Source organism: Hydractinia symbiolongicarpus, chromosome 9 (assembly GCF_029227915.1).
Source record: "Hydractinia symbiolongicarpus strain clone_291-10 chromosome 9, HSymV2.1, whole genome shotgun sequence".
In the NCBI taxonomy this organism is placed as follows: Eukaryota; Metazoa; Cnidaria; class Hydrozoa; order Anthoathecata; family Hydractiniidae; genus Hydractinia; species Hydractinia symbiolongicarpus.
The window spans coordinates 25,639,215-25,710,424 of NC_079883.1; the positions used below are offsets into that span (position 1 = coordinate 25,639,215).

At 33.2% G+C, this 71,210-nt stretch overlaps 6 protein-coding genes and 1 long non-coding RNA gene across 9 annotated transcripts; 4 read left to right on the forward strand and 3 right to left on the reverse strand.

The window, feature by feature from the left end:
• Positions 1-3,563: 3,563 nt before the first annotated feature.
• On the forward strand, positions 3,564-6,706 carry LOC130657724 (uncharacterized). 2 transcript variants are annotated; one of them, XM_057460735.1, is made up of 4 exons: positions 3,901-4,041; positions 4,522-4,701; positions 5,242-5,488; positions 6,406-6,706. In XM_057460735.1, exons 2-4 carry the CDS (start codon positions 4,576-4,578, stop codon positions 6,663-6,665), a joined length of 633 nt encoding a protein of 210 aa, XP_057316718.1. In that variant the 5' UTR covers positions 3,901-4,041; positions 4,522-4,575; the 3' UTR covers positions 6,666-6,706. The 2 variants fall into 2 exon arrangements, with proteins under 2 accessions (XP_057316717.1, XP_057316718.1); XM_057460734.1 differs by lacking the exon at positions 4,522-4,701 and having other exon boundaries at positions 3,564-4,041.
• A 2,932-nt stretch (positions 6,707-9,638) lies between these two features.
• On the forward strand, positions 9,639-12,466 carry LOC130657726 (uncharacterized). Its single transcript, XM_057460736.1, has 2 exons — positions 9,639-9,991; positions 11,841-12,466. Exons 1-2 carry the CDS (start codon positions 9,904-9,906, stop codon positions 12,074-12,076), a joined length of 324 nt encoding a protein of 107 aa, XP_057316719.1. The 5' UTR covers positions 9,639-9,903; the 3' UTR covers positions 12,077-12,466.
• Positions 12,467-15,079: 2,613 nt separating this feature from the next.
• On the reverse strand, positions 15,080-17,665 carry LOC130657728 (uncharacterized). Its single transcript, XM_057460738.1, has 5 exons — positions 17,558-17,665; positions 16,449-17,228; positions 16,267-16,353; positions 15,357-15,644; positions 15,080-15,235 (listed from the first exon to the last, which is right to left on the reverse strand). The coding sequence occupies exons 1-5, from the start codon at positions 17,616-17,618 to the stop codon at positions 15,195-15,197; spliced, it is 1,257 nt and encodes a 418-aa protein (XP_057316721.1). The 5' UTR covers positions 17,619-17,665; the 3' UTR covers positions 15,080-15,194.
• Positions 17,666-21,420: 3,755 nt separating this feature from the next.
• Positions 21,421-30,988, reverse strand: LOC130657727 (protein ERGIC-53-like). The gene is made up of 11 exons (XM_057460737.1): positions 30,777-30,988; positions 28,412-28,566; positions 28,222-28,329; positions 27,494-27,555; positions 24,590-24,689; positions 23,954-24,077; positions 23,810-23,868; positions 23,470-23,604; positions 22,646-22,887; positions 22,095-22,191; positions 21,421-22,013 (listed from the first exon to the last, which is right to left on the reverse strand). The coding sequence occupies exons 1-11, from the start codon at positions 30,943-30,945 to the stop codon at positions 21,861-21,863; spliced, it is 1,404 nt and encodes a 467-aa protein (XP_057316720.1). The 5' UTR covers positions 30,946-30,988; the 3' UTR covers positions 21,421-21,860.
• A 325-nt stretch (positions 30,989-31,313) lies between these two features.
• Positions 31,314-35,633, forward strand: LOC130657730 (ceramide phosphoethanolamine synthase-like). Of its 2 annotated transcripts, XM_057460740.1 has the most exons (5): positions 31,314-31,770; positions 32,756-33,593; positions 33,753-33,875; positions 34,028-34,108; positions 34,487-35,633. In XM_057460740.1, the coding sequence occupies exons 2-5, from the start codon at positions 32,769-32,771 to the stop codon at positions 34,514-34,516; spliced, it is 1,059 nt and encodes a 352-aa protein (XP_057316723.1). In that variant the 5' UTR covers positions 31,314-31,770; positions 32,756-32,768; the 3' UTR covers positions 34,517-35,633. The 2 variants fall into 2 exon arrangements, with proteins under 2 accessions (XP_057316723.1, XP_057316722.1); XM_057460739.1 differs by lacking the exon at positions 31,314-31,770 and having other exon boundaries at positions 32,593-33,593.
• A 2,656-nt stretch (positions 35,634-38,289) lies between these two features.
• Positions 38,290-50,446, reverse strand: LOC130656719 (presenilin-1-like). Its single transcript, XM_057459636.1, has 10 exons — positions 50,144-50,446; positions 45,463-45,728; positions 43,815-43,959; positions 43,652-43,719; positions 42,617-42,767; positions 42,378-42,447; positions 40,930-41,028; positions 40,458-40,682; positions 39,631-39,743; positions 38,290-39,236 (listed from the first exon to the last, which is right to left on the reverse strand). The coding sequence occupies exons 1-10, from the start codon at positions 50,291-50,293 to the stop codon at positions 39,081-39,083; spliced, it is 1,443 nt and encodes a 480-aa protein (XP_057315619.1). The 5' UTR covers positions 50,294-50,446; the 3' UTR covers positions 38,290-39,080.
• A 42-nt stretch (positions 50,447-50,488) lies between these two features.
• LOC130656720 (uncharacterized) lies at positions 50,489-58,826 on the forward strand. The gene is made up of 3 exons (XR_008984987.1): positions 50,489-50,609; positions 57,601-57,685; positions 57,857-58,826. It is a non-coding gene; the product is annotated as an uncharacterized LOC130656720 (long non-coding RNA).
• The last annotated feature ends 12,384 nt before the right edge of the window (positions 58,827-71,210 follow it).

Sequence of the window (71,210 nt, forward strand, 5' to 3'; positions counted from 1 at the left end):
CAGTTTGATATTTTTAATGCTCAAATGTGCATGGGTAGTAACTCCGTTGAAGTTTACGACTGCATTGACTTTACATAGGTTTAGATGATTTGTTTTTTGACACTATACTTGAATACTGCAAGCCTTCTAATCAATTATTTTTTCTATAAACAAGGACGAAGAAAGTCAAATGCTTGACTTGACCAACAAACCATTTATGTGCAAAATGACATTAACAAAGAAGATCTGAAAGGATGTTTTATATATCAAAGTCTTGTCTTCACCCCAAGAGCGGTTTAGGATGTAGTCAACGCCGCCTTATAACCTCCTGATAAATGAATAGACATAAAAAATTCAGTCCCAGAAAATAAACCAAAACAAAACAACTTTCTACAATCCTTTGAAAAAAATTGTTCAAGGTGCACCTCTTTAAAAACTATTTATCCACGGGTTTTTTAACGGGTTCTTATCAAAAAACGTGTTTAGTAACGGGTTTTTTCAAAAATATCTTATCATGGCAAACGAATAAAATCCAAAGGATATATCCACTATAAGTGACTTGTTTTCACATAACCTGTTGAAGCGTTTACAGGTATACGGCTTGTCGCATATTCAGAGACTCAGTTGCGCAATTAAGCGCAGGTAATTCGTGCCACACCTCTAGGTTAGCTCTTTAGTACTTGTCTACGGTGCGTTGTAAGTTCAGAAGAGTTTTTCAACGATACATCATTTCAGGTGTAACATATTGTTCAAAAAATAACTGTCCTGCAGTTCCAGGTAAAATGAATATACAGACTATACAACATGTTGTTACCCCCGTCATCTGTATTTCTATTTTCCTACGTCATATCAAAAACAGTCGGGCGGCTTCTTATTTTGTGGAATAATTTTCCGTGAAAGTTCATCGTGAATAACACTGGAATGAGCGCTTAGTATAGGTAAACAATGTCATACATCCGTATGGGGCGATTACAGCTGTGCGCCCTTTTTGGTGCAAGGTCTTTCTTTAAAAATAATTTTCTCGCAAACTCGGTTTAAATAAAATTACAATAGCTTGTCGTTATCTCGTCCAGCTAAAACAACATTTTCTAACTTGTGTAATAAAGTTCCCCCAAAAGTTAAAGCTAAAATTAAATTTAAATAAAAAACCAGATTTTCTGCCTGGCGTTGCAATTTTTATTTTGGAAAGTAAATTTATGTAAATGTTAAAACAAATAAATAGCGACAGCAAGGTGAGCTTTGAGTATGAAAAACCATGTCTCAAACATTAGTGTTTACAGCGATGCACACAGGCCACAGCGTGCCGATGTGACGTCATAGCAAATATGATAGCGACATTTTTATCTCACAAAATAGAGTTCCCAGGAAATTCTAAAAGCTATGGTGAACCCAGCTACATTTAGCTAAGCATAAAAACGTAAGGGAATTTTGTAGCAGTTTGCTTATAAGCACAAACACAAATTTGTATCCGCTGCTTCCAACTTCTAGGGTAAGTTTGTAGGTAGAGATAACAAAAAAAGAAAGAATGCATTTGGCTAGGATAAAATGCATTTATATGTACCAATAATGTAAACAAAAAACTCTAACCAAAAACTCTAACCAAAAGCTGGCATATAACCTCGATTATGCCATAATGATGTACGATTGTAGTCAAAATCTTAACATTGGTTTAAAATTTATTTGGCTAAAACACGTAAACATCCTAATATGAGAAAAAAATACAAAGAAAAATTATACCTATAAATAAAAAGGTTAAAAAGAGACCTCGAAATCTGAACATATCACCTAGAAGCTCTGTTTGCTGCAAACTTCTTTGCTGGCATTTCGAGGCTGAAAAGTATTTAGATTGATTATTTATAAAAATCGGACTTTATGCTTGGCTTACTACGCGCGAAAAAAAACTGGAATTGTTAATTACAGCTTAAAGATTTCGTGAGTGTTTAACACGACCTTCTACCGACAAACAGAAAACAGGTATTAATTAATATAAAATTTCCTGTTGCACATATTTTCCGCGTTTTGTATTTACTGCACTTTCGTTCGCCTGTTGGCATGAAGTAATGAGATCATTCTGACATGTCGGTAGATCGTGGATATATCCATGGGCTTGCCTGTCTTTTACACATCGTCCTTTTAATATTTTTATTTGCTTTTTCGTGTGTTCGCAGCACATAAGATTGCTTAGAGACAGAGTACGGGTACTAATATAAGAGACTAGCCAGTAACACGTGGATAAATCAGCAGGGTCGTCCGTCCTTTATATATCGCATTTCGTGTGTCAGTAACACAGCTATGAGACAGGATACGGGTAGTCGGTAGCGTTTGGATAAATCCAATAGAGAATACGGGTTATAGTATAAAAAACAAGAGAGTGTTTATGCAAATGAGTCTATTATTTAACGTGAATAACCCGATTTCCCGATTTTTTTAATTTACCCAAAAAACGGATTTTCGGGCAATTTTGGATTTTCAATGTGAATTATGTAAAAGTCAAACAATGTGCAAAATAACTTTTATTTGTTGTCAAAAACTTTACACAGAATGTTAACACACGTTTCATTATAATTTTGGACAAATTTCAAACTTCCGATGACATTACAGAAAAAGTGCTGAGATAATCAAAAAAATATTCCTGCTATTTTGTTCCTGCTATGACCTAACTACAAGCGCGCCAAGTTTAATTGGATTTGAAAAAGTCTATCAAAAGTTGTAGACGGGGGTGAGGGAGCGGAATCTGGCCCTGGTCATATTATGTTTAAGAAGACCCAGACCAAACAGGAGGGGGGTGAGGTTAAAAGCAATATATCTCGGGAATGGGAAAGTACGTGTTAAAGAGAAGGGGTTATTACTGCGGTATTGCGAATTGGCAGAACATCTGTGACGTCTTAAATTATCTCTATAGGTTCGTAAAAATTCCAGGACGTCACCAACCTCATTTTTTTTATTAATTCATAAATTCTTATCGCATCTGAAACTAGATAAGATAAGAAGATTTTGCTAACCTGGACGTTATACGTCATCACAATGAAATTCCAACCATGCTTTACAAAACTTGAAGCGACACATTCTGTATGCGCATGCGTACATTCTGTGGTGTCCTAAACGTTTTATATGAATTCATGGAACATTTTGTGACGTCTGACACCTTTTCTCTGAATTCATGATGGGATGATAGGCACGTTCAAAATTAGCGTTAAAAAACAAGAAATTTCAATAAACCGCACGCCTTACAATATAAATCTATCATTTAAATCAATAAATAAAAAAATATTTTTATTTTTGTTTTTATTTTTTATTATTGTTTTGTCCTTTTAAACAGAAATTTATGACCTTCAAATTAACAGTTAACAAAAGTTTTCTTTTAAATAATTGTAGCCTACATGTTTTACAGTTGCCTTGTTAGTTATTCTTTGTTTTTTACCTCCTTAAAAAAATATCAAAAAACACATAGTAAAAGTCAAAAATAAACTGAGAAAACTGGTCAGAAATTATGCATCACTTTTTGATAAAACGAGAAAGAAAGTTACAAACATGGATTTTCCCTGAGCATATACTTGGAAAAGCATGAAATTAGCATGTTTTGTCGTATTTGATAAGACAACACGACATTTGACATACTGTTGTGCTAAACAAGTGTTTGGAATTATATCTCAAACATTTAAAAATTTCCTGAATAGTTCTACGAGTTTTAACAGCTACTTTAAAAGGAACAAGAGAAAAAAGCCGCATAAAAAAGCATAAAGTGTTTTTCTTACAAAAAAAATGTCCTCGACAGACTCTGAGTCTGAATGTGAGTTTCCAGTTTCTTCAAACAAATGGAGCGGCAAAGACAAGCAGTATAAACATTACCAAAATTGCAAAAAAGAAACGCTATACGTCAAGAATGAAGGAAAGTGGGAAAAAACACAACCAGATGAAAAAAGTTTAAAGAAACAAGGAATTCAAGGAAGCGCCGCTGGAATGACAATGGGAGTTGCCAGGGCCGGGGAAACCATGTTGATTCGGAATGGTATAGGATATGCAGCCTGCGCAGACACCAGTGCGGCTAAAGCAGACACCCAGGTTTGTGTAGCATATTTGATTTCGTATCTGAAGTTTCTCTTATATCAAGAGGGAGCAAAATTGTTGATAATGAAAATTGATCTTAATAAAAAGTTGTGAAAGTAACTTAAGTTTGTTTAATTTATCAATTCAAAAGACCATAGTCTAGCTAAAACTTTTCTTGTTTATAAGAAACAGATAAAAGGAATAGTTAAGCTGTAGTTAAAGCTTATGGCAAACCAAATATTGTGCAGCATTACATGTGGCGCGCGCGGATTGAACTGTTATTGCGGGATGTTGCATTGACATAAACTTCTTTGATCTTGATCAGAACTATGGATAGTCTATTTTTTTCTATTTATCAATAAATATACATCACAACTTATGTAATTTATGGTGCATTGTGCTGTTTGCATAACATACGCTGTTTCTTTTTCGTAAGAATTCTTTTTATAACAATCACGAGGCTCAAAATCTTTAAAATTTAAGAATTTTTTTAAGAATCACCCTGAGGCTCAGACTATGTAATCAGATGCACCTTATTGTGGACGGCGAATGAAAGTTCTATATGAGAACTCCAGAAAGATCAACTACTACAACGACCACCTTAAAAAATATCATATGACCTTTAATGATGATACGGAGGACTATATCCGAGAGGATGACATCGAGATGGTTGAGGTGTGCGTCGTTTAATATGTAATCTGATTAGTTCCTTTTGCTAGCTAGAAGTTTTTGTTGTTCAAGTTGTTTAAAACGAAATTTTGTTCTTTATATTTCCTTTACAAAACTTTGCAGGTATTTAAGAATCATTTAAGAATATTTAGGCTAATTTATGATGAATAATTTAAGGGTTGGGCCGATTTATGTAATTCTTGCACCAAAGAAACAGTGTAGTGCAATATGCCTTAGACGTGATTTTATCAAACGTTGCATTCGTTTATCTTAGGCTTAATACAGATGAGCCTAAAAGCATTGTCTTGACCGCTTGAGTTTTGCTTAAACAACTCTAAATTTTCAGAAAATGCTAAACTTGGGTAATTCTTTCCAGGAAATTATTCACTGCTAGTACATTTTCCAAACCCTTGCTTATAACCACCAGTAAATTCTTTCATAATTTTCGAATAACTATGGAGAATACTTATATCTTGGGTTTAAGACTCTTGATACAGAATGACTGAAGAATTAGAATGCGAGTGTGAGTAGTTGTATTTCTTATAGGTTTCTGTTACTGAGCTTGCTAAACTGAAAGTTCTATCTGCTGCAGCCGAAGCAAAAGCCGGTAATGCAAGCACAGGAGCTATGGCTACACCGTTGGGTGCACAAGCATTTGCTAGCGCAAATGGTGCTGAAGCTAGCGCAAGTGCTGCTCTTGTTGAACATGTTATCGAGGCTAGTGCAAGAGCGGTTACTGCAGAAGCACAAGCTAATGCAGGCGTTGGATTGGCGCATCTTGGAGCCTATGCAGGTCTGTTTACAATGCAAAATATTTCAACACTTTGAAATTAAGACAGTTTATCATTTTGTTTATTTATACGCTTTGTCTTTCCTACCGAATGTGTTAATCTTTTTATATATTTCATAAGCCTACACAATTTTTGAAATCAGGCTCGTGTGTGTTTAATCCTAACTTGTAAAAAGGCTGAGATTATGCTTGCGACATGCTATGTAAAAAAAATTAACCGAGTAGATTTTGGTGAGCAAGACAAAGTACGCTATTTTAGCTTATGAAAAAGTAATATAATAAAGATGATAATATGATAAAGAGCTGCTTAAAGTTGAAAGTAGTCCTAAATATTACAGTGATTGTCAATTAAGTGAAAAGCGTTTCTTTCTCCGTCATTTTTATCAGGGCCAAAGTGCATCATCAGTGCATTTATCAAAAGGCCATTTACACCAATTTCGAAATTAACATCAACGGCATCTGGATCCAGTTCGGCTGGTTCAACGTCAGAGTGATTTTCTATTTATCAAAAAAAACCGGCTGGGTCAATGATAGCTGATAAGGGAACGCTATAATTACCAAGTTCTTCTTAATGACCTATCAGCAGGTATCAAGCAGCCTGTCAACTTCCAGCACTTTCGCCTTTGCTTATCGTACTAACACAGCCATTTCTAGGATTCCCCTGCCTGTAGTATAATGAGAATCCGTTGTTCTTTTGCCGTGTAGGGTTATTTATTTCCAAACCATTGGCATTGTTATCTGTGTTATTTCCTAATGAATGCACGATTTGAATTAGTCAGGAAAAAAATGCTGGAAATGCCGATCCTGTGCAAGTGGGAAAAGCCCGATGTTACCATATGCTTATTTTTCACTATGCCCTAGCGTGTACATGCTTATTAAGTTATGGTTATAAAAAAATAATTATTTCACTTGTTATTAAGGTGCCTCGGTGACGACAGCAAAAGTTGATGCAGGCCTTTCTAATATTCCATTTGCACAAGTTAGTGCCCAAGGACCAGGTGCCGGAGCCGAAACCGGAGTCTCATGGAAGTATACAGGAGGAAGCTTTGGAGCACATGCTGGAGAAGCACAGGCTGGTCCCTTTGCGGTACGAGCTGGAGTTAAATTTGGTGCTGGAATTCGAAATGGTGTCCCGGAAGTTGATTTGGGGCCGGTGACGTTGCCATGTTCAATAATGTAATTAAATGATGATTTAAAATGATAATATTTATACTAATATAATTACAGCTGTCATTCTCCTTGCAATTTTGTTACTAAAAAAAATGGAACGTCTACTTCAGCCCTGCTTATTACTTTCCACGACATGCCACGGGAATGTTTGGGGATGAGATTATATGCTATTTAGGTTGTGATTTTATTTAGTTTTGAATTGATAAACGTTGTGTAGATCTGTTAATAAGCAACCTCGACCCCCGGGCTCTTTGTCTCTTTTTTATTACGAGGCGGCGTCCCTTATATCACAAAGAGAAAAAAAGCCCTGGGATCGAGGTTGTGACGAAGTACAAATGTTTAAAATAACTTGTTGCCAACCAATCTCTTGGTCAGAATTTTTTTTTACCTTTTGACATTGATGCATATTTTTAATTGTAATGCTGATCTGACCCGATGTTTTATTTACCGCTAAAAAAGGGTTGATTCACGCCACATTTTGCTCAAAAAAATTTGAGCAGAAAACATTTTAAGCATGCGCATTGGTAATTTCTAATTTTCTTCTAGTTTTTAATTTGTAAATTCTAGAATTTTTCTTTTTTTTTCTTCTACGAAAGTGAGTAGAAATATTTCAACTTGTATTTGAAATCGAGAAAAGATAATACTTTTGTCCAATCAGAAGGTGTAGAAATTGCTGATAAAGCAAATCTTAAAAAAACAACCATTGTCCTTTTTTAATTCAACAAAATTTGTCTCATTTTTATAAACCCCCGGTCATGATATATGTTAGAAAAAACCTGGACTAAATAGGGACTATATCTTACTTGGGATGATGATGATTGGCTGAACCATAGTCGTAAGAACTGTGGCCGAACGCACAATGTGAAAAATTATAATTTAGGGTAGCTTTTTAATTAATGCAGCTGTGACCACAAACGAGGCAAATAAATCAAGGCACAAATATAAAAAAATGGCGGCTTGTTGGCGGAGGACGGAAAACGTGGTTTATATATTTATCAAAAAAGAACATAAAGTTACATTTATTTTTATCGTAAAGTATGCGTAGATTAAGATTGTGTTCCACTTGCATTTTTAAGTAGTGTAGTTTAAAAATTTCTTCATAGTTTGATAACACAGAAAGAAAAGGTAAAAATTAGCTAAAGTTCAAAGTTTTCTAGTGAATATTTACGTTGTAGAAAGTTATTCAGAAAGTTATTCAGAGAGTTATTCAGACCCAATGAGTTATTTACAGCATTACTCATACCACTTTGCATATTCATTTTACAAACTTTGATTTGTGTTTACAACATTTTTGACCGTCCTTTTTTTCTGCCGGAGATTTCAAGCTCCACCCCTGCACCAATTACCGTAGCCGCTAAAAGTTCGCTAAAAATAAAAAGAAGCACCGTGGGGAAGAAATTGTCCCGAAAGACGAGGTTGAAAAGTTTCCTGTTGAGATGCTCAAAAACATACGCACATGTGTTTTGTCTAAAGGAACCATGGAAACTGTCAATTTGGAAAAGATTCTTAAAATTCTAGGTCATTTTACTAGGAAAAGTTTCCTAACAGGTTTCTTAATTTTTATCGACATATGTACAAGAAAATAAGACATAATATGCTTTATCGCCTTTTTAATCACCATCTAAAAGATGTTTTCTCCGCCGTTGAAAGCGTGAATTTTTAGGTACACTTCCGATTTGTCTGAATAACCTCCTCAATATTTTCGCCAAAAAATTTCTTCTTTGAAAATTTTACATTTGCACTAAAATTTTCTTAATTTTTTGAAAGCCGAGTAGTCAGTTTTTTATATAGCGGTTTCTTATATAAAATGTATTGTCTAAGTTAAATCTCCATTAGGTGAAAACAGGAAGTGTCAAGTTGCAAAAAGTTGAATTCTCTCTCAGCGTTAACCAATCAGAAGGCTAGCTAAATTAGCAATATGCTTACAATTAAGATTATTAATTACAAAGTTCCTCATGGACATCTCCTTCATCAAGCACGTTATCAGGCGGTAACCATGTTACTTCTGCTTCTGTGCAGTAGACGTAGAGGCGTCAAATAGGGGACTATTTTTGTTTTAAGTAACTTTTAGAAACAGTCAATTCGTTTAAGATTCTAAATTTGTTTTTAAATATTCTTAGAAAGTTAGACTATGCATGATTTTTATCATTAATTTGACATAGGGTGTGTCAAACTTTGTTGACATCACCTGACACATTCAGATGACACGCCTATCTACTAATGATTTCATACTTTAAATGATAAACTTTATTATTGTTGCGAATAGCGTTTTGTCGCATTGACGTGACGGAAAACAATGATTGATCTTGTATCATAGCAACGGTTTTGTTGTGTTAAAACAAGGATTTAATTGGTTGTCATTTTTGTACGTCACAGAATGACGTAATTTATATAAACAGGGTTTATACAAGCCTTAACTTTTTCTTCTCAAATTATTTTTAACTTTTTTTACGTATTGCTATTATTACGAAATTATCTTTTATAAATTTCTGCTAGAAAAAGTCTTGGGTTTCGAAACTAGCCTAGCCGCCGTTAATAGTTTTATTAATCCTTTCTAGCTTAATTGTCCCGAACAACACAATTCGAGGTCGAAATAAAGTAAACACTGGACTTTTTACGCAAACTTAGACCCTTTTTAGGCCACCATGAATAAGTTCAGCTGCAAGTTGATCATAAATCATTAATGAAAAAGAGATTGTAAATAATAAATCTAATTAAAATGTTATGTTTTATACAAGGCATAGTTGCTTATAGAAATAAAATTTTAGTTTTAAGTTTTATATAGAGTGATGAATACAGAAGTGTGATGCTTTGGGTTTGAGCAGACAAAGCTAGCTAACCACTCTGTGACGTCTCAGAATTAGCTAATGTTTACATAAACGGCAAAGTTAATCGCAATATTTATAAAATTTTGTCAACAAAAACAAAGTTGAAAGAAATCTGTTCTTTTAAATGTATTCAGTCCATTCAGTGTTATTGAGATTTGTGTGTTTAAAATATATCACTAATTTAAAAAATCTAACGTCGGTAATAAAATTTCGATTGTATTTTAATACGCTTGTGATTAAAGATGGTAGCTGTTGCATTGTTTTAATAACATTACGTGAAAAGTTTTGTAAATTTTAAATTGCTCAGTAAGATAATTAAAACACAGTTTGTGGTAGACGTGTTCTTAATGTTTTTTCTTGCATTTGAGTTTTACTTTATAAACTAGTGAGAAGACAAACTTTATAGTTGACGATTTAATAATGAAAAAGACATTTTGGAGTGTATCATTCCATAAAATAAGAATGCTATGTGGAATAATATTGTTGGTTATATCAATGTCATGTCTCGGTACGTACGTTTATTAAATTAAGTTATATACGTTTATTGTTGTTTTACAGAAAAGTGTAAAAAAATTTCTAGTTCCCATACATCTGTCCATCTATCCAGCACTTAACAATTTATTTTATTTCCTCTTTTTTTGATGATTCAGGAATTGATTGACATTATAACTGTATTTGGGGTGTATTTGGGGTCAGACCACTTAATAAGCCCTTTAAAACTGAGGACATAATCTCACTGGCTAGATATCTTCTACCTGATAAACAAATTTCTAAAGTTTTATACACTAATTAAAAGGCTTCAGAACTTAGAGTTTGTGATAAAAGATAGAAGATAACCAAATTAAACCTCCAAATATAAAGAATAAGCTGAACCCAGAAGGTTATTATAAATAAAAAGGAAAGTTTTCTCATATATATGGTTTTTATCGTGTTACAGCATTGTGTGTGAGATATTTAACTACTTTATATATCACGTTATTGTTATACTTGCCAAAGTTATATTGACACTATAAAAGTTTGTGTTAATAAAGTATTAACATAATCTGTCTTGAAACTATTGTAAATTTGTGCTTTCATTGCTCTGGCATGCTGTTTTAATTATTTACAGGAGATTATGTGCCATCCTGATATTAAATGAAAATCTAAAAACAGCAACTGTGGCACGATGATTTGTGTTTTTTGTAGAAAATAATGCCAAAAGTAACTTCAAAAAATAATAAAGCTTGTCATGCATTTTCTTTCAAAAGACAACACTTTCCTGTGCCGTAGGAAGCGTAGCTTGGAGGAGATGCCGGAGCTTATCGCCTAATATTTTTTAAAAGGTGTTTTTTCTACATAAAAATATCAATACCGTTTCCTCGCATTTTTACAATCTATCGTTACACTGATTCTATTCAATTTCAATTTGTTTTTCAATAATCTAGAGGTGCTATTATTCCCCGTGCAAAACCATGATTTGCCCTTGCAGTGGCACTCAATTTGTTTGGAGGGCCAAACAAATGCACTTACTGTGGTACTGTTTTCATTTAGAAAATAATGAATCGAAGTGTTACTACGCAGGATAATATTATAACATCGGTTAAAATTGGTTTTTCAAACTCGAATATCCCATAATTTTAAATTATATGTGATATGATATAAAATATGTTAAAAAATGAAGATAAAAATGTTTTAAAAGTTAACACTGGTCTGTTCAGCCATTGTGTTTGAATAATAAAGATATTATCATGTCATGAACAAGCGAGTTTATTCTAGACTACGTTTCAACAGCTACAGCTATCATCGACAGGCAATGATTGTAATTATTCTTGGCTTATTTATTAGTTGATAAGATAATAAATAGTCCAAGATGATTACGAACATTGCCTGTCGATGATAGCTGTAGCTGTTGAAACGTAGCCTAGAATAAATTCGCTTGTTCATGACATGATAATTTCTATATTATTCGATCCTAAAAATGTTATTATTATTTAACGTTATCAGATCAACACCGCGTTGTTATACCCAACCACAAAAATGCTCTTGATGTGTAACAGTTTCCACAAACGAATCAAATATGATTATATATATTGTTATTCGTACAGTGGAGGCAAAGTTGTAAAAAACTCTCAAAATACTAGCAGTTAAATCTTATCGGAAGTACTCTCTCTAACGTGACAATTTTTGGTTTATCTACTATTCTGTCTATTTCCGGTTCATCTATTTTGTTTAAAATGCATATGCTGATAAAAAACGTTGCATAATGTTGGTTTTTAGCTAAAGTCAAGGCGATAGGTTTCAATTCCACTGCCTAAATAACTGTGATAATGCCGCTTAAATCGTCATCGTCATATTATATATACTTTGTTCTTATTTAGATGCTATTCCTAGCTCATCTTCTACAAACTCGACCAATTTGACAACAACTACTGAATCTCCAACAATAACTTTAATGACGACACCGAACACGACGGCATCGCCCGACCCACACGACGATCTATCTAAAAAAGCATCTTTAATTGTTGGTCTGGGTTTTATACCAGGAATGTTAGTATTGTATTTATGTTGCCGTTATGTTCCTGACTATGTTTCGAAGCTCACTGCAGATAAATAATGAACGACAAATTTGTTTTGAATCACAAAGTGAACTATTATACCGTCTTGAAGAAGTGTGTTTGTATGTATGTAGTTGTTGTTGAATACAAACGCTCTTGGAGATTATCTAAATTTTTAGTTATGTCGGCAATATCTTGAAATGACGTCACCGTTGCCATAAAAGGTGTCGTGTATGCCGTGAACAACACCGACAATAGAAATGACACCAAAAAAACACGTCAATGGATGCCACTGTTTTTTTCAAGTTGCTACATGTACTTTTTCTGTGTAAAGGAAAAAGAAAATTTGTATTTTTTTCTTGCATAGCAATGTGTAAATTTTTTTTGTTATTATTTTTACTTATTTGACGCATGGATATATTTTTAAGCAAGCTGGATAACATCTTTGATATTAATATTTTGATTTTAGTTGCCTATGGATAATCCTGCTGCAATTAGAAGATTGCACACAGTGGCATTGTTGTTAGAACCCTTTCCCTTGCTTAAGGCTGAACACTCTTCCGCAATGCCGCCACTCTTCACTGCGCAATTCTGTTTAATATACACCTGCTATTTTAGCATTGTTGGTAAAGTTTCATGCAAGAGAATGATTGCGTTGCTTCCCGATTTCGAAGATTTTGGAAACAAAGTTTCTTTTTGGATTCTGCACTGCAAGCAAGCGTGCAAATTATGCGTATGCGTACATTTTATGTAAATTCAATAGGGACCATTCAATAATTAATTTGCACCCAAATTTGTCATTTTTTACGAGCACGGAGTATTAACAACACTATTTATTCGAAACTCTTGTAAATTTGTGCACTCAACCCGTTGAGTGAGGTTTAAATTGTTTACAGCAGATCAAGAACCATCCTGATATTAAATAAAAATCTAAAAAATAGCAACTAAGGCGAGATTATTTTGCTTTTTTGTAGACACTTAAAAATAAGGCTAGAAGTCCCCCTACGGTTAAGTGTGGAAATGATCAATACTTTTAACTTTATCCTAAATAATGGAGTTTGCAGCCCTGGAATTGCTGAAGGTTAATGGCTGTGGCTGCCCGACTATTTTTGCTGTACAAGTTTTTTAAAATCAATACTTTCATACAGATTTAATCCTTATACCATTGCAACCACCATATTAGCTGTAATAATATCTTGTCAAAACCATCAGTTTTTCCAGTTAAAGCGACAAGAACATCTTCCGATCCGATATACAACAACGGTTAACAAAAGAAGGCAAGGGGTCAGAAGCAAGGGGAATTACACCCAGGAAGGCCAAAAGAACGAGTCATGGTGTCGTCATATGACTTAAGATTAACCAATCTTTTAATTAACAAACAAGGCCATAAAGGTACGAAAGATTAACAAGGACCATGGGAAACACGTTTCTTGTAGAAGCAGTCATATTGTTGTACAGAAAATTGACACAAATTAGAAGAAAACACAATGAGAATATCAACAACTTGCATCAAATCTGTCAGGTACCGTTTATAACGTATGGTACAGATAGAATAAGACAGAACAGCGTCAAAAAAATGCAGATGTTATTGGGTTAGAGAAAATACGAAAATTTTGAATATTATGCTAGAAGCTACAGAGTTGGGTTTACTTCGCTGTCATTTCTTGTATTATATTTAAAATAAAAAACTACTATTTTCTTATAAGGATTGACCTTAAAGCTTTGAATTTTGACACCTCACTTCAGTCTTTTATTCTAAGGGGCTGCTTATATGGAGGCTAGCGGGTTCGGTTGACCGGGCTGCTTCACTTAGGCGAGATTTCGCCATGTTTCAGTAAATCTTATAAAAAATTCATGTGGTTACATAGAAAGCGAGCCAGCCAAGGTGAGATGGAATTTTCCATATGAACCCGTGTTTGATCAAAATTACTTTATTTGTAGAGAACATGTTTTTTTCTGTACATAAAATTTTTACCGAAAACGATTCTTCTCTTTTTAAATTTCCCGTAGAGATATAACATCTCTATGATTTTCCATAGAGTCCGATGGTCATATCTTTATAGTCAACAGAGGCTTGTCTCTACTTAAAAGTTTTCTTTTCAAATACTTAGAACTTTTCATACCTTCGTCATTTCAAACAAGGTTCAAGCAGGGACGTAAATGCTTCAATTAGTAGGTACGAAGTCACTTTTCACCATTTAACCACCGAGGTATAGTAAGAAAGTAGATATTCAAGTCGACGAAATTGTTTATAATAATTGGTAGGGGTAAAAAAATATGCAATTTTGGGAGGGGAGTTTCTCACATAAATTAGAGTGGGAGATGTGGTCTGATTTTTCTGCTTTGAAATGACATAATTCTATTATAAATTATTTTTTCCTGGAATCACTGTTAAACCTGAAAATGTACTGAATAACAACCTGTAAGTAAAACCGCAGAGAATGTTTCTAAAAAAAGAACTTTGAGAAAAACTCAAACAATTAGTTCTAGTTATTCTACCGCTAAATTATATTTGCACGTTGCTTGAGATCTTATGTTACTTTTAGGTCTTAATATCTTAGTTTTCTTTGTTAAATCCAAATTCCTAAAATACACTAATTGTTGCTGACATTAACATGACCATCTTTCACGAATTGCTGGTCCTTTGTGAGCCCCGACGTTGATTATTTTGTTGTGGTAGAGAATGCGACAAATTTCAAACGCTGTCCATCTGGCCAACCTGTTAAACCTTGCAATATTTAAAAACAGTCAAAAAACTGCATTTGTTTTTTTTGAGATTTGTTCAAATTTGTACAAGAAGCTTAAAAATAAGTTGAAAGTCTTCAATTCCGATTAATCATTGTGTCTAGAAGTAATTTGATACAATTGGGGAGTTTTTTTTTATTTTATCCCTATCTTTGACCTTGTCACTCAGACGTTAACCTAGATAGATTTAAGGGATTTGCTTTATTTGAAGAAGATTTGCGTATTGTCACTTTAGTCATTTAAAAAATAGATAAACAATAAACCACTCACAATTTTAATAAAACTTTTTCTTCCGCTAGTGTAAAAAATTATAGAACTCCCTTTTCTACAATAATATATTCAAATAAATTATACTTTGCACAACTTATTAACTTAATTCTTTACATAAAACATGTCACCAAAACAGTACACCAGAATAACTTTCAACACGAACTACATTTTTTGCGACATCATTGAAACGAACCATCCCATTGCTAAAATAACAAATAAACAAGTTAAAAAAATAAAATTTAAAGCGCGGGAAAAATACAATTTATTGAAACGTAAACTATTTTTAAATTTCCAGATCACAACAGTATGGCATGAGATACTTACGACTGGAGAGGATTCCACCGTAGCCATTTTGTTCAAGTTTCAACTCTTTTTCAAGTAAGACTTTTCTTTCAACCAATTGTTTATATATATTCATCATTTTGCATTTTCCGATAACAATGCATTCGTCATAAGCGGCAAACACGCTGTCTGCGTTTCCTGTCATGGTTGGAATTTGTTCGGCAAGTTGTTTCTTGCATGTATTCATTGCCGCCATTTTCATAGCTGCTTTCATAGCCAGTTCTTCAATGTACATGATGGCTTTCTTTAATTTATCGGTATAACAACTTCCTATGGAAAAATTTAAACGCTACAATCCCTGTTACTGTATGTTTTTAATCTGCATAGAAATAATAAAATTAAAGTTCCAACTTAATCATTTTTGTAACTCTTTTCCGGTTAATAAAAAGAAATACATCATGTTTAAATAAACGCTAGGGTACAGCGTTTTTCCTATTCTTTAAATCTATTTACCCGTGAAAAAATCTACCGGGTCTTCCGTCTTTAAATTATACGCTATTTCGTGTGCCCCTTGCACGACGGTATTCTCACTGACAGACAGACAAAATACGGGTATTATTATAGAGAGAGACTAGTCGTTGCCCGTGGAAAAATCCACGGGTTCGCCCGTCCTTTATATTTACCCGTTGCAACTAAGTGGATAAAATATATCGCATTTGATATTTGTGCCCATTTTAAAAATTTCGTGTTTCCGTTACGGGACGCCGCTTTCGACACACAGACAAACGGAATACGGCTATTATTAATGAGACTAGTCGGTCACCCGTGGAAACATCCACGGGGTCCTGTCCTTTATATATCACATTTCTGTTTCCGTAACACGACATTTTTCTCGCGACAGACAGAAAAAATACGGCTATTATAGAGACTCGCGCAAAACAAAAAAACTTACCTTCGAATTTTTTGATGATTTCGTATTTGGTCCATTTTAAACAAGTGTAGCTTTCTATTTTTTCAACAGAGCAATTGCAAGCAGGTTCTATAAAACAGAAATCAGAATTTAAAAATGAAAAAAGCGAAATTGAGAGAAGAAAAATATTAATGCTGTTTATGTTGTTTCGAATATTATATTACCTCCAGAATTTGGAGTTGGGATTCTTGTTGTTGTTGTTGTTGTTGTTGGCATGGAAGTTGTCGTTGTTGTTGTCGTCGTCGTTGGAGGCATAGTTGTTGTAGTCGTTGTTGATGGCGACATTGTGGTTGTTGTAGTTGTTGTAGGCGGCATGGTAGTTGTGGTTGTCGTTGTCGGGGCCATTGTTGTTGTTGTTGTTGTCGATGGTGGAGGTTGGCTTGTTGAACAAACGGCATTTGTAAGCATATTAATGACGCTGCTTAAGGCTTGAAAGTTTCTTGCTTGAAACACATTAGTAGGATCTGTCATTTGATTCAGTTGCGAAAGATCAAAATTACCAACAGCTATGGCAAAAAGCTGAGTGCCACTGTTGCGGATTTCGGATGCCATTGCAAAAAGACTCGGTTCAGTGCCTCCGGTGTTAGCTTGTCCGTCTGTTATCAAAATCATGATTTGATTAACGCCAGGCCTTTGTCCGCAACCTCTGCCAGCTAAAATTTCTTTTCCCTTTCTCATACCATCTTCAGTGTTTGTAAGCTGACCCGTCAGTTGTGGGACAGTGTCAACAGCACTTGTAAATAAAGCTGATGTAGAATGGTCATCACAGTAGGTGTGCTTATGTCCCTCATTTCCAAAATAGGAGATACCGGCTTTATTTCCATTGGAACTGAGTGGAACAGACTCCATGACATTTTTGACAAATGTTTTTGCGAACGAAAATTGATTCACAGATATGGTTCCGGAGACGTCTAACACCCATACCAATTCGATGTTTTGGCAATCTGAAAAATGAAATACTTATAAAAACATGAAAGAGATGAAATGCATAAAATGTAAGGCATCACAAAGCTTTCATAAACTGATAAAGAATTATAAACTTGGTTTCTTGCTCTATCTATCTATCATAGTGTTATACTGCTTTAGTTGAAATAAACATCTTTCCTTCGGCAAAGATCATTCCTAGTGTGAAATCCATTGGTTGTGTTTTAAGTAAAAAGAGGGGTGTTAACTTTAAGATTTTTGAACTGAAATCAACCTAAAATCAACCCAAACTCAACCCAAACTTGATCCAAACTCAACCCAAATAAGAATATAAACAAATAGTTCTCACCTCCTTTCACCTGCACAACCACAGCAACAACAACAACTGCTAATACAGTTAACAGCTTCATGATTTGTTTATAGTTGTGTTGTGTTCCTTCTTATTTATGTTTGAATAAAATACTAAAAATTGAAGAATTATATAGAGCTTTGGGACTCATTAAGGAGTTATGAAACTCGCAACCACGCTTTCCTAATGAATCGGCAGTGATTGTTTTAATAGGGAGGCATATATGACGTTTTCACTTTAAAAGGAAATCGTTTATTATCCAGCTTTTGTGTCTAAGTTCATCCTTTTCAGGTTAATGAGGCAAACGTCAGTAATTTTCAAAATAAACAAGAAAAATTGACCTGATTACTTCTCAATTACACAACTGTTATTATTTTAAAAAGTTTTTCGATGATGAGAAATCTGGTATCAACATAGAGTACGGGAAGTTCTCGATGTAACAAATACATTTAAATTTAACTCGATACAGTCAAATCTTTTTGCGGAGGAATTTGACATAACGGGCTTATTTTAACAGTAGCCAAATTCTGTCACAACGAAATGGGAAAAATCACTATCAAAGAGATTATTGCATTGTGGAATCTTGCGTGCATTATTAGTCTAGAATGGATGAGGATTTAGTTTATTTCTAGACATGAAAAAATAGATTTAGTATTGGACAATAATAGAAAAAAATGTTGGGAAATTTTAAATCAATTCTCAGTATTCTCATGACAAGTTGTTTTTCATCAGTTGTCAATTTAATGTGATACGTAACAAATCAATTATGTTTTTAAAGACGTGACGAACTTGATTGCGTAAAAGGGAGGATAATTTGTAACCTTTTAATGTCTTTCCGGACGGATAGGTTTTATTTTTAACCTGAGGTTTCCCATTAATGTATATATCCGCTATTTCATACAGAAATTGCTAAGTCATGCCCCTTTCTAAAAATTCTTGCAACATTTAGTGGGTCGGATGCCAAAAGAATTTTTTCTGCAGCCAAAAGTTTACGAACGAGTTTTAGTGGAAGTGTGCTAAACCGATTTACAACGTGCTGGGTCTTCAAATTGGCGCCCACCATGGTTTGACGGTCAAAGAAATATTTAGTTTAGTGAATCTCTATAATACCCTTGCTTCATTTTAGATACTTTTAAATTTATTTGCAAGTAATTACTGACTTTTTAAATTTGTAACCAAAATGTGGAGGTGCTATGCCCAATCTTGTACCCAGAGCTTCTTTTACCATTTCTGATATGCGTGCTGGTGCGAAACATCTTTTGCGCTAGCCAAATATCAGAAAGCAAATAAGGAGCCCTGGGGACAAGATGGGTGAAGTTTCTATTTTTGTTGTTTGGCTACATACTTATGTTCTCGATTGCATTAATACTATTTAGCTTAAAAATAAAGTATAAAATCTTGATTCTGTGTTAAATCCTAAAATCCCAAAAATTCTTCAAATGCAAAGATAAAGATTAACTTTAAATTTAAAATATAATAACAATTGGATTCACTTGCAAGGCCAGGGAGCATAGAGTACACTTTACCTTTTTTCCACTAAATAAACTGTGGTAATAGAGACAAAAGTGTTTCTCATCCTTTTATTGTATTTCTAATTTTATGATCATTGTTAGGCGTGGCCCAAATGAATTCCCGCTAAACTGTGGTATCTTATATGATGCAAACAGGAAAAATTGTCAGAAAAAAACCACAATGTGTTTATGTGTTTTTCTAACACAATGGTTATACACCCTCGTTCCCAGGAATTTTCGCCTTCTGATATTACATCATATCAAAAAGGCAAAATCACCGGGAAAGAAGTTAAGCCATTATTTAGAAAGGGAACAATTACGTGATGAGTGTTGCTATTAAATGCTTCAATAAAACTTAGTTTCCATCAGTCAAAAACACAACACTCATCAACCTCGTCCCCAGGGCTATTTTTCTCTTTCTGACAATCTCGGACGGCCAGATTGTCATACATGTTGTTTGAAGTTAAAATGGTCATACTAATTGTTTCTAAGCGTAACGTTCTTGATTATTTTGCCATTTTTGAAGGGGATGTATCACGCAGGCTGTGCACTCATTAAGAAAAAGCTGTAGTTAAGCATTTGCTACCTTGTAATATTAAGGTCATTTTTTTAGTTAAAGAATTAGTGGTTTTTCCGCCTTAAAGAACCATCACGGTTTTCCGTTCAAAAGTCGTAGATAAATTTAAGTGCGAAAACTGCAATGTCATCTATATGACAATACGGCCTAAGGTGATAGTGAACACATGGGTCTCTCAGTTTTAACTGGAAAAAGACACCGAGCCTCCTCATTTTTTCACCCATAACGGAGTAAGCGTTTTACTATCAGTCCATACTTCGTTTTGATAATTTTTTGAGACTATTTACCTTTAGGAATAACTGCGATTCAGAACTGAGAGGAGAGATTATTAAACCATAGGGACAAATCAAAATTGAATAGAAATATTGTCTCTCTTCCTTTATTCCTATTTGTTGATTTATATATCTTACGATGATAGTATCGTACTGCATTCGTGTACATAGATGATACATAAGGTTTTTATAAACATGACTTGATAATGACCGTCCGCAGCCGAAACGTCGTCAAATATAATTAATTAATGAAACTGGTGATGTTTTCTATCTATCTTCCTATTTATACGTTTACGAGAATATCTACAACCATAAAAATTGCAATTTTTTTTGCGATAAAATTTATTAGTTGACCTGTCAGTTCATGCTCGCATGTGATGTTCTCCTCAACGCACACTCCATAGCCCTCAAACGATTTTTATATAATTTCTTCATTCCTTGTTAAGTCGTTTTTCATTAGTTTGTCTTTACTTGAGCAGGATTTTTTGATAGTTGGGCCAGTTCTTGTGTACCTTAATGATAAGAATAATGTTTCTTTTTTCTTACACAATTTTTGTTTCTTTTGTGCACAGCTAAGCAAAGGAGGTAACGAGAAAATTCAGAACAAAGTTTGACACTTTTGTGAAGTTCTTCCCGAAAAGTTATGCAAATTCTCAGACATTAAAGGGTTAAACTAAAAGAAGGAAAACACCTAGCCAGAAAGCGTTTTTTTTAAATAGGATACTGCTTCAGCGACGATACAGAGACTATTAGCCTTTTCATAGTTACACTACTATGGTTTTCTAAACGCACCAAATTGAGAGCATCGAATGGACAGCTATTATTGTTGAAATTGTTTTCTCATGATAGCCTCTTCAGTTCCCATTGGTACTGCTATCAACAAGGGTTTTCCGAAGCGGATACTAGTGTATTTAAAGCTACTAAGTTGAGTTGAGATAATATTATAAGTTAATAACAAATATATTAATAGAACAGACTACAAAAAAGTAATTGTTAAATTTCTATTTTGAAAACTGAAAATAGTTCTGATTGACAATCTAAGCTTAAAATTTTTCACCTCTAAGAATGTGCGGAGTCTTGATTTCCTGACAGAGTGCCTGCTTAAACAGAATCCTTACTAGTGGATAAGCCACTGAAACCGTTTAGTTCGTCTTTCACTGGGCCTTTAGTCTCATCACACCTAAGTTCTATACCTTTTGATAGAGTTCTTTTTGCCTGAAGTGTCAACCTAGTTTGAATGTGTCTTACATCGATTTTTTTAAAAATTGTATACACGCCTTCCAGGAGATTTGTGGACTTTTTTAACCTATTTTCATAAAATGGAGATGGTTAAATTTTCCTAAATAAATTGAGAATATGTGATAACATATTTTAAAACTTGAGGAGAATTGAGGAGTTTTGAGGAAGTGTTGCAGCCCTGACGCTTTTGTTCACTAGCAAAGGTGAGAGATTCCATGTCCAACCTCTTTTAGGGCTCAGCACAAAAACAAACAAAATATAATATTAAATTCAAATTGTATATTTCTTTTTCAATATATAAACTCCGTAAAACACAGAATGAATCAAATAGAATTGTACATCCAATAACAATAAGGGTGTGATTGCTAACTTACATAATTCTTGAAATACCCCTCTCCTCTACTTAGATTCTCACCTTCAGAAAGTTCACCTCGCACACTAAAAACTTTAAGATTATTTGTTTAGACAAAGTATTGACTACGAAAGTCTTGTGGAATGTAGGGAATTTCCTTTTAAAATCTTCCCTGATTCTGTCGGGACCTTGGCAATACTTTTTTATTTTAAAACTTTTGGCCCTTTTTTGATGCTACCTAAACATATATGGAAAAAATGTAATCCAGGATTATTTTTAAAAACCCTACCTCACACGCTACGAGACGTCGAAAATTTGTTTACAAAATTGAAATATTTACTAAGTATAAAAGTTAATAAAACTTTTTCGCTGATTGAGATAAATGATTTTGGTACATCGTATAACCGACCATCAGACAAACTTGAGCTATCATAAAAAAGATGAAATAACCAGGCGTAAGGCAGTTTAAGGTTGGACACGAAGATTTCTTGCCGCCATCTTGACCCTAAAAGAGATATCATACCCGATATAATAAGTGCATTCAACAAAATCAGAACGGAACTTTTGTTACAATTTTAATGCCTACCTTCGAAAGCAAGTGTCCAACATTTTCTAACACTGTCCGAAGATTTTGTTCTATTTGATCCAATCGTCTAGTATCTGATCCACCGCCATCTTGAGACCTACACAAAAAAAAAACAGGGAAAAAATCAAGTTGCGATAATGAGAAAACATCTAACATCATTGGATGGGTCTCCGCAACTGTTTCAACAACAGAAAAAATCACACACAGCTTTGTTTCTCCGCATGGTAAGATGCAAAACAAAAGAGTTCTTAGTTTAGCTGAAAGTTTAAAAACTATGTGAAAAAATTAACCTATGCACGCAGTTGAATTTGTGCCATGGTATCTGGTGTAACAAACTTTATTGAATAAGCCTTCGATTTCTGCTACAAAACAGCATATCTGGCAACCACAGAGAAAAATGTTTTTAGTTGGGCTATTGTGGCAAGAAAATTTTTGAACAGGTGTCCAGATTTTTGATTAGGTCGGCAGTGAATTGGACAGACATTTGGGAAACTTTTTACTAGACATCAGCATAAACTTGACATTGACATGAGCGTTTTGAATTTCCTCACCTTAAATTTTCAACGCCAGTTTTTACTTGATTGAGCATACTAATAAACGTGTTGATTTCTTGTTTGGAGACACCTTCGCCGCCTACGTCACCAGCACTGCGTTTGGAGTTGACAGCTGTGTGAAGGTTGTTCACTTCGTGTGTGAGCTCTCCTGTCTTCGAGTGTAAGTCGCGCACGATTTGATGAACAGCGTTTTGTCCTTCGTAAATTAAACGCACATCACGATCGTAGACGGACTCGTACTATAAAAATGAATATATAATTTTAACTTGTGAGATAGGCAAAAATAAATAATATGATATGGGAAGGGCAGACATAACTTATTATTATCCCACTTGTGCAACATTACTCAATAGATTATGAACAGGACTATAACTAAATTTAGGACTAAAGAATTGACCAGCAAAAGTGAATTTAATGTTTATCATGAAGAAGATATATTTTCTTCTTTTGGTTTAAATGTTCTCGCGACAAAAGTGTACATGGCCAAGCTATTTGTGCCAGTTTATCAAAAGTTGTAATAAAAATTCTAGAGTGGCCAAAACTAAACTTTAGCCCTTAAATGTCTCAAACTCTTTTAGGAAATTTAAACAGACTTTTTATATATACGTTTAAAGAAAAAAAGAACTGAAAAACTAATTTTCGTTAATGTAAACTCAAAGAAAGCTTTGGCCAGGACAGTTCAGTAGCAAGCCACACTGCATGAAAAAATATCTGCGCTGTCTTACGTCTTTTTATGCCTAAACCCTCTATTATTCAGTGACTAGTATTATATCCGATCTTGGAAAAGAGTAAAGGACATTCTCAACTACAATTTTTGTTACCTTTTCCTCTACTGGTTTCTTCTCTGGATGTTCCTTTTGGAATTCTTCCCTTTGCGTTTCTAATTTCTGTTGATATTCTCCGTACTGGCTTTCATACTTCTTTCGCTGCTCTTCAGAAATGACTTTTTGTTTTTGCTATAAAAGGAGCATGGCAACAGTAGAATTTGGAATTTTCGAGTTAAATAATTTATTATTACTATTATTATATCAAATATTTATTTGCAGTGTTTCTCCTGTCAATAACTATGTGTGATGATCGATACAGTTTGTCTGTACACATCTCTAAACAGTTAGTATCCTTAATAGTCAACATAATACTTATACCACATATTTAGCTTACCTCGTCAGAAATAGGCGGTGTCAGACTGTGCGTTAAAAACTTTATTACATCATGATCATCTGAAAATATATACAAATAAATAAATTAAATACATCAACAACACCAGCAGAAACGAAACAGGATAAACTTTTACAGATAGAATACCTGCCAAACCGCCAGTTGCTGCAGACACACCGAAAAAACCTTCCTTTGGTAAGTGGACATTTTCCGCTCTCATGCAAAGCTCATAATCTTCATCTCGTTCAGACATGCCACCATGATAGAAAACCTAGTTAGAAGCAGGCCACAGATATTAACTTTAAAAGCAAGTACACTGGTCAAGTGTCTGCGTAAGTCGGACTTGTTTTCCAATATAAAGACAGACAATTAAAGTATAAAATTACTGTACCCATGAACAAAAATTGCCATATCAGTGCATGACAGACGCCCTACTAGAATTGTTGCAAATAATTTGAAATTTTAAAGTTGCAAGAAAATCTGCATAACGTCTGCATATATACATGCTGAGTTTACAAAGCACTAAGTGGTACAAAATTCTGAGCATGATACAAGCATAATTATTATATACAAGAACATAAAAAAATTTTGCTTATAAGTAAAAACTCTTACATCGTCAGGTAAGTCTGCATATATACCTGACGATGTAAGAGTTGTATATAATAATTTTACTATGACGAGGAAAACATTTACAAGCATAATTATTATGCATATGTTATTTAGATTCATGTGTTTTCTACAGACTAATAATGTGCCATCGTCAACAAACTATAGCAAACTTACTGTAAGGATATTATTGTAATATCTAATTTTTGCGCGTATTGGATGTGGTCGATTTCGGAAATCTCTCATGCAGCCACCTAACTGTTGATTGTTGCCATCTCTGAAAAATCACATTAAAACACATCAACGATTTGATTTACTTAAGTTTAATCGTTGTTTTAGTATGTTATCCAAAATTGATCTTTTACACCACTCAAATATATAAAAGATTTGCAGAACTCTAAAAAAAACAGCTCCAGTTGTCAAAGTATCGCCCTCTCATATTTAGGGAAGTCTTAAAATACACTTTATATATTATATATACACACAAAATTGCATTTTAAACTTCAGTGTTGGAAACACTGTTATGATTATGGGTCCTGTGTTCCAAATGTATACATTAGGTATACATCGGCATTACCTACCCAATTTCCCTCATATGACATGGGTTAATGCGTACATAGCTGTGGTGAATTCACTTGCTAAACATGCCTGCAATGTAGACTGAAGTACAGACCTTGTGATTATTAAGTAAACTTCAAAACATGTTGTTATTATACATCTTTACCTAGCTCAAATTTATTTCTGATGTATTTAAAAAATCAATCTATATAATAGCCAGTTTGAAGGAAAAGAAGAAAAAACACTATCAAAATTATGTCATTTGCTTAAAAGGAGATACACACAAAATTTGGAAAACTGAATTTATTGTTTTAAATTGTATTAAAATTGTATCACAAATTGCAAAGTGTATTCTGAACATCAATCCGACTATATAGTGGAAGGGGCAAATCATATTATTCCATCATAATAATCCACAAAACAAAAACCCATTCACTTTTTGGCATTGTTCTATCAAATTCACTACTCTATCATATCCTTTTCTTTAGAGTTGCAATTAAGGGTCAAGCAGATACTTGCAGTAGTAGTAAAATAATGATGGTACAGGAACATTTGTGCGAGTGTTTACAATTGAGATACTTCAATATCGACGCTGGTCAAAAATAGTGTGACATTTTTTTATTTTGCTTTTTTAGCTGTTTTTACAAAAAAAAAGTGTAAAGTGAGGGTTGCATTGTCACGCAGTGTTGAAAATTTAGGAGGACATAAGACCTCAATAGTACTAACAACCCCAGTAGTTTGAACTTTGGAATTAGGTGTTATTTTGTGAGTTACAGCTGTTTTTTGATTCTGAACTTCAATGTCACCCACAGATGAGACAAAACGTTCAAATAACATAAAAGACAGTGGGTTGTGATGTTTAATGCTTATTATTTCGACTCACATAATTAGGTGTGCCCTTTTCTGATGTTTTAAGTGTGTTTTAGTTGGTTACATTTTGGGTATAAGAAACATATTTCGATTATTAGTGTTATTGTAATCCTCATTATTCAGAAGTAAGCAATGATGTATGAAAATAAAAATTATTACAATGTACAGGCTAATTTATAGTTATTATCAATACAATTTCTTCCTACTAGAATTAGGTGTGTTTATGTGGGTTACAGTAACAAACAATCACAAAACTCCAAAAAACGCTATTTGCAATTGTTTTTTATAATAACTTGTATGTTTCCTGCTTTATAACACTAAAGAAAAAAATAATTTGCAGGTTTTCACTTTTGGGTGCGATATTGTGGGTTACAATGCTTTTATTTAAGCTTTTTTAATCAAATACTAATGAACTACTAATCGTTAGCCCGTGGAAAAATCCACGGGTTCACCCATCCTTTTTATAAAGCATTGCGTGCGTCTTGCTACTTGTGCAGCTAAGCTACCATTTTGCGTGGCAGACGGACAGACATATACAGGTATTATAATATAGATTTTAGACAGAACTAAACTATCTAGATATTTCAAGGACTCTTTATAAAACTTGGAACTAATAATAACTGAGCAAAAACTACATAAACCACATGAACTAAAGTTAACGACTCTAACAAATTGGGCAACTCTAACTAAAGAACTGCTATCATATATGGCTAAAACCATTCTGTTCAACATAGTACAATATGTCAGCAAAGTCATTGTTGGCAATTCCATAGCCCTTTTTTCCTTTTGTGATGATGAGGAAAGGGTAAACGATACACTCTTTGTTAAAAAAAGGAATTTGCATTACCCCGTTAAGGCCAATTTTTTTTGTTCCTTTTTCCTCGATACTATAACTTACAAACACAAACTATATTTACTATTGTAACCCACATTTTGACTTCCAAACTGAAAAGGCTGTACCTTTTTTTGAAGAAACAAATTATACTATACATCTTAATAGTACTATACTAAACTACCAATATCAATCAAAATGCAGATAATTTTATTAATTACAACAATTTTTAAATAGCCATGTAACCCACAAAAAGGCACCAAGAACATTAACACTCCTCTACCGCATAGGCAGAGTGAATGTTCTATCAGGCTAATAAATTATTACAAGTCACATCTTCTTGGTACCTGTTTTTAGAATGTAATCCGCAATAACACACCTAAATATCTTGTGTTACCCACAAAAGCTCACCTAATGCAATAATTTATTCCTTTGTCTAACAATTAGAAAAAAATTGAGGCTCGTATTTATAATGTACTAGTTTTCCAGATATCAGAATTTGAAAAACAGTTGTGGTGTAACCCACATGGCATTGTAACCCACAATTGCACACCTAAGTAAAAGTTTTATAAAAATAGAGCTGATAACCCACAATATTTCGTTCCTTTCCAAATTAAGCGCAAATTATCTAGAATTTTTAAGAGCACAAAATTTTTACTGTAACCCACATAATCACACCGCAGCACCATTTTGTTTGAATGTCCTTAAAAATGTCACAAAACCCATGTTAATTTTTGACTGGCACCTATCACATTTGCAGATTTTGGCATTTAGGGCAGAATAGAAAGGGGTATAACCTTTGTTTGTTAGCAAGTACTTACTTGAAGTGGTCATATTGTTTTGTTCCATCATTTAACATTACCATCACATATGGGTTGTTTTGCTAAAAATGATATTGCAAAATTAGCCATTCTCACCAACAGATCAAAATATTTTAAGAAGCACAGTAACACTTGAAAAAACGCCTCTTTTCATTAGACACCTTTCTCTTTTCAATGATTCTTTGAATACACCACCCTCTCTAAGAAATGGCCCACCTTGAGAGGGGTGTTTCTTTGAAACATAATACATGTTGAATTACACCAACAAGAACCTTCGAAAAAACCTATTATAAGTAACAGAGAATGCTACACCAGCTTTTAATGTAACTGATGATTGAGTTAAACTTAAGATTTGAGGACTTTTCATACAAAATTGAGGACATTTAAACAAATTTTTAAACAAATTATTCCTATAATATCTATGTAGCATTTCTACGCATTTTGCAAATAAAAATAATGTGACAAATCAAATAGTTTTGGAAAAGGAAAGTCAAGGAGATTTGAGAAAGTTGTTAAAAATTTACTTTTGGAGGTAAATTTTTAAAATGGAGGAGTTTTGACGGGGTCAATGATATAGAAAAGGCCTTAAATTCATTAACGTATTGAATAGACTCTTCCCCTTAAAATTACAAAACTTTAAAAACAACCTGGACATTTATTAAAAGTATTACAGTTTGCAACTTCAGAACACACATAATGATAAAGCCATTAAAGCATAAAAAACTAACCTCTCCATCATTATCAAATGAATCAAAAAATAAACCCATGCCTTTCCAATTATCAGAGCTTCCAAAAACAGGACCAGGTTTTCCCATTTCTTCAGTAAACCAAACAGCCTAAAAATAAAAAAGGTGGATGTAATAAAAAACTTATATTGTATACTCATATTGTAACAAGCCTGAAATAAAAAATACTTACAAGACCATCTCCTCCAACACGTCCTCGGCCAGATATTCGAAAGAATACTTCTACCTCCCAGAATTCATTTGTGCTTTTGACTTTTGACCATAATGAACCTCTTTGGTCTTTAAGAGATGGTGTGATTCTCACTTGTTCATCACTTGGAATGGCACCTAAAGTTTAATTTATACAAGGTAATATTTTAGCTGAAGTACTTAAAATCTTAATAGGACTACAAGACCAATATTCTGTTTTACAGTTTCAGGCTGTGAAACAGAGGTTTTGGCTAGATTTCACACATATTATTAAACCTAAATATTGAAAAAAGACAAAGGAATGTTTACATATATTCTTAGCCTAAAGTTGACTAATATAATGATTAGTATGGCACAAATGCCACTCAAGTGATTGACTCCAAAACCAGAGACATTATGCTATTGAAAAGAAAAAGAAAGAGATAATTATTCTGAAATCAAGAATTAACTTTTTTGGCTTGAGCTATTATTTTGATTTCATATGATTTTGCTTATTTGCTGTGTTTTGATTAATGTGATTTAAAAGCCCACAAGTGTTGATTAATAATATTTAACCATTGCAAAATAAGGCTTTGGCTAGAAAATGATAATGCAAATGCGATTTACTTGGCATGTGATAAAACTGTAAATTTCGGCCAAAATAAATATTTTTTTGCTAATTAGCACTATGATAGTTGATTTATATGAACTTCTTTGTCACGGGTGATATATTAAGGCCTTATATTTTGCAAAGTTAATTGTCTGTATTGACCTTGTAAATATTTTGTACATATATATAAGAGAAATCATTTACAATAGCTGTTGCAACTGCCTCAGTGATAACCAGATTTGAGAAAATGGGTAAAATCCAAAGACACAGGTTCAATTTTCACAAAATTTTAGGTGATATAACATTACCCGTATAGTTATATGTTTATGTGTTTAGTATCTAAGGTTGTTTCAATGTACAGTAAGTGTCCACAGGGCATTAGTTTCTATGTTGTGATGTCACAGTACTTTTTTTTGCGTTATATTTTATCATTTGTTTAATTGTCCATTAGAGACTTCTGTTTTCTATGTTGCCAGGTGTGTTTAGTTTAGTTGCTATTCTTGGTGCAGTGCGTAGATGTTTATTGGCTTGTGAGCTACTTGTAGCTCTGTGGTTAGCTTATTAGTAAGTTTTTTTATGTCATTTTACTTTATGTTCCTTTACCTCTACCTTATTGCCGTTAAAATTTTTGCTTGCACAAGTGTGCAGCTCGCTGAAATACACAATACATAGGGCATAAATTTTAGAATGGGACAAAATATAATTTTTTCAGCACTACCTTTGCTGTTTGTTGGTTTAACAATATGTTATGGATAATACTAAAACAGTTAGGGACAACTGCAAATTATTCCGCCTAAATAGGCTATGATAGACAAATTAGGCGAAATTTATCTCCTAACTAGGCTATCAACATTAAATTTGCTTATTACAGCCTTCTGGTCCGTGGTCGCACCGATCTTTAAGATTAAAAATGATCTAACAAACCTCCCTTGGATGTAGAAGTATTATTTTCGTAAATGTTATGGTGCGTTTTGAAATTTGCTTTTAGTTTGTTTTGCCGCTAATCCGCATGCGCACAACGTTTTTTCCGGCATGTTTTAAAAAACCGCCAAAATAGACTAGTTTGATTTAAAAAAAGAAGGCGCTTGGTTAGGCTATGACGTCCTAATTACGCTATCATAGACAAAAAAAGCTATTTGGACAATCTCGCACCGGACCTTGTTCTAGTCGATTGGAAACGAGTTTGGTTGGTGGGCACGTTTGCATGTATAACTTTTATATCCGCAATAAGCAAAGATCACTAAGTCAGTAAGTAGTACAGGAAAAATAGTAGCGAGACCAACAAAGATTGCGAAGATATCGTCGATTAAAATTTTCCATCTCCTAAATAAAAATCTCTCCAAGTTAAGCTATTAAAAATCTCCTAATTTAGCTACTAGCTTATTTAGGAGAAATAGTCTAATTTGCAGTTGTCCCTGTAAAAGGGGATAATTTGATATCTGAAAGCTGATACCCTAATTAAAAAGAAACTTATAAGAAAATGCATTTAAAAATGTAGTTTATTGGCAAAATTAACCAGTATTTTGGATTATATAAACAGCATCATGTGAAAACGAATCCATGAAAATGGCGTACAGGATCTATGGCATACTGGATCCTTGTCATACAAACACTTGATCAGATATCACTTAACAAAAGTGCCATACTAGTAAATTTTTTAACAAGATAAAGTAAAACATAATTATCTATAGTAAATCAAAAACATTGAGAGTTAAACAAAACTGATAGATTTAAGGCCAAGGGTTAAAAATATTCATACTTCCGTAGTGTGTCCAGAATGGAACGTTTCCTTGTTTATTAACTAAATGAGGTCCCTTAAAACTATGCTTATATTCAAATCTAGAATGTCTTCCCTCTTCACATAATATTGACGACAGAGCCAAAAGAACAACTAAAGCGACGTGGCCAAACATCTTCATTGCCGCCATATTGAATGATTCCAACTAGTTTGAAAAAACGAAAGCTGTTTTGTTGATATCTGAAGCTTTTCTATTGGTCGATAATGAACCTGGGCTGGAAGGGTGTCGTTTGACCGAAATATTTTCTAAAAAAACAATAAGTTTTTAATGGATTTTGTGATTAGAACATTGTCAAAAATAAATACAAGAAAAAATTCATTTGGCATTTACTTTTTTTAATATTATAGTACTTGCAGAATGAAGAAAATTATTTTAACATTTGCAAGAACACTGAGAACTAAGTTGCAAAGAAATAAAACAAACAAGGAAAGAAGTCCAGTATTTTACTTATTTATTTATTCTTTTTTCTTATTTGGTGGAGATGTTGAACTGACTGGTAGGTGGTACAATGCCATGAGGAGAAATGGTCAGTTACCTGATTTATATTGTAGGCGGTTGTTAGGGAAACGTTATGGTACGATGCTACATAGTCGCGCCACAAGCTGGAGAACTTTGAACTTTCGTGTATAGTTGGTGTCAGTTGGGACTAGCTTTGCAACGTACTTAATAACCTTCATGAAAAAATTAGTTTTTAGTTTTGTGGCTTGTTTGTGAATTGTTGGGCATAACCATATAACCAGCTCTGCTGACTAACATACCACACCAGTAATAACGTTTTATTAATGTGGTGGTTGTAGCTAGCTAACTAGTTAGCTAGATTTATCAACAACAGAGGGGTGAGCAGGCAGAGGACAGAGCTCTATAGACCTGAGTGTGTACATTTTTTCTGTTGTAGCCCTTTCTGGGTGTAGCTGACAGACAAAAGATACTGTTTGCTTTGTTTGCTTAAGAAAGGTAATTTCAGAAGATTTCTTTCACAGAAACATTGTTGAAGTTTTGTGTAGATAATACCTCCTGATTTATGTAAATTTATTTAAAATTCTTACAATAACTTATAGGCCGAAAAAGAAGACCCTGCATTTACATCTCTTGCCACATAGGTAGTTGTTACTGCTAAGAAGGCTAACTGTTAAAGATGTACTTGTCTTATAATAATATAATATAATAGCTTCTGTGTGTCTGTGTGTTTGTATTAAAAACAGTTGGAAATAACTGATGTCATTTCCCCATGGGTAACTAACAACTCCCTGAGATGCCAATTTCTCAAAGCTGGGTCAAGCCACCCATTTCGGAAACGACAGGTTAATGACAGGTTTGAATTAGAAAAGTAAAGTCGGTTCAAAGAATTATGGCACTCTGTAACAAAGTAATCCACCATCTAGATGTGGCCTGGGACACCTTAGATCAATTACCATTTTTTCTATTGTCGTTCTTTGTTATTAAGTTCTTAAAATGCGATCTAAAAAAACTTTCTGTCACCGTTCTTTGTTCTTAAACTTTTAAAATGCGATCTAAAAAGCATTTATATCACCACTTAAAAATATTTGATTCGCAATTTTATCAGTTCCTTCGCAAAGTGATTGACAAAAATGGCATTTTGATTCGTGAATTGCGAACTGCTAATTGGAACCCTGAATGATGTCATCAAAAAATATTTTAACCTCAATAATAGGTATTGAGGACCGTTCATCCATAGCACATCATTCTATACATTTTCTTGATTAGCGTTTATTTTGTTTCCAAAATGTTAAATTTGGTGTTTTGTGTTTTCTTTATTTATAAAGCTGCGATGCTCCCATATAATATATAAGGGCAAGTTTAATCTATATACTTTTTCAATAAAACCAAGTTCTCAAAAATTTTATAGCTTTTCTCTCTTAGCTTAAACCTTTTTACAATAGGCTGAAACTAATAGTTTCTTTTTTAATCTCATTTTCAGGTAATTTGACACAATGGGCAAAGTAAAACTTCAAACCAACGACGAAACTCAAAAGACAAATTATGCTTTTTATGGCATATTTGGTCTTGTAACATATTTCATATGGTGTGACTTGAGTTTTTTTGGTGGACTTTCTGAAGAAAAAAATAGACATAAACTATATAGAAATACTACTTTACTGTCACAAAAAACAGTTAAACTCAGGATGCAAGATCACTTTGGACATTACATATTTTTACCGTTTTGTGTATGGCTTGATAAAACATTAGGCATTTCAAAGATTTCATTTATCAGCCCAAATGTAATCACATCTGTGCATTTTTGTTGTGCTATAATTGCTGGTAGACTACTTGCCAGTAGGGCAATATCAGTACGGCGATTTGGTGTAATCTTGTATGAATTTAGAAGCATGCTGGATGTTTTAGATGGTGTAGTATTTAGAGCACAGTCAACTAAAAAAGAATTTTTATCTGGATGGGGAACATATGGTTATATGATTGATGGACTTGCTGATACTATAGGTGGCCTGTTTGTAATGGTTGGTACAATATATAGACTTAATAAGTATCCTCCCTTCAAAAATCCTGAAGCTGTTGCAAAATTAAAATCAAAATTCAAGAATGGTGATGAAGAAAGTGGTGAAAGACTATTAGTTGCTGAAGATTCTTGTAGCGAAGAGGTAGTTGAGGTATATGGATTAAAAAGATATTCGAAAAAAGAAATTAACCTGACAATATTGTTTTTCACCGTCACTGTTATCTTAAGAAGTGCATTGTGGGATCATTTCAATCATTCTTATCATAATTTACTTGGAGTAAAAAGAATTGATGTTGCACCTGTAAGCTTGATATGCATTTTTCGTTTGTTTATGGACTTTCCATCAATTTTTGTTTGTTTATTATTATTTAGCCAACATTTCAAAAGTCATTTTTTAATTATTTGTTAGGAAAAACTGACTATGAATGAAAAGTATAAATATATAGAACATTTTTTATAGGAAAAACAGATTGAAGTCCTTGGCTATGGAAGCACATGGTTTTGTTTATGGTTGTGGACAGTTCACAGTGCAGATGCGTTTATGCATTTCACCTTACTAACAATAATGTTTGGGAATTTGTGGGTGTGTTCATTTAATTTATTTATGATGATACGCAGCTGAAATTTTTAGCAGATTTGTGTTTTGTTTTCAGTTTTTAAGTGATTAAGTTTTAATATTGCTTCTATTTTCATTTTCTCTTTAGTGTAATTATGCTGTCTTTTTTTAAATTTTAGCGCTGGCTGCGATTTAATTTGTACGCAAGCATTCCCAATATTGTTATTGTGTCAATCATATGCCAAATCCATTTAATGCAGGTATATACACATTTTTTTTTATTTTGTTTAAATATGCATGCATGCATGCACAGTTGCTTAATGCACAAGTCAAATTTAGTGAAATGAAAACAGCACACAACGGCAGAAAAATTCAACTACAAATCAAGAGTCCACAAATATTTCAAATTTAAATTAGTTCACTGATTTTATCAGCCTAGTACTTGTTGATTTAAAGAAGTTGCTTTAAAAATATCAAATAAAAACAACAAAGTGCCAAAAAACTTGTTATACTAAAGGTCTTACAATTAAAAGTAACTTTACGTATCAGAGCCTATTCTTTATAATTAGGTTATAAACAACCAATATAGTAGTTGCTATGTAATATATTTGTGGTATACATGATCGTATTTATTTTAGATGAAAAATCTACTTGGAGTGAGTCAATGATCCTAACAAGAATCCAAGAAAAAGCTGTACAGTTTTTAAGAGCCTTGCAACACTTTTAATGCATATATACAAAATTATTTTCAAGTATCAACCACGAAGCCTTGTTTAGAAATGAAAAACAACATGGAAACCTTATTACTTTATTACTCTGAATGTTTTGATTTTTCTTTGAAATCAGGATAGGATTGGTCTAAATACATTTTCTGCTAAACACATTTATATAATGACAGAAGGAAGTATAGCTACGTATAGTAAATTTATTAATTCTTTTTATCACAAAATCAAATTAACGCGTTTCCATATTTATCTTTAATTCCATATTTATATTTAATCCGAATAAAGAGACGTAATTAAATCATTTAGAGTCCATTGTCTCACTTACAACGACCCAGACAGCTTAATTAAAACCTTTAATTCTCTTTAAATGCTTCCAACAGCTGTCAATATTCCTTTTTGTGCATGCTGTTTTTTTTGGACTTATTATTTTCTACAGTTGCGATAATTTATGTGATATGGGTGCTATGTTCATAGTGCTAACTACCGCTGGTATTTTTTTCTGCGACCGGGTAGTATTTTTTATTGTTGCTCTGCCTGACGATTCAATTAACCATGGTATAAATTAATTGACTAATTATTTTGTTGAGTTTTTTTTGTTATTTTTTAATCCCGTTTAGTATCTTGTACTCTCCGTAATTTCTCTGTAATATGACAATTTCTTTTGTTTACAGGAAAATTAATTTTAAATCTCGAGTTTTGGTTGTTTTTGTTATGTTTTTTATGCTAGTTTAAATGAGGGATGGGCCATAACAGCGTCCGTATAAAAGAAAGCCTACGAAACTGGTTGTCATGGGCACTTGTCATGTCAACTTAAGGTCATATACCGAAAGATCAGTAATAAAGTTTCACCATTTCCCCAATAAAGGTTCTAACCGGAAAGAAAACTTTTGTCGGGAAAAGGTTTGTCTATGTTAAGTGTGGCAAATTTGCATGTGATCACTTTGCTTAAAAAACTAAATGAATTTATATAAATATTGTGTTTTTTTAAATGCTAGGTAGTTTTAATTTTATTGTCAATTTAAATATTAAGAGAAAGGAAAGAAAAATAGTTATTATAGTATGTTTGTTTTTGTGTTTTTTTCTGCTTCTAGTTATTTGATTCTCTTCTGTCCTTTTAGATAGCTTTTATCTTTTAAATCTAGTTTTTTTGTAAACAATTTGCGTGTGGCCCAATACATGGAACCACAGTTCCGATATTTACTTGCGCACGCATCTAACTGATTACGTAATGCCCCATGCGCGCGCAGAAATGGAGGTAAAAATGTAAACAAACTAAGCGGAAAAGTTACCTCCATTTCTGCGCGCGCAGGAAAAACACACCACTATGATTGAGTGTATATGAGGATGTTTTCTTTAGTTTACACAAGAATGAAAGTTTGTGATCAAAATTAGTGTCCGCAAAAGTCCTTGAATACTATCGAAAGTAATTCAAGTTTCAATTTCCTGTTGCTTTCAAACACTCGTGGATCCGAAATGCATTAAACCGAAAGAATCTGTGAACAAACCTTGTTCTCAGCGCCTGTTTTTTTATGGAGCTTGCAACTCGCTTTCAGAAATTAAAAGTCAAGGGGGGCTAGAAACAAGCTTGTTGACAGACACATTTTCGATTATGAGTTCAGTTTCCCCGATAAAAAATGATTAATCTTTCATAAACATGGCGACAAGCCAAAGACCTGCCATTTAAGTTTTTGCTTGCTGGGTTGTTTCAGCGTCCGTGGAAGAACTTGAATGAAATTCATAGAGGGAGGTCATAGAAGGTGATATAAAATAATGAATTATGCAAGAATCAAAACTATCAGAATCAAATCAAGTGAGATAAACTAGCACTGGAACAGAGTTTACCACGCCCTTTTATATAAGTTCTCTTTTGCTCTAAAGAATAAACTTTTTTTATCCTGGAAATCCTAGCCTGATATTCTCAGTATCTTGGAAGTTTTCGTTCTTTTTTTTTTCTTGTTTCTCCTTTCATTTGAATCAGCAACCAACGTTTTCAAAATAATTTCTCTTTTGCGTTTGTGTCTTTCAGTTAAAAATAAAATCACCGAGTTGAACATATTACATGTTGAAATCCAAACATTTTGAAGTATCACAATTTGCATACTCAAATCAACTTCAATCGACGCCATTTTGAGCAAAAAACAAAACTGAACAAGTTGTCATTACTTTCATTATGTTCAAGTATGTAGAAATGTTTATTCACCTGTTTCTATTAAAAAGTATTAAGAGCTATCCAATACATGTTATGTAACTTTCACGATTGGCATGGAGTGATAGCTATCCGGTAGCCGATCTATGCCGAAACAATACATTTTAAATGGAAACAAAACACCTATCCGATATGCTTTTTAAGACACTGCGATAGTAAATCGTCTAGGAAACTAAGCGTGAATGGTTGATCGTTATGGGACACTGTATTGAGCTGGGAAAACCCGTGACTAAGAAAGAAACCATTATTAAAAGTTGTTTTCTTAAACGTATTTTTAATTAAAAAGTTGTTTTTACACCCCCTACTCAAGCTACGCGAAAATAAAAACATAAACTAGCTAATCCTGGGGACTAGGTTAGAAAGAAACGTCAATTACATAGACTTTGTTCAAGCTTTTAACACTAAAGTTAAAAAAACAACCCGAACCCATTGCCTATAGCAACCTCGTACCCAGGGCTATTTTTTCACTTTTTAAATTTGGATGGCGTTCAAGACAGAACGCCATCCAACATCCAACATCAAAAAGTAAAAAAAGAGCCTTTGGGACGAGGTTGGTCCTATATTGTTTTTTTTATCTAGATGACCAGTGTTATCGTCGTATTAAAAGCCACGACAGTCTCTAGGTTAGAGGTTGTTAAAAAAGTTGTGTTTGAAAGACGTTTTTAGCCAACACAAGTTGTTTTGCAAAAAAACATTCGAAATTTGTTTTGTATTATCTCCAGGTCGTTGCGGTTATAACTTCCTCTGTTAGAAAAAAAACTGAACAGAAGCTAAACTATTTGAATGTACTTGCACGAAGTGTTTAGTCATTGAATGCAACCTCATTCCCAGGTTCTTCTTATATTACGTGCGAGATTTTTTTTCGGAGGCTTACAGGTACGTGAGCAGGTTATTAGTTGGATGTCCCTCGCTTACATAAAATATAAACTAAAGGATCCTGAAAATTACCTAATAGCAAAACAAAAGTAATGTAGTTTCTAATTTACATTTCCAGGGTTTTTTGGCAAAGGTCGAATGCTAAAGATCAGCTCTAAATCATGCAACTCCAGTCTCAAGATGGCAGTTGCTTTGTCTACGACAATCTGACCATAAACATTTTAGAAGACCTACAATAGCAATAGGGGGCTACCAAATCGCTTGCTGGCTGTGTGACCCTCGTGGCACACATTTATCGTGGTTACTGCATTTTTGTGGAGTTCCTATTGGAGTTTTATAGGCGTCAAGAAACAATTAGCTAAAGGTTTTTGCTGGGCAAAAAATTTCTTGTCACAGTCTTGTTTATAGTATTAAATTAATATATTTCCTCTAATAATTCATAAAAACATTTAAATCTTATCCTGATAGCGCCATGGTGTGCATCAAATAAAAATATTTTATTTAATAATAAGTAGAAAAATTTATAATTTAAAATTTTTCTTAAAAATCCCAGTAACTCATCAGGAAGGTGATAAGACAAATCCATGGTTACAAAAATAACGGGAAAAAACCACACAAAGGAAAACTGCGATCGTGAAAATCTAAAATTGTAATTCTTACATTATTCACATACAAATTCATTATCCTCGTTATGTAACAGAAATATAGACTTGTATTTATTACATATAAAGTTTATATATGAAAACGAATTCGAAAAAGGCATATATCTTATACACCGAAATACCGTTATTACAATACTAGATAACACCAAAATGGACACAATTTTTAAATGAAATCGATCACAGGATGTATAGAGAACAAATTTTCGAAAAGAATCAATCCTTTTTAAGAACTTCGGATACCTGATTATAGTCATAAAAAATAATACTGGGCACTGTATAATGATAAGACAAGCTATCTAAACTTTAGATTTTGTGTGTCTAAAAACGGTCTTAAAATGACCGAAGCAGAGCAAGATGACTAAAACTGGTCGCAACTTCTTTGTTAGTACTTATATTTTTACTCTACTCTGAAACGAAAAAACTTTGCAAGTGAACATGTTACAATATAGTTTCGCTTTTCAGATGACGTTAAAATCTTTTCGAACATTCGTAAAACGCCAGATGAGGCTAGCAGAAGAAGATGTAGTTTTTCGAAGAGAGCTGATTGGGATCGCTAGAATAGAAATGGCGTATGATAGTAAAGTCAAGAGAAAAATAGATTTGGAAATATAAAACATTGTGCCATTCGGCTTACGCGTCCAACATCTTTTACCCTGCGACAAATTTGGTGCAAGTTGATTTTCTTGGTTCTGTCAAAAGCATTGAAGATTACTTCTCTAGAATTGAGATCGGACTTCCCGCGTCGTTTCTTCAATAACTTATTTCATATAAATGCTTGCTCGCTGCTTAATGCGTCTGTAAACGGCTGCACGAAATAACTAGTAGCAAAATTGAACACCAATCCGAATGTAATAGAGATAGGTAGAGCCGGTAACGCTTTTCGAAATATGGCCAGTAATAACAGCGTTAGACACAAACCCTGAAACAAAAGATATACAATCCAGTTAATGCAGATATTAGTTCGCGTAAAATTACCGTAAGAACACAAGTTCGTGTAAATTTGTCCTAAGAACAAATCATTGAGTTTCATCCCTCCACTGAGCCAGATATAAGTTTGCGTAAAATTACGGTAAGAACACAAGTTCGCGTGAATTAGTCGTAAGAACAAATCCTTGAGTTTCATCACTCCACTGAGTAAGGTATAAGTTCGGATAAAATTACTGTAAGAATACAAGTTCGCGTAAATTTGTCGTATGATTGCAACCGTGAGTTTCACCCTTCCACTAAGACTACGATGGCATATCTTAGACATTAAAAATAAGTTACTCGTGCGCTGGAAAACAATCTCGAACAAACTCAAAGCTACTACTTACTATTAAGATGGCGAAAAAGCAAGCTATAGTTGTATTCCAATCTTTATATGACGACGCTTTTCCAACTAAAACACTATAAAAGATGAAATCGCCTAAACCAAGTTTGACTCCTCCTGAAACACAAAAAACATTAAATTAAAAGCAACGTGGAAGTAGGAGTTAGCTAATCAAGGTACCCTACCATTGTAAAGCTGGTACTAGCTATAATAACCAAATTTTCAGATTTTCTTTTTCCCCGAATAGTGATTAGGCCACTAATTGCTTGCAATTTTTTCTGTTTGGTTTCAAGCTCTCTTTTTATACAACACGAATAGACTCGACAATTATTGGACTTTCTGACCTTACTGAATCTGTGACACCTCTTTAATATGCTTCACCTTTTCTTATCAGTTTAACGGAAAACGAACAGAATGTACTGTAACCACATCAAGAACATATTGTTAAATTCTGAAATAGCCGAATCATCTTACAGGCAAACGACCTGCTACAGTTATAATGTCACTTTTGACCTTTGTTTAAAATTGCGGTGTGACGCAGAATGTAACAAATTAAAAATAGTTTGATTTATATTTACGCTGTTATAATTCACATCTCCATAAATGCAATTCTAGTGCAAATTTGGTTTTTGAAATTAACGGGTTTTCCACATTTCCAAAGCACTTCTACTTATTAGGGATTTACGGACTTTACAGAGGCACATCTACAGTAAAAGTGTAATAGAACAAAATTATTCTTTATTACAGCTAATTTGATATATAATCTTCCCAGGAATTTGTAAGGTAGATAAGCACCAATAAATAAATCCTTGAAATTTCTTTGTTACTCACTTTCTTCCGGTTCTTCTTCGGGAGCATCCGCAGAAGGTTGCTCAGGATGGTTACCATTTAAGACTCTCGCAGCAGAAGCGTGCGTGTTGTCATCAGCAGCAACCATATTCTCACCATCTTCATTTGGTCGTTCTTGTTCTTGTTCTTGCTGGGAGCGGATATTAGACCTGGAGGTAGGATTCGGTTCATCTATATCGCTCATTGCAATAGAATACATAACAGTGGCTAGAGATAAGACAAATAAAAATACATCTGCCAAATTTAAGAAATAAATCCTCCAATTAATTTAATTACTTAAGAATAGAAAAAAAAATAATGAAGAAAATGAAAAGAGCAAAGCTCTATGGAAATTGTTGGGCTTCTTGACCTGTTGCCCTTAACCACCCACCCACCCAAGCTCTCCCCCTAAAAAGAAGAGATTTGACGTTGTTAATACAGACACTACACGAAGAATGTTATACAAACGACTTACAAGAATAAATTAAAGCTGGGAAGAGCGGCTCGTTTCTTTCTTGCGCCATGTTAACCAACATACGCAATGGACCATTAGGACAAAGCACCGCAAATAAATCTAAAGTAAACATGGCAAATTATTAACTTATCTATAAGCTACAACGTGTGGAAAAAAAAGAAAGAAACATAGCTAGAATTTTCAAAAGAACTAAGACCAGTCAATAAATAGATACAGGTAGCTTCTTTATTCCCTCAGTGCACCATTAGGTTTTAGACTGATGATAATTTAGCCTGGAACGTGTGGAAACGTGCACACGTTCTGATAACTGTGAGGAGTTATATTAGAGGAGCCTGGTCACTGTACATTCTTTCATAGGTTGTTCCGCATTATTGTTTGGCGTGAACAAATTATAAGGGTTTTTCTGAGACTACTTATCAAGTGAGTTTTTTCCTTTACAGTAACCTGAAGTTTAAAAAATTTTATAAAAAAAATCAACTTAAAAGTTTACTAAAATCGGTAAATTAGACAAAAAAAACCCACAAAAGAGCGCAGAATGAATGAAAATAGCCGTGTTCTTCCAATTCTTCCGCACAATAATAGTGAGCCAATTTAGTCGAGCCGCAACCCCAAGCCTGACTGACAGACAAACAACAATTATACACCATGCCAACTCTCAACTTTTTGTTTGGCCCCATTTTTATACTCTGTACTGTGTCGAGTCAAACTTATTAGATTCGAATCGACATAGCTTATAAAAACAATATCCTGCCATGCAACAACTGACTTGACTGTTCTGTACACCTTGGCACAGCCTAACTCAACTGTTTAAAAAAATTTTTCAAGCCAATCCGAGTCAAGGCATGCAAATAAAGATGTAAAACTGTTGTTCAAGACAGCTACCAACTTAGAAATTTGCAAACAGAATATCATTTTTGCATAAATTCAAATAAGCCTGCAGGTTAAATCTCATAAAACAAATAGACACACAAGCTGGACCAAATCTGTTAAAACATCGTAATGAAACTCCTTACATGCTTAAAGATGTTGAATTCTCAAAAAACATTAGGAAACATCTAAATTTACGCTCGGTACACGTTTCTTCAGTTTAAGTAACCGAGTTGCTAAGACTAAGATCTTGGTCAAGACCTAAGTATCTGCTAATCAACTGGCCAGGGTGAAAAGGCTGAAAATGATTTTTTTATGTTATGGAGGATAATATGTTGCTAATCTTATCTTCTTTTATTTTGTTATTCTATTTACGGTACTTCAAAACCACCTGGTTAGTTTAAACGACTTTAGCCAAGATTATTACACTAAAAACACACATTTCTACAGGAAGAAAACAACTTTAGTATTATGTAAGTCCATTCATATAATCTCACCTATTCCTACAATAAGCACAGAAAAGTAAGTCCACTATTTAGTACGGTTCATACAATAGCTCTTGCGCAAAGAACAGATCTTACCATATAAAGAAATAGCAGCTAAAATTAACCACAACGTCCAATCAGGAAGATATTTGATGAAGACTAAGGCCTAAAAATGCAAACAAACGATTGTAATGCTGAAAAAATAATTCTACATCCACCATACTTTCTGGCAAATATATAGTTCTCCTCGTGGTATTATCTACAGAGTTCTTCTGCAGGCATCATCTACAGTTTACTGGCTTCCAACAACAATAGTAATGTAAGAACCGACCTACCATCAAGGCACTACTTAGTATAAGATATCCTTGTTGGAGTAACAATGGTCCTTTCCAATGTATACAAAACATTCCTACTACACCAAAGTTCCAGATAATTAAGGACATAGTGATGTAATCCATCGCTAAATTGGATACTCTAACCAATTCTCTAAAAAATCATGATAAAGTCTGTGTCATGTTAGGGAATGTTTTCAATTATATCTTGGGAAAATATTTTTGGGGTGCATTTTCATGAATTTTATTTGAGTGAGCGAGTGTCTTTAATGAAGCAAGGGTTTACTTTTGTTAAAAAAGAATAACCAAGCTCTAGCAATTCAGAATATATTTTTAAAGATTCATATTGTAAAGGTAGGCACACAGATACAGGGATAATTCCTAAGTACAGTCATTTCTAAAGCACAAGAGACGCAGAAGCATTAGTAAACATTCAATTTATCCTACGAAAGTGTGCAAACACAACAAGTTACTACGAGACAATGTATTACAACTGGAAAAATCATTTTTCTAACACTTATATTTTGAAGATCTTATGTTTTTTTAAGAGAATAATTAATAGTCAAGTTTTTAAGCTCACGCAGTCTATTCTCACTTGGTAGGTCTGTAGTTTAAACTTCATACTGTCTTTAACTAGCCACTGTTGTACGACATTCCAACTGAAAATAATTTATTGTCTATAATGTTACCTTTGCAACGCTTGCATACAAACTAAATGTCAGCTCTCAACCTTCCTGTCATACCACTGCAAGTACTATGTACCAAATGCTTACAAGACTGACAATAACCCTAACTAGTCACTCATCTAAACCTAATTTTTATAGCTCAATAAAAAACTGATGTCACAATCTATCTAAGGCTTTCTCCAAATCTGCAAAGGCAAAATAAAGATTCTATCTTTTTTCAAATACTTTTCCTAAAGCTGTTGTGAGTAAAAATATTGCATCTGTAGTGTCCTGGCCTGGAACAAAACTTATGCACATAGAAGATAAACCCTTGTAAATATCTTTTAAGATATAAAACATAGAATAGACTTACTGAAAATAGATGTAACTAAAAAAGAACAACAGCATCAATGAAGATAAAACCAACCATCCCTCAATGACCTAAAACATGGAAATATTTTTTCTTCATTTGTCAACCGTACATTTAGAGACCTACAATACCATCTGCAATTCCTATTTTGTAGTTGTAGCCTTACCTTATAACATCGGTATTTGTATAAAAGAACTAAAAAGACAGTCATCACAAGTATAACTGCTATTACAATCAATGAATTGGCAAGGGCTTGACCAAACTTTTCTGTTTTAGATATATCACCGTCTTCGTGAAATGGTGTGTAAACTCTAAAAAAAATTAAAGGTTATACCATTAGAGTAAACACCATGAACAATTCTAGGTGATGTTTCAATTTTTCATTTTCCATAAATGTTTCTATTATACCAATTTCTAGTGGAGGGGAGAATTCCTTAACATTTCTATCTGACAACTAGAAATAAAATTTTAAAACTAAAATCGTTTTGAAGATGTATTACAACTTAAAATTTGAAACAAAACAAAAGTACGTTGCAATAAACTATGCATAAACATTGAATTATTCTTCAATTTAATTTTGGCAAAGAAAAAAAGAATTTAGAGTAGATTTAATTGGCCAATGACAATAGGGGAAAATAAAAAGGTTTGAATTTTCTGAGGTACTAGCCTAGTAATTTTTTTCCTTAATATAGCCACGAAATGTTTATTTTTTTTCTTTGCAAATGATTTATTTTAAACAAAAATTATTTTTCTTCCTCTTTGAAAAAAATTAAACATTTGTGGGCTCTTCAAACATTGATTCTCACATTGTTTTGTTTTGCAAAAAAAAAAAAAAAAAAAAAACACAAGAAGAAACAGGGTCTCCTCAATTTTAAAACTTCGATTACATCAATGTTTGTAAAAACTTTATAACAACAATAATAATAAGAACTTGTTTTCCCAAGAACGTTGAAAATCATACAAGTTTCTTTCCTTTTTTTTAATATCCTTAAAGTTACCTTGAACATACTGGCTAACATGAATTTGGACGTAGCCATGGTACGTGTACAAACTTTGGCCTGAAGAGAAATTGTAGTTGCAATCACAAAATTTTTATTTAGCAGTTCTGATAGCATAAATGTTTTGTTTAAATCCCTTTTGTGCATTTCTATGCATGTAAATTTTTCCACTATTTTAAAGTTACAACTTATAATGTAAAAAGATCATAACAACATTTACCCCTGGGTACCACATATGGGCTGCAATTTTTATGTAAGGTATTTTTTTTAGAATGCATTCCAACTAAGTTGATAAGCAGGTATTCCAAACCTTTAAATTTTGAGTCATAGGTTGGGTCTTTAATTGAGATTTACTTGTGGGATAAACAAATATTTATATGTAAAATAAAATTTTAGAACAGTTGATTTTTTATGAAGTAAATACTTTAGTGCATGTATTCGACTTAATTATTTTATTAAATATATTTTGTTTAATATTGATGGAATATTATTAATAAAAAGACAGGATAAAGTTTAATTGCTTACATTCAATATTTTTCCCAGCAGTTTTTGATCCCTTTTTTTAATGGTTATTAAATTCAATGGTAAATAAAATAGATAAAAGTGCATAAACTGGTTGTTATCACTAAATATCGCTTCACACTGACAAGTTGTTGCTATTTATGGGCAAGTGTGAACTATACTTAAAATAAATGTCACCAACATTAGTTACTAAATAAACCTGTACTTTTGTCAATAACAAAAATGTATGCAGTCAGTAACAATTACTGAAAAGCACATATTACTCAGCAAAAATGTACGATGTTGTTCACTTACAAATACTGTCCAGCATTTTGAGTATAAAAGGTGACAGAGGTGATGGTCGCCACAACTACAAGAAGACAGATCGAAACTGGAACAATTAACATTAATACACTTTTGGCACCATAATGTAACATTTCTTCCTCATCTTCCTCAATTTCATCCTCTGTCACATCTGCATTAGGTGGTGGCCTTGATTCATGTTGCTGGGGTTGTCTACTATCGTTGACTTCACTGTTTACACTTCTTCTGTTCCGCAATTTACTCAAGAAGCCTTCTTTCTAAAATGAAACAGAGTTTGCTTTTAAAGCTTCGCAACGTAAAATAAAACACAAACCACACCATACATGTTTGATTTAATGTTAGAAATGACATACATGGCTCACATGGCTATTGTACCCGCCAGTAATATAGTTTCAAAATTTGTAGATGCTGACTGCTGTGACTACTAAACAAGGCACCTCCTGCAGATCTTGAGGATCAGGATATTTGAAAACCAAATATTTGCCTCGTGTTTGCCCCTCAAATTTCTAGTTTTCCCACATGATGAGTATTAAATTCATAAGGGTTTTTTTCTTGTTTTTGAAATAGACGCAGGCTCTTTTAGGTGAACACTCAACACTAAACATATATATTTTTTGACTGTAGAGAAGGAAATCTCTTTGCAACTGTTGGCTTGGAGCACTGAAGACCACTAGCCATTGTTCCTTTGTTGCAAATACTAATATACTAATAATATGTAATACAATTAATTGATAAAAATGGGATTCACAATTTTAACATTTTCTTATTAAACTTACTTCTTACAGTGAATAGTGAGAAAAAAATTTATTTCAGTGCTTTTTACATTTATATCACTGAAAAGTAAATCATGTGGTCCTGCATTTCTGTCCCTGTGCATACATTACAGACTTTTGGTTGATTCTGTTGGACCAACCTCTGTAGTAAATTTTTAAAGTGCTGGAAATAGGCTAATGGTATGGGTGGAAAGCTTATTCTTTGTAGATTCCTAAGTAGAGGTTATTTTTTCTGCACCAACTTGTACTTGGAGTTGTTAGCTAGAGACAGAACAGCATATTAAAAATGTCATATTTTGCACCTATTTGTCAATTACACTTCCTACTCGCAAAATAATTATCAAAAGGGTGAATTTGTGTTTTTAGACCCAGGCCAGAGCTTGTACCTGGTCATATATTTATATATCATTACACATATTTGTCATTTCATTGACCTGCGTAAGAATACTTCATGGTGGAGTTCTGTCACAAATTAAAGGGAAAAAGTTGATTTATCAAAGCAAATATTTGATGTAATATTATTTAACTTATATTCAAAATAATTTAACTGACATTTTTTAGATTTTGTGAAAAATATCTGTATTGTTTAATTCTAGTTTTGCGTGATGAAGTACACTAATCTTGTACATTTATCATATAGATCTGTATATAAAAATTCTTCTGTAAAAATACTTTTGAGAACTTTTCTATACTGTCCACTGCTGCTAAAAATTTTGATTTGGAGTTAAGGAAGAGTCTGTTGATCCATAGGAACAAGCCAATTCTTAATAGAAATATTCCATGTCAATATTTCTAATTTCAGATAATTAGCTTTCCTCTTTAGTTTATGATTGTACCATATTATTGTATTTATAAACACATTGCAATTGTTGTATGATTTGTCTACTTATAGATGGAGACTGAGATTTATAATATATATAGCTCATATGCTCAATTCTTGTGTTTGAGGTTCACAAGTTTAAATGTCTCTCACTTGTCTTTAATATGAAAAAAGAACACAGGGAAAAGTAGAAAAAGAGAAAAAACATTCCAATATTTCTTAGGGCAAAGTAAATCTTGATAAAAAAATTCTGAAACAAAAATTGCTAACAGGTCCAAATACGATGTTAACTTCCTCACACCGAAACATAGGTTGGTTACTCAAAAAAAGGAACAAAAAAAAAGTTCTCAAACTCAACCTTGATGCCATTTCTTTTTTTTAAGTGCTACTGCATTATTTTCAGATTGTTTTGTTTTTTGTTTTGTCTTGGTTCCCTTGGCTTTTTCCATCCAAGAGACAGTCCATTTAGCTACTACAATAAAGATAAAGAGGCTTTGGGAATAGATTAAGTAATGCTAAGTTGATTTATAGTCCTGGAAACACATTTACTTTTGCATCTAAAAAACTGAGGAAAAAGTTCAGCCAACCGACCTACAGAGACAACACATTTTCAATGGTGGCGTAATTTGATGTCAATGAATCTGAATTTACTATTAACAAATCTATTGGAACACTCCTTAAAAGGAAGGGCGTACAGTCAAAAAGATAAATTTATGTAGTGAGCGTATGAGTTTGTTTGCTTAGGGATTGTCTCGAAGATAGTTTCAAAAAAATCAATTCATAACATTCCATTTTTAAGTATAATGACTTGCCATATGAATTTGAAATGATTTTAAAAGAACATTTTTTTAATGAAATTGTTTCAAATCACATGAAAATTGTTTCAATATTTTCTGATTTGTTTCAAATCATTTTATTATAAAACTAAATTCGTTTCAAAATCGTTTCCGTTTTGTTTATGTAAATGATCATTTCAGACAGCATAAAACGTTTCAGCATTTGATATCGTTTTAAAATTGTTTCAGGGTGGTAAAGAGTAGTAAAAAAAATAATTATCCACTAAGTAAATGAATGAATATTCACATGTAAAAAGCACATGCTTACGTAAAAAATATATTTCACAACAACTATATGTAAAACTTTTTTACTGTGATTAAAATAGCAGTTTCGTAAGGGCGTTCTCTTGCCATTTTAGAATGAATTACGGTGATATCTAGGCTTCGTAAGAATGTTTTCTCATTGTTTTTAACAAATTACGTCAATATTTAAGCTTCATAAGGACGTTTTCTCGTCATTATGGCAATATTTAATATGGGGATATTAAAGCGTTGAAGAGACCTTTTCTTTTTTAATTTAAAACAAAAAACTGTAACATAAAGTTTCGTAGTGTTGTGTTTTTAAAATTATAGAATAAAACATTGCGATATTTAAGATGCAAAGAAACATGTTCTTGTCATTTAGAATAAATAGGGCAACTTTTACGAATAAATTATCTAAATAAATTATTTAATTGTTTTTTAATTGGTTCAACATCATAAATTTGTTTTAATGATATATACACATTAACACCTGTATATACATCATTTCACAAATGATATTTTGAAAATCATATCAAATCGTTTCAAAACTTTTTTTAAATTGTTTCAGAATTATTTAGCGCAAATGTTATCTAGGCGTGCGAACTATCACATACTTACATAATACATACTTAAAAAATTTCAAAGTTTATCTGCAAAGCTATTTTGTTATAAAATCGTTTTGTGAAAAAAATGTGAAACATTTAATTCGTTCTATGATATGATTTTGAAACAATGTAAAAAAAATAATGCAAAGAATTCCATACAATGTAAATCATTTTAATTTGTATCAATAATAAAAAGGGTCTTTGAGACGATTCCTTAGATAATGACGTAATAAGGGCAGCTTCAGGCAAAAGTCATGCGGCTTAGTTTTTTACCAATAGGATAATTGCATGTTTGAGGGCAAACAAACACTGTGGTCAAATGTTCTTATAACATTATTTTATATATAATTATTTATTATTTTTCATGTATAAGTCATATAATAAATTCAGGTTAGTGGTTTGTGTGCCACGAGGGTGCCAATAAGCCGCATACGCCGTAAAAAGTGTGGGCGTTTTCGGGCGAGTTCGGCGTTTTGAAAAAAATATAAGGATTCGCCCGAAAAAACCCGCATAGGCCCAAATAATGCCCGAAAAAGAAAAAACCCAGACACTAATGTGATTCAAAAAAACTATAAAAATTAAAATAAACTTACTATGTGGTAGTGAAGTTCTTAAAAGAACTGTTTTTGATGGTTTTTGATAAAGTTTACTTTATAAATAACTTATATATAAACTATATTAACTCCTTTCTCTTCAAGCGCCTTCTTCCCAAATATCACCCGCATGGTTTGTTACAAGGAATTGCATTTCGGGAATGTTGCGGGCGATTTCGGGAAAGTGCGGGCGATTCCGGGGGGCAAACGCCAATTTTATTCGAAAAGTCGCCCGAACTCGCCCGTATATATGCGGGCGTTTGCGACTTATCGGCACCCTCTTTGTTTGCCCCAAGATTTGATGTTATCTTGTTAGATAGATAGATGGATAGATGTGCATATTTTACATGACTAGCCTCACAAATACAGAGAGATATACCCGGACATGTCTTAGATTGGGAGTCCTAGAGTACTTAATGCTAATTTTGAGCTACGCAGACCGAATAACGGTCCGCGCTCCACCAGACAACTTGCTGTGCAACATCACTCCCACACATTGTGTCATCTCCCCAATTTCCCTCACATGGCTTGGGTTAACCCTGGGCTATGATAACATTCACTCGCCCATATTAAATTGCTGCAAAGGGGAATCAAACCCAGTCTGCCGCACAAAGTACGAACGTTATAACCACTTAAGCTCCGCTACAAGATTTATCTTCCTTCTTTCTTTCTATGGGGTATGGTAGAAGAAATCATAGGAAAAGTATTTTTGCACTTGTCCAATTACTTTTAGTCAAAACGTGAATATACATGAAAATAAGAAAACAACGCAAGAAAAATCTAAGCTACAGCAATTTCTTACTTGTTCAGGAGGAGGTCTGTTGTTATCAGATGTTTCGTTGTTTCCACTATCAAAAACTTGCGTTGAAGACATGTCTTCGGAATAAGATGGCGTTGTTTCAAGCAGTCGAGTATATTCACTAATAAGTTTGTTATCAAACTGCTTCTTCATTTATACCATAGTTTAAACTTTACATTTGCTTTTTCTCATTCGTGTTGCTCTGTTTTGTTTTGTGATCCGCGAAAATATAAACCTGCGAATTGGAACAAATCCCGCGTTTGTTTACCCGCACAAGAACTGTGGAGGAGAGTTTTTCACAATAAAAGCAAGCCGTTTGTTGTTTTTCGTAAAAAACGTGTTGGAAAGCATTCTGCAGTGTTTGCAGTGCTGTTCAAGAAATTGCAAGTAGGAAGTAAAAAAAGTTGAAATTTATGATGAATTTAGACACCCTTAGCTATATAAGATAGATTTTTCCACAGAAGATCTGGTAAACCTTAAACTTAGCAAAGTTATTAGTTTTTTCACCTGACCTGCTGAGATTCCTCATCATCATCATTCTCGGATTAACGTCCGTTTTCCATGCTAGCATGGGTTGGACGGGGTATATTAATGACCCTCTTCCAATCTGATCTAGACTGTGTTAGATCTAAACTCAACTTCCTCTCTATCAAGTCCCTGCTAAGTATAATATTTTGAATCTTACAAGTGCCCACTTTGTTGTTGCCAACAAGCTTCTAGTCAAAAAAGATGAAACTATACATTGATCAATATATTGCTGTCTTGTCTGCTGTCTAGGTACATGACTAGGTACTAGGTACATGACTAGGTACAATTTTTTCTTTTTTCTCTTTTTCTTTTTTTTAATATTTTTATTTTTGTCTCTTCCCCTCTTTTTCTTTATTCTTTCTTTATTCTACTCATTTTGCATCCTTTCCCTTCTGTCTCTTCTTTCCATATACTTTTCAATCCATTCAGTTGCTTCTCTCATTCTCCCAATGTTGTTTGTCTCCTTTAACCATTCCTTTGCTATATCTCTTTTCCCTAACAATTTTTCTCCACATACACACGTCCTATTTCTTCCCATGTCATTACCTATGTCTATCATTTTCAATCCTCTTCTTATCGTATAACTAGCTTCTTTTATTCTCATTTCACTTATGTACTTCTTTTTCAAATTTTTGTCTGCTTTGGTGTCTCATTTTCCTCATTTTATATTCCTTCTGCTCCATTTCCTCTTCTAGTTTCTTTTCAAGTCCTCCCTTTACTTTCTTTTTCCACTATACTTTTGTCATCTTTTTTAAACGTTTAAACTCCACTGCTAATCTTTTCTGTTTTCTTGTACCAACCATTTTGTTCATTTTTTATTTGATCTAATATCACCTGTTTGCCAAGTCTATCCTCATCTGATGACATCATGTTTTGGTACAACAGTCTCTAGTAGCAAATCCTTTTTTTCCATCGTCCATATTCCAAGTTCTTTCATCAGTCCCAAGTAAAGTGTATTTTAAGTTGTATGTTAAGGAACTAACAATCGTTTTTTCAAACAAAACCAGCCTAGTTTGTTGATAGACTTCCTGCTAGCTCTTCTTTTCCTATTTTACATACTTCGCTAATTTACACCTTCTATTCCCTTTTCTCCACTTTCCTAATCTGCCTACACAATGTACCTCATATATTTTTTCTTGTCTCTGTTAAAATTAAAGCCTTTCATTCTTTTCCTTTAAGCTAGATTTTTCCTACCTCTTCTATTGTTTCTTTTGACCCTACAGCCCCTGTATCGTAAGTACTTTTCCTTGTCTCACCACATTTTGAACTTCAAGTTTATCTGTAATTCCTAGTGGTGTAATGATTTTCATTGTCACTTTTGGGTTCAGCTTTAGATAAGTGAAGGTGACGCTTCCCTTTCTCTCAAGTCTATTATACAATCTTACAGCCATAATTTGTTAAAGCATTTTTCAGCATCTGCAAAAAGCATATAGGTGTCTTCTTTATTTTCCTGTTCAGATCAATTACAGCCATTATCGCCAGCAAGTTATCTTTCGTCTATCTCTCCTTTTTTCCTCTGTTTTGGTGCTTATTTAATTTTTCTTATACATGATTCTGGAGATCATTTTTTCTTTTGTGTTGAATCTATATTATAATACCCGTATACGTCTGTCCGTCTGTCTGTTATGCAAAATGGTAGCTTAGCTGCGCAGGTAGCGAGACGCACACAATGCGGTATAAAAAGGAGGGGTGAACCCTTGGATTTTTCCACGGGCTAACAACTAGTGTTATTATAATCTATTTATATCTTTGCAATCACATTGAGCATATTAAAATGATTTGCTTCTGGTAATAGAGCAGTATGGCAGGTATCATTTTTAGGTGTTATTGACATGTATTTCACAAGCTAGTGCCTAAGACTAAATTGATAAATGATGTTAAAAATAAGTAAATAAGTAAAAATAACAATTTAGTTTGAATAATATTCCTTCTTTTTCTTTTTTATATTGGCAACTTTCAAACAAAAGGTGGCCACAAAAATGTGAAAAAAAAATTAAAAATACAATTAATAAGAGACATGAAACTTTGTCTTTCCCATTACTGCCACTCATTTTATTATGCCCACTATGATTGGTACGATAAAAATGGATAATAAAATTATAAAAACACGAAAGAATCTTCCCATCATTGTTACAGGCAATCTGTATTAATTCATTATTTTTCTTCTTATGCATTTTAACTAAGCAGTTTTCTACATACATGAAAAAGATTTAAGTTAATAAGGGTTATAAATCATTCCCAGTCTTTTTCAGGAATATTTGAGTAGATGTGTGATGATTTGCATGTGTAAATCAACTGACACGTGCGATGTAAAACGCACGTGCAAAGCATGTTACACATTCGATACGGGCTTTGAGGTTATTTTTGTTGCGCATTCATTTTGTGGTAGAAAAGTGGTGGTCGTTTTATATCGTGAACCCCAAACACGATGATCTAGCATCTACTGGTATAGCGACTCTCTCAATTTTTATTTTCCTATTTTATACATGTCCGAAATAGTATGCATCGCTATATTGTCATTTTTATATTTATTGTTTATTTTTCAGGTCATCTTAAGCAAATAGGTAAAAATATGCTTTGTTTTCAAATAAGAAAAAAATCTTTATCCATGTGGCTTAAATAAAACTTCAAAATTCATTCAGAAAGTTCAGCTACACTTTAACGAAATTTTTACAGAAAAAAAATTAAACCGCATGTGGGTTTCTCTTTTACAGGCATAAAGAAAAATCCATTTAATTTGGACCTGCTATGGTTTCCAATTGTTTTGTCAAATGAAGAAATTTCCTACAATTAAATCCATGATAAAATGTCTATTCCGCCTGTAAGTGCATTTTTACAGGTTTGCTTCATCCGTGCTCCATTGGCGTTCACCTCTGCATTAGTTAAGAACTGCATGGCTGGATTTCTTGTCTAAGACCTGGTTACCAACGTCAAAGAGGCCAGGCAAAAGAGAATAATGTCTACGTAGTTCTTTTAACTAAGTCGTTTTGTTTGACGAGTCCCCAAAATGTATTTAGAGGGCTGCCATCGCATGCAACAAAATGGATTTTATAAGTTGATTTTGAAAGCTCAAAATTTATTTTTCAGGCGTGCGATTAATCACAAGGCGTGCGCGTGCGATCGCACGCTTTTCCTGAAAAAGACTGCATTCTCTGATTTCATATTTTGCTTCTTTCGTAATTTCGATAATTTCAGAAAGCTATTGCAGACTTTTTAATGTGTGATTAATCGCAAACCTAAACAAATCTGCGTGTGTGTGGGGGCCTGCATGAAAAATTAATTGTAGTTTTCTTGTCTTTCTCTTCTCTTGTCCAAATCCCTTCTGCCACCTCATTCTATACTTCTCCTAGTCGTTTCGATTCATTCTTTACCACCTCTATTAACCTTGTTGCTTTCTCCGCTTATTTTATCTCCTACTTTTACATTGAAATCTCCCATTACTATCAATTTTTTGCCTTTATCTCTTCTTCAATGTTTCTGTATATACTTCTGATCTCTGTTATCTACAGTTTGTCTCCTTGTGGGGCATACATTACCCCAATTTTATATTTTGTTTTTGTTCCAATCTGTATCTATATGCTGTCCAGGTCTTTCATTTTTAAAGTTTCCATTCTTATGACATAACATATCTGTCTTTTATTGCTACCAATACAATTTCCCCTTTTTTTGTTTGTTTTTCTACTCATGTCCATTATATCATTGTCTTTCTCTGTTCTATACCCATTTCCACCATTCTGACTGGCTCATTTGTTTTTTGTGCGCTTTTGGATAAAAATTCTAAATTTTGGGCCTTCTAAAATTTCCATTGTTGCCCTAGCCTCTGTTCGCCCTCTGTCCTTTTTCTGTTTTGCCTTTTCCATCTACGTCCCCGTTCTTCTTGCAATTTTGCTGCCGCAGTTGGAAAAAATGCAACTTAAATCTGTAGGACAGAAAACATTAATGAACAGGCCATTTCGTGAGAGGCATGCGATCGCATAGCAGGCCCCCACACACGCGGAGATTTGTTTAGGTGTGCGATTAATCACGTCTGTCATGTTTACACGCTCCATTTTTTAAAAAAACGTAGGCATGCTCTTTCTTCTGTCATAAATTCCCTGTTGGCTTTTTAAGTCTCCTGTTGGTTAGTTTTTTGTCTCTTTTTATATCTTTTCCCTTTATTTGTCATTTCTTTCCTCTCTCCTGTCAACTCATCATTTTCTTCCACCATTCGGTTTTTTTCTTATGTGCATATTCCTATATTCTTTTGCCCTTTTTCTTTTTAACTTCAGTCTTGCCTCCTAATCTGCTTCTTTCTGCTTCCTTACATTCCAGTTGTTTGTTTATTTCTAATGCGTTACTATAATATTCTTTGATTTGTAATATTTTCTTTTCCAGCTTATTGTTCTTGCTCTGTTCTTGCTCTATCCTATCAATGTATTTGGTTATTATCCTTTCCTTATTTCCAACTCGATATCTCTCTCTGCTCTTAACTTGTTCCTTTAATCTTTCATTATCTTCACTCTATTACTCTTTTTAACTTCTGTCTCTTTTTTTTAGCTGTGGAATTTCATCCTCCTTCTTTATCACTTTTTCAAGTCCATTTTTCCATTTTTCCCCTAATTTCCTTCGTCTTTCTTTTGCATCATCTGCATAGCCCTTCTATGCTATACTCCTCCTTGTCCTCATCCTCATCATCAGCATCCTCTCCAATTTCCCTCAGCCATTCATATGTTTTTCCTACTCTGTGCCACATCATCTGTATGCATGTAGCCAACCCCAGCAAACATCACACTGTACTGCTTTTGCACTTGAACCAACTTCCTTTTTACATTTGTCATCAACCATTTCCATGTCATCTTTCGTGCTTTGCTCCACATTGCAGACTCTTTTTTTTAATCCCAATTTATCACTTTTATTCAACTTTTTTTTCTTTTTTTTGCGGTTGTTACTTCTTTCCACCCACATTCCTTCTATGCATTTCCTTCCTGAACTTTCTTTGGTTTCTCCCTTCTTAATTGCTCTTATTTTTTCTCATCTTCACCTTTACTTAACTGTACGTATTTCAGGAACTCCTCCGCTTCTTGCCTTGTTTTGAACTTTTTGAACACTGCTTCTTTATAATTTGTCACTTGCTTATGAATTATAATTCATAAGATCAACTTCGTCCACAGGACCTTGTGTTTCCTGAGCTGTTAGCCAACCGCTAATTCATCAAAAGGCAAAATGCTCTGGGAACAAGGTTTCCTGCAATTACTGGGACTTAAGGATACAGTAACCCCCTTCAGAGTCATTTTTTTAACAAATTATTTTTTTTAATTTTGATTCGTTGGCATATTTTCCTGATATTTTTTTAAAAAGAATCAAAAATATTTATTGTTAAGAAGGATAAAATGTGCAAAAATATTTTTTATCTTTTAGTGTTTTCAATAGTGTGCTCAAAGTTTAAAATTCCTCAAGTATATTTAATCTGTATAATAATTAAAGAGAGTTTTGCGGAACGAATCAAAAATTGCATCTCTACATTTAACATAGGAAACATTCACAATAATTTATTTCCTTATTTTTTTCGTTTTTATTCAGTCTGTTTAACAATACCCGTAGTTCCACGTTTAATTTTAAATAAAATATTCACGAGTTATTAATTATTCATAAAGTTTAAGTGGGTGTAACCATGGTCCTTGCAGGTAAAAGCAAGATTTGCTTTTTCTCGAAATAAAATTTTTAGTTGTAACGGTATATATTTTTGTCGAACACTCCCCTCCATCTTGTCGAAATTGTATGAAAACAAGTTTGTTGCGACAATTATATCTTTGGCTACAAAACTTTTTCTAACGCAGAAAATGAGGAAATTCGGGTTATTGATCTATCATGCTTAAAAATAGATAAATCAGTCATAAAAAAGCTAACACAAAATATGCTATATTTTTGGAACCTCGTGTTGTTTTAAGTAAAAAAAGCAAAGTTTTTTAGAGCTAAGTAAGAGCTTCGCAATCATATTTTTTTCAACGAACAAAAATTTTACTGAGGGGAGTGTTCGACAGAATGAACTGGAAGGGTGATTTTTTGTATAAAATGTTTTTCTCCTTTTGGATTTTTTTTAGAAATACTTTATCATCACTCTAGAGATGATTTATTTGGCTTTCAGACTATATATATATTTGTTAGGGTTAATATAGCCAGCAGAGGAGATGTTTTAAATATGCTGAGTATGTGCCTCAGGGGGTTACCGTATCCTTAACGATGTAGTGCTCCATTTTGCATCATTATTATTATTGGCATAGATATTAACCGAAAATACAAAAATACAAAAAGTCTTTTGTCATGAATGGTGTGCGATTGCACCCGCACGCCTCCGCACACGCCATGTGAAATTTGGGCGTGCTTTATCACACGCCTTGTCCTACTTCGTACACACGTCAAGCAGAACTGAGCTATTTTAGAGTAATCCCTTACCCAAACTTTACCCAATACATAATTGTTCTTCTGTGTTAAAATGTATCTCTAAAATGTATTTCTATTAAATACCCACCTTCATTAAAATTGCTGACGTGAGATACATTTCAAATGTTTTGCGTGGGTATTGCGTCGACAATATTTTTTTTTGTTTTACAGCTGGCAAAAAGTTTCGTCATTAACCTTGTATTGATCTCCTTAAGACAATGAGAAATGGAAATGAAATACAAGTCCTATTCACCCTGGGATTTCCTTCCTGAGTTAAAGCTATCTTTAAATCGTAGGGGGAACATTCTACAATTATGTGCTTTTTTAAAACTATATTTAAAGGATTTTATTAAGGCAAGTCCATTTTCTAATGATGTTACAAAGAAGGAGAATTAGTATCCCTGCTGTTGACATGGCGTGCTGAGACCTTAATTGCTTTATGTCATCACATATCTTTAAATTTACCATAACCAACAATGAGATTTTGTAATACACAATTGCACTGTTTTTAGATGGACACTAGACCATTCTGTTTTATCGTGAACATGAACATCGAGATCCAACATTTGACAAAACCAGAATTTTGACTGATAAGTTGTAAGTATGGTCTTAACTTTGTTACTGCTTGTGTAATCAAATGTGACTTTACATTTGTGTTTACCGTTTAACGTGACTTTACGTTTGTGTTTTGGAATTTTTTTAAAAAATTATCCCCATTCGATATATGGACATGTTTCTGAAGGTTTACTATTGTTTTTTTCAATTTAGAAAATGTGGTAAAAATTTATTGTTTTGAAAATATGAATTGATATGGTTTTAGCATAGAAGTGGTCAATTTTCCTTGTGAGCATCGCAGAGTTAAAGATATTAACAATTTTAGCAAATTTTCAATGATTTTCCATGGAACTTTTATTCTGTTAGGTTTTTTTCTTGTTAAAATTTTATACGGTTAAGGAGAAGTGAACAGAAATAAATGACAAATTAATCTAAATCTTTAATTTTTTAATAAAGTTCTATATCACTGTATTTTACGAAACCCAAATTGATTGATAGTTGAACGCAGCTGCAACATTTTGTGTGTTTTTTTCTTTAAACCTTTTCTTTTTACTTTAAATAATTTTATGTTTGTTTCTTGATCTACTTTCCTAACTGCTTATTTTTTTTTTTTTTACTAAAAATTCACAAAGTGATAAAGATTACGAAAATCACAATAGTAATGTCTTTAAATGTGCTGTTGTACATTAAAGACTTTTGATGTACCGTTCATGATAGATTGCGATGTTCACAATTCTCAAAGATGTTGTAATTATGATGACATGCGTCTCCAGGTGTTGAGTTACTTCACATCCAGCTCTTTTATTCTTTATATACTCAGGGACATTTGGCCTTGTCTTTGGCATGCAAGAGATCCGTCAAATCAAGGACACTAGCTAACGTGTTGTGTTTGCATATTTTTTTTGTCCCGCAAGCATTGTGAGAGCTCCTTGTAGAGGCTCTCGCAAAGACAGTGTTGTGTCTCGCCTTGGACTAGATGAAATAAGGCGAAAGGGGTCTCTGTCTAAGGTTGAACTCCAACTGTATAAGCTAAAGCTTTGAATCTCGGGAAGATTTCTTGTACGTCATATTTGTTCTGAGATCCATTTCATAATAATAAGAAAATGTTATGCGTGTTTAGATGTTTAGCCTTCATTACCCATTCACAAGCCATAGTACTGAGAAATTTAAATCTAACTTTTTATATTTAGAGAAATAAGCATAAAGTTATGGAGCTAGAGAAAGTCGGAAAATGTATTTGAAATGTCAATTGATATACTGTAACTGAAGATATGCACACTCTAAAGGTTTGTATTATGGCTTTTTAAACACCATAACTTGCACAATACTTAAATCAATTATTTTCAACAGACCAATGTATAATAATGGAAAATACCAAAATGTGCTGGAGAAGCAACCAGTAATATTGAAGAATCCAATGGTAAAAGATAACATGTAAAAGTTTATTACGAATACACAAGATATGTAAAGATCAAGAATTTAAAAGACCAATTTAATGGATGACAAGAAAAATCAATGATGTGGAATTTATCTCCTCCAGAACAAGAAGCAATTTAATTTTTCTATCTAAGCATGATTGTTATTGTTGATTTTGTGAGTGATTTTTTTCTTCTTTATTTAATATATACCTATTTTAAGGGAAACATTTTTAATTTGTATTTAGTGTAAACCTCTGTGCAAAGAAGTGCTTGTGCTGTGTTTGAGAAAGTTGTTATGCAAGCAATAATCACCTACAAGTATTTCTTTGTGAAATTTGTAAACATTGTCACTGCCTATGCATTAACAGATTAATATTTGTCCCAAGATTCTCATAAGTTAAAGATTTGTTAGAAATATATAAAATCACTTTTACTTCTTTTGTTCAGTTTTCAACGTATTGTTTTGATAACTAACTCTTGAATTTTTCAGAGCATGTGCTGGAGTGAACACCTGTAGTTGACTTTAACTTTAAATATAAATTTAAGTTTAAATATAAAAAGTAGACTCGGAGAAAAGAGTAAAGAATTTCTTATGGGCTATGTGCATTTTTTGCAGGTTAAGTATATGTTATTATCATTATGCTTATTTATTCATTAAATTAATAACTTTTAGGTTCTTAATTTTAGGACTGTATTAAAATAATATTAAAATGTGAGGATAAGACTACAGTATAGTCAAATAAGGTAATCGTTACGCACTTATCACAAAATTGGCTTTTTCGCGGCTTCTGCTTGCCATTTCCGTTTGTTTACTATCGCAAAAGCGCCACCATTATTTTTTTTTCAATAATAAACAATCTTCTGAAAAAAGTCTGGCGAGTTTTTTTTCAATATTTCAACTGTGTAATAATAATAATGTAGAAATGTCAATCATTACGCATTTTTTTACATTTATTTTGCACCTGCGTAATAGAAAGAGTGCCTTGCGTAACAAAAATAAACTCTCTTTACGCACCTCAGCTTTAATTATTCCCGTCTACAGCAACATCCTCTTTCGTCCAAAAACTTGTTACATAGGTAGGCCCTATGACATGCTTCTCGATCTTCTTTCTCTGCCTGTTTGAATATTTTCCGAATTTCGGCGTATTGTGGAAAGTTCCATTTTTTAGCAGCAAGAAAAGTAACAGCTAATGGGCCACAGATTACATCCTGAATCGGAAACACCGAAACGTCGCTTCCAGAAATATCGTATTCCCGAAAGATGCAATCTGTGACCCCAAATTTCTGTTGCAAACACTGGATTTCAACAGCACACAGGTATCCATTGCTATCATTGGATAGAAATCTCTTTAACAACCTTCCAATGAAAAGATTTGGCCTGTTCTTTGATGTAAGGATACAGGTAAACCACTTCCCCAATAGATCATTTTCTGGCACTGGTGGTTTGAGTGCATCCCAACATCCCTCCAAAGATAAAGCCAACATTACATCTTCTTCCGACTGAAGACTTATATCTTCAACCTCTTCCTCGTCCTCATCCTCACTGCTTTCTTCCTCGCTGCTTGTTTCTTCTTTTTTTTGATGGGTGGTTTGATAGGCTTCTTTGTCATGTTTGCAATTTTGTTGGCCCTTAGGTTGGCTCTTTTAATTTTTCGCTTCTCTCTCTCTCTTCTTTTCCATTTTTCTTCCTCTGGAGCTCTTCAAGTAGGTCTACTTGAGTAATGACCTTCCCGCGTAGATCAAGTTTCATCCTTTTTACCTTAGGCTTGTTAACAGGCCCCTTTATTTTGTCTAGATACAGCTCCTCCAAACTTTTGTTTTTTGGGCTGCCACCACTCTTCGTCCTCGAAGTTGAAACGTTTCCAATGGGTTCTAACTTCCACCCATTCGATATCCAGTGAAAACCAGACGGAGCCTCTCACGGATAATCTTTGAGGTATTTTGTCAAAAAACTTGAATCTGAATTTTTGGCACTCGACAACAGGTGACTCTTCTTCGTACTGTTAGCTACTGGTGCACTAGACACAGGAGTGGAAAACGACTGCGCAGGAGGGAAGTTATTCTGATTTAAGTTTGGTGTGGCGGAAGATATAACAATATCAGCTTCCACATCAGTTGTTGGTGTAGCGGGAGTCAGGACAGCGTCAAGAGCTTCGTTTGTTCCACCAATTGCTTGATCAACATTCCTTTATGTGATAATTGAAAATATGCTTAAAGAAAAAATTTATAACGTTGGTATTTATTCTCACTCTTCTGCAAGCTTATCCCAATCAAGCTCGTTCCCAGTTTTCTTCCACTCCTCATACTTTGCCACAAGTCTTTGATCCAACCAATGTTTAGGATATTTTGACCTATCAATTGGCCATATTCCTGCAAATTAAATTTATTTCAAGTTATTAAGTGTAAAAATTACTTAGAGCATAATCAACATTATTATTTTAGTTTAACTGTTGATTCGAAGCCACTGATTACATTTTCATTGTGCATTCCATTGTTCCATATTTTGCACAACTGATTAACAAAATCAGATTTGGTCATTTGATGTTTTGGATCGAACGTATTGACACGTTCTTGGAGAAGTTTCTCCCAAAGACACTTAAGTATCCGCAAAATGGTTGAACCACTCTGCAAATACTTCAGAGTCCATCCACCCTAATGTAAGGTAAGCAGAAATATGTAAATATGTTATGTAAATTTCTCTGTTTAGATAAAATATATACGGTAAAGTTATATACCATTCTCGGACTTTACGAAATATGTGTTAGGCAGCGCCATATCTCCAAAACGACTAGATTGCATATTCTTGCCTTTGAATATTATCAAGGGATCCAAAACAACCCCGGCAGCACTACAAACACCAAGGGCTGTGATGTTCTCATGTCCCGCCCCGAAACAAGGTTTCAGTGCGCGTTGACCCTGAAAAACGCGAAAGTGTTATGTGGTGTAAAAACTTATTATATAACATCTTATGCTGACGAATGACAATATACCTTTACGGAGACAACTCTTCCTTTAGAGGGATCTGTGGGAAAGCCACTCTCATCACAATTCCAAATGCATGATGCGTTCAAAGTTGGATATTGCTCAAATGTCTATAAAATAAAAGGAGGGAATTCTTATGATGACATATATCTTGTGCGGTTATCTTTTTATAAAAGATTGAAAATCAATAATGGTCCTGTTATAAAAATAAAGGTGTTCGGTTACCTTCTCGAGTTGATCGTAGAAGTCATATATGATAAACGGATTAGATGTAGGCTTTTCTGGCAGTGCTTATCATCTCTGCTTTTTTATGCCACAGCCTGTTCCTTCGCATAAAACTTCGTAACCAAGTAAATCCCGGCTTCCCACCTTTAAACTGAACTGCGTTTATATTATTAGCAGAGATGTAATGGCCAACTAAGTCCTGAAAAAAAAATGAAAAATTATTTAATTGCACGGCTCCATATACACAGCAGTTTAGTTCAACTTGTAGGATTGTATATATTTACTTGAATTTCCAGCATTGTGGGACTAAACCCAAGGTTGCACACAACTGAGATGCATTTTGCCAGTGCTTTTTCCGTTTCAACATCAAAGACGCATTTTCTACCAGCTTTCCCAAGCTCAACACTTTCGCGCCGTTTTTTTAAACGGAAGCGTATTGTCGCCTCGTTTATTTTGTAGCACTTTGCAATACCACGAACTGATGATCCAGGAACTGAATCAAATTCGTGCAAAGCATCCTGAACGTCCTTTTCTGTCCATGCATTCGTAATTTTTTTCGGCACCTTTCGACTACCAACTCTTTTTTTTACCCATGTTTAGTTGCACGTTATTTGTTCATAGAAAAAGAAGAGGAAAAGAAAAAAATACTTCAATAGTTTCTATAAGTATGCGCCAGTGCTGTTTTAATTGGCTATTTAAAATAAACAAAGTGGGATTTTAATCTGAAATCATAGGCCATAGGTTTCTCTTTTGATAATTATTTCTAATGTTGAGAGCGAGCTTGTGTAAAGAATGCGTAACGAATACAGTGCTGCTTGGTTGAGCTAAGTAGGAGTTAATCTAAATTCATAAGTCATAAGTTTCTCTCTGATGAAATATTTCTAGTTTTGCATACTGATCATACAGTACAAGAAATGCGTAACAAATAAAGCGCTAGTGATCATATTGCTCACAATTCATTACGCACACTTCTTTACGAATACTACACAGAAAATATACCTAAAATAATGATTGGCAAGAGGTTTGTGGACCCAGGGTCAATTAGCGGCGACGAATGAGATTTCGTAATGATTACAGATGCGTAATGATTCGGCAATCTGACTATACTGTAATAAATCTTATCATCAAGGATCACATATTGTGCATGATAGCTTTTTTGCTCCTAAATTTCTATCTCGTGAAACCGTATCGCGTTTCCTCAATAGGCAGTCTCGATGCATCGCGATGTGTTAAAAAAACAATTCAGGCGAGAGTATACAAAAAAGGTGTGATATTTTAGAGTGGTTTGAATTCACCAAACTTTATTTTGATATATTAATGTATATATTTTTTGAAAGCCTATATGACTACCTATATATTGGTATAAAAATTATTAAGAAAATATAAAATTTGAAGGCTTAATAGACACGAAAAAAATGACCCCTTTTCTACAAATGCGATGTCTTTTCCAAAACTACAAATTTGTCAAGTTTGCTGTTTGCTTTTTGGTGATCACAAGACATTGATCTAAAAACGCTTTTTTAATTTTTTCTTGATGTTTTTTACTTTTGGAGTTAGTACTAAAATTTTTTCCACAATTTTTAACCTCTGATTGTCAGAAAACTCATCATAACTCGCGTTCCACTCATTCTCAAGAAATAAAAAGATCAAATATTCCTCTCCATGCTAAGCGTGCTCTCCACCCCACATTCTTTATAGTTTTGTAAAAGAGATTTAAAACGTAATTGATACTCTCTTAAAAATTTAACACTGTAAAAAAGAGCTTTTCAGTTTCTTACAGAAATCTTATACTTCTGCATAATTATTGATCATTATGGTAATGACTATTTGTTAACAGGTTTTTTTTCACATCTTCTGTTTATGCTGCACGTGTTCGCTCACATTCCCTATTATACACAGTTGAGTATAGGTAAAACAAAAAGAAACTCTAGAAACAAATTTTTTTTTGATTAGTGCTAGCGTGGCAATCGGCAGTAAATTTTTTGGGATTTTCTTTTTTTGATGATATAAAAGCTTTATGACGATAGGACATTTTTATTCGCTGTTAATTTATAAATTGGTTTTGCCATGTTTTTCGCAGTAAATTATATTTAACTTTGAGAGACAAAAAAAAAAGAAAAGAAAATATCCTTATAGGAAATAGGAGAAAAACTTCAAGACTTTTTTAACTATAAAAATCATTTTTCTCTTTGAGTGGGCTATCATTTATAACATTGAACATAATTGAGTAGTAAAAATTAATACCCAAGATGATTACAAATATTTGAACAAATATTTGATCTTTATCACATAAAAAAAATTTATGAAAAAATATTTTTTGGGGGATAATAATTTATCTTAAATACATTTTTTTAAAAATATTTTTGCACCATTTTAAAGCCCACATCTTTTTCTATCTAATGACTGAAAAAAAAATTTTTTTAAAAAAAAACCCATTTTTTTCGTATACTCACGCCTTAAATGATAATCTCAAAGAAATAATTTTATTATACTGTTCTTAAGTTACAGCGTAAAGAAAGCATAAGGTTAAGAAAGTATGTTTGCTAAATTATTTATAGGGTGGTGCATCCCCTTTAGAAAAAAATCTTAAAATATTGGTTTAATGAAGTAAAATATGGGTGGTAAGCAATATTTGTGATAAAAATAAGTCAAAAATAGATTTAATATTTTTTTTTGCATAATTAATTAAGTACTTATTAGCATAATTAGCGTTAATTATACGAAAACTTACAACCTATATAAAATGTGTTCTGGTCAAGCTTTTTGTTTCAAACTTACAGGGGTCATTCTTTATAAGCTTTTGTAGGACATGTACTAAAATGTACTAAAATGATAAAATGAAATGAAATATTTTTTAGATATGCCATTTTGAATATTTGATGGTATTTCGTCAATAGTATGACACTTTGCGACAACTTAAAAACTTCTCTTAATAATGGCTGTTTTTCTTGATTCTAGTTCACGTCTTAGCATGTATGTTAATGAAACTTCTCAGAAAATTTGTTCAGAACTCTAGATATGAGGTTTGATATAAGTAAAAACGCATAATAGAGGAAATTGCACATTACAAATTAAAGAAAACAAAGCTAACAATCTTTGTTTTGTACGAAAAATAAATTTCGGCTTCAAATGTGACATTAAAATGCCCCTGTTGTATATGTTTTACCTTCTACATGCTTTTCTGCATTTATAAATCCTTTTCTAATTGCTCGCAATTTCTTTCTACAACCAATTCCACGCTTTCATGATTTTAAATTCATGTTACGCAAACAAAGACTGTCTTTTCGTTTTGTTGCCAAATCCAAAAACCTTCCACACTTTATTCCACATCTCTTTAGAACACTATATAACCCTGTAGCACCATTATTAGCTGCAGAATCAACTGCCATTTCAATAATTTTTCGACTGACATACGTGTTTTTGGGGCATTTATTCCAAATAAGATTGTTAATTGATTCGTTGTTATTTTGCGTTTGTCTGTGATAACATCGTGACAATAAATCTTCAGAACTTAAATTCCTGAAGATTGGAATTAACAATCTATTAATAGCCAAACTTAACTTTACTTTGTACTTAGATTCATCAGTTAGCTGGTCTGATTGCCACAGACACCAGCTGTTGGGTGTTCAGGGACAAAATTCCCGCTCCTTTAGATCATTGATGTTTGAAGTGTGGTATAGCATTGCCCACACAGATTTCTTCATTGCATAAATGCCATCTGTATTCTGCCTTATTGCCATTCCATAATAGTTTTGGAGTGTATTTATGCCTTTATCAGTTAATCTTCCTTTTTCCATAATTTTTCCTCCATCTGATAACACTGCACCTTTTTTACTTTGTTGTAAAGTCCGTAATCAATTCCCCATTCTTTTTTGCACATGTCCTACACATTCCTTTTTATCAATAACAATATCTGCACCATATGGTTATGAGGCAACTACTTCATTGAAAGTATTACCATCCCCAATGTACGATGTATATCTCAAATTGTTCTTATTGATGGAACGTCCAAACATCTTTACGCCTCCAACACATAGCGCCTGAAGATTTAGCGTGATTTGCATTGCAAACATGATTGTTCTTCCAATCAAAATAGCCAGGTTTGTTAGTTTTACACTCCCAGTAGTGACAAGCTTGACATTTTTTAGAAATGTGTCAATACATTTTCCATTTTCTTTTGACATCAGGGTTACAACACCGTTTATTGATGCGTGTCCTCTTTTTTTCAATGTCCCATCCAGTGAAACCTGGAAATCTACCACAGAGTCGACAGGTGCACCTGGAGATATTTTTTCCTTCGTTCCTTTAGCTGAAAGGAAAGTACTTTCCTTAGCAGTATCTTCATAAGCATTATGCAGTACATTTTTTATATTATTGTATGTCTTTGTTGTCATGGGCAGTGGCATATTCATACAACGAGCAAAAGATTTCATGGCGGCATACCCCTTCCCAAGTTCATGAAAAGCAAATACTGTTCTCATATTAATGCTAGAGAGTTTTTTACCTGGGCCAATCACGATTTCCCTATCTGAGGTTTCAAATCTTTCTGTCCATCCACAATAAGAGCAATTTAATTCAAAAAGAAAACACAAACCCCTTCTCTTTTTTAGGTCATTGCTCAAGTGTAACTTGTTCTCACACTCTGGACAATAACTATAGTTACCAAAGATAGCCTGCAAGATAGAAAAGTTTACAATAACATTGTAGTCATGCTCAAAAAACTTTGTAGTATCTACATCTTTATCATTTTTGGTGTCAGTTAAAATGTTCAATTTTTTTGCACTACTGCTACAAACTTCATCATCAACAACAGTGTTCATGGTGTATCTGTTACCTTTAAACTTTGGTCTTTTACGTTTTCTATTACTTCCTGGCATTTTTCTAAAGTCAAATTACAATCTCAGCTACCTAATCTCCACTGGACAGATCTGTGTTGCTTTCTTTTGCTAGCTTAAAAGAGGCCATATTTACCGAGATGAATTACATCATTGTTTTCAAATTGTGACAAAATATACGGTAGCCAACTTCTCTTAGAAAATGGACCCAATTACTTCTAAATTTCCATAGGGAATGGGATTTTAAGGATAATTGTATTGTGGGCTCTGATTCATGTTTTTGTTATTAAATTCTTTGTTCCATTAGCAGTGTCTTAAAATAATTAAATATATGTGACACATTTTGTGCATGAATGCAAAAACAAGCGACATTTGCATTTGCAGACAAGAGCTGATCGTGTTTGTTAAAAAATGATCAGAGTTAAAAAAAAAAAGAACACAGAGATTAGCATCAAAAATGATGGAACCGACAACAAAGCGATTTATGTAACCTAATAAATTATTTGTATATGGAAAATAAGATTTAACAACGGCAAAACTAACTAATGCGGCAGCAAAACTGAAAAGAATTAATTTATTTCAAGTTAATTGTTACATGAACATCATCCAGAGCCAGTATAAAAAGGGTATCCTACGAATATGTGTTTTAATAAATAATCCTTTAAGAATGGTTCAGAGAATTTGGTTACCACCACCACCATCTTAGACAAAAAAAGGTTTAAATTTCACGGCATGCAAAATCTAATTTTATTTCTTTGTGTCAACTGGAAAAAAGGTGTTGCTACGTTTACTAAAGTATTTAAAAACAAGATTTTAACAGTCTTGACTTACTTAATAAAAGCAAAATAATAAAATCTTTTTCCTTCCTAATCTTCATCGGAGCTCTCGTCAGTCCACTCATCATCTGAAATATCCTGTAAAGGGATGTTTTGTGGATCTAATAGTGGTAAGGGATTGTCCTCTACATCATTTTCATCATTATCATCAAACATGGAAGAGCATTTCCAACGTGTCATTATTCATTGACCTTGGGAAAAATGTGCCATAAAAAGGAAAAAAACGCGCTAAGACTCGGCGTTTCATAGTGGAATCACTAGGCAAATTTCTATCAGATGTAATATGTTACTCACACCAAGATCATGACCTATATTAAAAATGTTGGGCCAACATTTCTCTGGTGTGCTTTTGGCTATATATCATCTAACATGATCATGCAATAGTTCTTCAGGGTTTTTTTTTAGTTGTATTTGCAGATTTTATTTCAGCTTGATTATTGAATTTATCTACATTCATTGGATCGTGTAACACTCAAGAGATTCACTGTTCGAAAAACTGTGATCATCTAAGGCTAAAGAATTACAATTAATAAACTTTAAATCCGTTTGAATGAAATATCTTACTATCTAAATAAATAATCTCTGCTGATTCGTGTGTACTTGATGGTGATATTCGTATTTCAACTGTTGAACCAACTTTATAAATTGTATTTTATCCGACCAAAAATAAAATAATATTTTGCTAAACGTTTAGTAAGAAGCCTCATAGACATATTTTTTGTTTTATGCAGCGTAGACATATTTTTTGTTTTATACCCAAACCAGTCCTTGTTAGAAAACACTTTACATGAAAATTGTGAAATGTAAATTGAAGCGGTAACATTGCAATAATATTTTTGCTGGTGTTTCGCATGGTGGTTCATCATTGTAATTACCTTTATTTGTTTTTTTTCAGGGTTGTTTTTTTAAATAAAGAGACATTATTTACGCATTTAAATAGGAGGGAAAATAGGGGAGGAAAAATTATAATACAAACACCATGCTTTAAGTGAGTTAATGCTAAGTTGTGAAGGTTGTCTCTGACTTACGGGGAAGAGGTTTGAGGTTTGCAGAGAAAATGAAGAAAAAAACATTTCTTATATAATTATAAAACTAAATACACGTCAGAGATAAGATTATCAAACAAACAAAAAAATCTGACACTTTATTTCTAAAAACGTCCAAGTTTGAACAGCTTGTTTGTTTACACTTTTCAGCCTCAAATGTTTTTATTTATATTGTGTTCTTTCAAAACGTTGCAAAATTAATTTTTACTTTTTTAACTAGATGGTGTTGAAATTAACTTTTGTAAAAAAATACAAAAAAGCAGAAAACTGTTGTTGAGTATGTTTAAATATGTTGAGTATGTTTAGCAAAATCTCAGGCTCAACATTCTTATAAGTTAGGTTATTAAAGATAAATAAACCTGTGCAATATGATTTTTGTTCTACTAATCTACTTGATACTTTGCCTTGTCTTTCCATGACTATCGGTCATAACTTTTGCAAATGATTAATGTACTTAGTGCATTTATGATAATTCACTGTGCTCCAAAGTCACTAATACAGTTCACAAGTTGTTCTTTATTACTTGGTTTCATGTGTATGCTTGTATGTTGTAGGTCATTATTTTGTTGGAAAGGATGATTATCAGAAAAATCAACGTAAAATTCTTTCCTCATTATTCCCATAAATATAGCTATGTTTGTGGGGCCTCACTTTAAAATTCCAGCCCATACATGCACCTTGTGGGGATGTTTCACTGTTGACTTTAATTTTGGCAATATCTTTTTCAGAAACATAATTTTCCATGTTTGTCTAACAACATGCTAGATTCATCAATGAATATAACATTATCAAACTGCTCTTTTTGTAATAAGCAATCTTGTGTGAATGCTAAGCGTGCTGTCTGGTTTAGAATTCTGATTAACTGGCAATATTTTGGACCACTTTGAACCCAACCCAATTTCCTTCTTGTAAGTCATATGGTCGTCGTATTAACTCTATGCTAAATTGATTTAAAACGAGCCTTTGTAAATCTAAAAAAATAGTTTAAGAAATCAAATACTTTTTTATAAAAGAACATTCTAATTTTGAAAGTTGCTTTTTATTGTATATAAGATCCACAAATCAAAGTATTGCATAGTTTCGTTAAATAAAGCCTCTCCTGATGTTTAGTGCACTTATAAAAACTGACTCTCGCAAAAGGCTTGGACTTTTTTCAAGTTAAAAGATTGCGTAAAAGCGACGTTTTTGAAATAAAATTAGAGTTTATAATGTTAAGAATTGTCATACCAACAGAGAAGTATTCATCATTTTCTCCCATTTTTAGATCTATGAAGTTTAAGTGTGCGATTAACATTTTTTTTATCTGCCAGATTTTTCTTTCCATGGGACGTATCCATATCTCTTATATGTCTTAACAACTTTTGCTACGGTTTAACGAGAAATAACAACTCCGTCTTCTTTTAAAATACGTTTAGAAATATTGGTATAACAGGGGATTGTTTCACACAGATTTATGATTCTTTGCTTGGTATACAAAGGAATTTTTCTTCTTGAAATTTTTACGACATAATCACATGCATGCTCAATAATCAATTTATTGTTCTTTGTGCATAACATGTTGTGTATAATTTAGGTTGTGGTAAAACAATTATCCTCAAGAAGCACCAGAAAAAACTGGTTTCAACAATACGAAGTAGAATAATGTAATATACACTTTTTTTTCAAACAAAAGAATTTTTGACTGTTTTAATTAAAACAATAGTCAATTTTTTCAAGAATCTTAAGAATTATTCAAGGTCCAAAATGTCTATTTTTAGGAAACAAAAAAATAATATTCTTATATAAAAATGTGTGTAAACTAACAACATTTTACGCTTCCAGATAAACCCAGCGAAAAAATATTTAACTCTTCATTACTTTCGTCAGAAGTCAGGCAACTTTTTTAGACTTTATTCACACAAGAACTATTATTCCTAAATTATCATAGAAAAATAGAAACTCTTTGAAGCATTGTTTTGTTTTGTTTGAGGTTCAGAATGTAATTTGAAATAAGTATTATAAAGCAATTTACGTCATTGAGTAGTACTAAACGATAGATCGAGCCTATTGCAACATCCTGATAGACGCAATATGATTCCGTTTTATTGAGACAAAATATGCTCAAAAAGCTATCGTGTATCGTTCACGTCGCGTTTGTTTGGAGATGTTAAGATACCTTTTACAGTACTGTATGTATAGCCTCTTGCATTTGTAAAAACTTGCGACCTCTTGTTGCAAAGACGAGG

Coding starts and splice junctions, on each gene's coding strand:
- LOC130657727 (XM_057460737.1), bottom strand. CDS start 30,945: ATGGCGGCAATGAAGATGTTTGGCCACGTCGCTTTAGTTGTTCTTTTG. Junction 28,330..28,411: donor GTGTTGGAGGAGATGGTCTT/GTAAGTATTTTT, acceptor TTTTATTTTTAG/GCTGTTTGGTTTACTGAAGA. Junction 23,869..23,953: donor AGCAACTGGCGGTTTGGCAG/GTATTCTATCTG, acceptor ATATATTTTCAG/ATGATCATGATGTAATAAAG.
- LOC130656719 (XM_057459636.1), bottom strand. CDS start 50,293: ATGAAGAAGCAGTTTGATAACAAACTTATTAGTGAATATACTCGACTG. Junction 42,768..43,651: donor TTTAGTTACATCTATTTTCA/GTAAGTCTATTC, acceptor ATGATTTTTTAG/AGAATTGGTTAGAGTATCCA. Junction 39,744..40,457: donor CGAAGAAGAACCGGAAGAAA/GTGAGTAACAAA, acceptor TTTGTGTTTCAG/GAGGAGTCAAACTTGGTTTA.
- LOC130657728 (XM_057460738.1), bottom strand. CDS start 17,618: ATGAAGCTGTTAACTGTATTAGCAGTTGTTGTTGTTGCTGTGGTTGTG. Junction 16,354..16,448: donor CCCAACTCCAAATTCTGGAG/GTAATATAATAT, acceptor TCTGTTTTATAG/AACCTGCTTGCAATTGCTCT. Junction 15,645..16,266: donor AATCATCAAAAAATTCGAAG/GTAAGTTTTTTT, acceptor ATTTTTCCATAG/GAAGTTGTTATACCGATAAA.
- LOC130657724 (XM_057460734.1), top strand. CDS start 3,742: ATGTCCTCGACAGACTCTGAGTCTGAATGTGAGTTTCCAGTTTCTTCA. Junction 4,042..5,241: donor CGGCTAAAGCAGACACCCAG/GTTTGTGTAGCA, acceptor TATTTCTTATAG/GTTTCTGTTACTGAGCTTGC. Junction 5,489..6,405: donor GCATCTTGGAGCCTATGCAG/GTCTGTTTACAA, acceptor CTTGTTATTAAG/GTGCCTCGGTGACGACAGCA.
- LOC130657730 (XM_057460740.1), top strand. CDS start 32,769: ATGGGCAAAGTAAAACTTCAAACCAACGACGAAACTCAAAAGACAAAT. Junction 33,876..34,027: donor TAATGTTTGGGAATTTGTGG/GTGTGTTCATTT, acceptor TTTAAATTTTAG/CGCTGGCTGCGATTTAATTT. Junction 34,109..34,486: donor GCCAAATCCATTTAATGCAG/GTATATACACAT, acceptor TATTTATTTTAG/ATGAAAAATCTACTTGGAGT.
- LOC130657726 (XM_057460736.1), top strand. CDS start 9,904: ATGAAAAAGACATTTTGGAGTGTATCATTCCATAAAATAAGAATGCTA. Junction 9,992..11,840: donor TATATCAATGTCATGTCTCG/GTACGTACGTTT, acceptor GTTCTTATTTAG/ATGCTATTCCTAGCTCATCT.